This window comes from Nicotiana tabacum, chromosome 16 (genome assembly GCF_000715075.1).
Source record: "Nicotiana tabacum cultivar K326 chromosome 16, ASM71507v2, whole genome shotgun sequence".
In the NCBI taxonomy this organism is placed as follows: domain Eukaryota; kingdom Viridiplantae; phylum Streptophyta; class Magnoliopsida; order Solanales; family Solanaceae; genus Nicotiana; species Nicotiana tabacum.
The window spans coordinates 149230669-149302757 of NC_134095.1; the positions used below are offsets into that span (position 1 = coordinate 149230669).

A 72089-nucleotide genomic window follows, 5' to 3' on the forward strand; every position below is an offset into this window, starting at 1 on the left:
CAAGAGTGTAACATCTTCACCTCAAGATTTGACTTACAGCTACCATGTATTATTCGCAACTCACCCACTTACTCTAACATAGAGGTCACTAAAATTACCTTTCCTTCATGAATCAAGTCCCCTCACACAACAATAGAGAGTAGTTCCACCCACAATACAATTTAAGAACAATTAGGAACTCAAGATAGAAAGAATTCACTAACTCTCAGAAATAATATTCATATGCCACAAAAGATGCACCATAGTCTTGCCCATAGTGTACTACTCTACTAATCGAGCTCATTCAGTCTAGGATCAAGTAGGACTTTATTTGGTTGTAATATAGGTTGTGATTCGGGTAGGATACATTTAGATATAAGAGTAACGACATCTCCCTAAGCACTTTAATGCATACACTTTAACATTGAAACCCCCACTTATGTCAAACCATAACTCCACATTCACATAAATATATATTAGCTCCCCACTTCTTTAAGCACAGTTATATCAAGAGTCACCACTATCACATATTTCCACAGCAATACAACTATCTTTTTTTCCTTTTTTTCTTTTTCAATTCAAGTGGCTCTTACTTTTTTCAAAACGCTGCACCTTTCTCCTTATTTCATTAGTTCCACTCAAAAGCCAAACCAACCACCCCACACTTTAACTTTTACAAAGTTCATAACAACTCAAGTGATCATTAGAGGTGAAAAGGTTCAAATAGATGGTTAATTCAAACAAATGGGTAAGGCTTGTAATGTGGTTGCCAAAGAAACAGGATTACAAGCTCAAAGGGGTTAACTATGATACATAAAAATTAGGCGGATAAAATATATATATGGCTCAACAAGAAACGCCTATATCACTTCCAAAACTGAACAAAACTACTATTTCGCTTTGCAAACACACGGGGCAAGTTCTAGACATCAAATACAATGCACAGAATAACACAAAACCTTACACACATATGGCACATAACTCACTCATGATTGGGCTCATCAAGATACTCTAGTCAAAGAAGTTAAGCAACGTTAAGATCATACAATTTAAGGTACTTACACAAGAGTCAAAAACTGAGCCTAAGCGTCACAACTAAAGTACTGACTATTCTCAAGGCATAACAAAGTCAAGAGATATTGCTTCAATTCAATTCCCAGCACAAGTTTTCCTAGTTCTAAAAAAATAAAAACTAACTATACCCGGTTCAAACAAAACCCTTGGAAAAGAACCGCAGCACAAAGAAAAACCAAGGGGGAATTACTACACTACCTACAAAGAAAATCTTTTTGTCCTTCTTCTTTAGACTTAAATCCCTCAAGAAACCTGTCGAATGAGATCCATCGTCGGGAAAAGTCCAATTTTTTATTTTTTTCACATTTTTTTTTCGAGCTACTAAAATACTACACAATTCTACATCCTACTAATCATCTAGAGAATTCTCCCACCCCAGACTTAAAAGAGTGCAGTGTCCTCAATGCACAAATAAAGCAACATAATAACAAGGGTGGACAATAAACTCCCTGAACGGCCAAAAGCCGAAGCAATAGCGGCTCACGAGTACTCAGACTTCCCCCAGGCATAATCTTTCGTGTGGGCACCCCACACTTAGTCTTCAACATCTAACTCACTTTTACACTCTTCCAATGGTTGCGCTTCCTATTCTTATAATCCTATAAAACAAAAACAAATACTACAACACTAATAAGAAAAAAAATTAAAAGAAAACAGCAAAGATGGGTTGCCTCCCAACAAGCGCCTGATTTAACGTTGCAGTACGACGTCATCACTTTTTTTAAGCATCGGCCAAGTCCACCGAGGTCTTGTGACGTGCAATGTCACCACCCCAATAATGTTTTATTCTCTGGCCATTTACCAAGAAGGTACCACTTGAGCTCGTATCACGCAGTTCCACAACTCTATGAGGCCTCACATTTACCACAACAAAAGGACCTGCCCAACGAGACTTAAGTTTTCCGGGGAAAAGCTTCAACCTCGAATTGAACAAGAGAACTTCCTGACCCGTCTCAAAATCTCAAAGTTGGATGTGCTTGTCATGCCACCTCTTAGTCTTTTCTTTATATAATTTGGCATATTCATATGCATGCAATCAAAACTCATCAAGCTCGTTGAGTTGCAGTAACCTCTTCTCACCAGCTAAGTCCATATCCATATTCAGCTTTTTAATTGCCCAGTAGGATTTGTGTTCAAGCTAGACGGGCAAGTGACATGATTCCCATAAACTAATTTATACGGAGAAGTACCTATGGGAGTCTTGTATGCAGTTCGATATGCCCATAATGCGTCGTCTAGCTTCCCGGCCCAGTCTTTTCTATTTCTACTTACTGTTTTCTCCAGAATCTACTTTACCTCTCTGTTTGAAACTTCCACTTGACCACTCGTTTGGGGGTGATAGGCAGTGGAAACCTTGTGCTTAACTCCATACTTTGCAAGAACATTTTTCAGCAATTTGTTGCAGAAGTGAGTTCCTCCGTCGCTTATCAACACTCTAGGAGTTCCAAAGTGTGTGAAGATGTGCTTCTTTACAAAGTTTACCACAACCTTTGCATCATTAGTGGGAAGAGCAATGGCCTTCACCCACTTAGAAACATAGTCGACCGCCACCAAAATGTACCTGTGACCATTAGAGTATGGGAACGGTCCCATGAAATCAATCCCCCAAACATCAAAAAGCTCCACTACCAGAATATTCTGCAGAGGCATCTCGTGCTTCTTCGTGATTGTTTCGGTTCTTTGGCAACTGTCACACTTTTTAACAAAGGCATAGGCATTCTCAAAAAATTTTGGCCAATAGAAACCTGATTGTAGAACTTTCTGGGCGGTTCTATCCCCACCGTGATGTCCTCCGTATGGCGAAGCGTGACAGTCATGCAATATTGCATTCATTTCTTCCTCAGGAACACAACTTCGCACCAACTGATCTGCGCATAGCCTGTATAAGAATGGCTCATCCCACATGTAGAGCCTCACATCGTGTAGGAACCTTCTTCTATTATCGGGTGTCAAATCTGGTTGTGTCACCCCACTTGCAATAAAATTCACATAATATGCATACCACGGAGCTTCGTTTGAGGTAATTGCCAATAACTGCTCATAAGGAAATGTTTCTTTGATTGACCCTCGTTCAGCTACATGGCTCCGATTTTCTAATCTGGACAAGTGATCATCCACTTAATTTTCTGTCCCTTTTCGATCTCGGATCTCTAAGTCAAATTCTTGCAAGAGGAGGACCCAACGAATCAGCCTCGGCTTGGCATATTTCTTTTCAAACAAGTATCTGATAGCTGAATGATCTGTGTAGACGATGACTTTGGTCCCCACTAGATAGGATTTGAACTTATCAAACGCCCACACCACTGCAAGGACCGCTTTTTCTGTAATTGTGTAGTTCATCTGGGCTGGATTCAGAGTTTTGCTCGTATAGTAAATGGAGTGAAAGATTTTATTTCTCCTTTGCCCTAAAACAGCTCCAATAGCTATGTCACTCGCATCGCACATCAACTCAAATGGTTGCTCCCAATCCGAAGCAATGATAATTGGTGCAGTCACTAACCTTCCCTTCAGCCCCTCAAATGCTTTCAGACAGGCATCATCAAACTTGAAAGGAACATTTTTCTCAAGAAGCCTGCACAAAGGAGAAGCAATTTTCAAAAAATCTTCAATGAAACGACGATAAAAACCTGCATGGCCCAAGAAACTGCGAATGCCTTTGACTGATGTCGGGGGGGGGGGGGCAATTTTTCAATTGCCTCCACCTTCGCTTTGTCCACCTGCAAACCATTTTTGGACACCTTATTCCCCAAGACTATACCTTCACGTACCATGAAATGGCACTTTTCCCAATTTAGCACCAGGTTCGTCTCTTCGCATCTAGCAAACACTTTATCAAGATTCATTAAACAATTATCAAAAGAGCACCCAAACACGGAAAAATCATCCATGAACACTTCTACAAATATTTCAACCATGTCAGTAAAAATAGTCATCATACACCATTGAAAAGTCGCAGGTGCATTACAGAGACCAAAGGGCAATCTCTTGAACGCATATGTGCCATACGAACACGTAAATGTGGTTTTATCTTGGTCCTATGGGGCTATAGCAATCTGATTATACCCCGAATAACCATCTAAGAAACAATAGTATTCATTGCCAGCTAATCTATCAAGCATTTGATCAATAAAGGGGAGGGGGAAGTGGTCCTTTCAGGTGGCATTGTTCAATTTTCTATAATCTATGCAAATCCTCCACCCAATGACAGTTCTTGTGGGATTAAGTCATTATTTTCATTAACCACTACAGTCATACCCCTTTTCTTAGGTACACATTGAACGAGGCTTACCCATTTGCTATCCGAGATTGGAAATACAATACCTGCATCAAGCCACTTAATCACTTCTTTTCTTACCACATCTTTCATGATTGGATTTAGTCGGCATTGTTGCTCTATACTTGGCTTGTGTCTGTCCTCCATGAGGATTTTATGCATGCAAAAAGCTGGACTAATGCCCTTAATGTTAGACATTGTCCACACAAGTGCTTGTTTGTGCTCACGTAGCACTCTCAGCAGCTTCTCTTCTTGCAATTTAGACAAGTCAGAAGAAACAATAATAGGTAAAGTGTCAGAATCAACCAAATAAGCATATTGAAGGTGAGGAGGCAGGGGTTTTAGCTTCAATTTTGGAGCCTCTTCAATTGACGGCTTTGGAGGAGGCCCATTTGGCCTATTCAGGGGCTCAAAGGGGTGTATCCCCTGCATGTAAGCACAAGATGCATCTAGGACATGCATCATCTCCTCAACCTCATCATCAATCTCTAAGCTATCGAACAACATAAGTGTTTTCCCTAGAGAATCGTCTAGATATACACTCGTGTCAAGAATTTTCTCATCCACCTCCACAACAGATATCATTGAGAGCTCCTCATAGTGGCAGGGAAGTTAGATTGCTTTGTAAACATTAAAGACTGCTTCCTCGTCATCCACCCAAAATTATTTTTCCCTCTCTCACTTTAATAATTGCATCACCAGTAGCCAAGAGAGGTCGCCCCAATATGATTGGAACCAGTTTATCAGCCTCATAATCTAGGATAATGAAGTCCGTAGGGAAGATAAATTTCCCAATTTGCAGCAACACATCTTCAATCACCCCCTCAGGGTGTGCTATCGACCTATCAGCCAGCTGTAATATCACAGTAGTTGGTCTTGGAGCTCCCAGACCCAATTGTTTGAACAAGGATAAGGGCATCAGATTTATGCTTGCCCCCAAATCGCAAAGAGCACGACCCACATCAATATTACCAATTCGCACCGGGATGGTGAAGCTGCCAGGATCTTTAAGCTTTTGAGGGAGCTTGTTTTGAACCCTTAAAGTGCACTCCTCAGTAAGTGCAACTGTCTCAAATTCAGTCAATCTTCTTTTGTGAGCCACTATATCTTTTATGTACTTAGCATACTTTGGAATTTCATGAAGTACATCCACCAGCGGAATATTTAATTGAACCTGGCTCAACATAGGGAGAAATTTGCTGAACATGCGATCATCATTCTTTTTCTGCAATCTCTGGGGGAAAGGTGGTGGTGGCCTTGCAGTCTCCACTGGCTCTAGAGTTGCATCCTTTTTCTTTGATTCATGTGTCGCCTTAGGAATCAACTCCCCCTCAGGTATGGGCTTGTTTTTTCTCTTCTTTGGCACTTCCTCTAGTTCCCTCCCATTTCTGAGTATAACTGCATTCACTTGAGGGTTCTTCTCTGTATCACTGGGGAGAGCGCCTGTAGGTCTAGTATTTTGATTTGTCGCTAACTGCCCCATTTTCCTCTCAAGATTTCTGAAATCGGTCCTGAGTTGTTGATTGTCAAGTAACAACTTCTTTAGCAAATCATTTGTACTCTCTTCCATTTGTTGGGGTGGCTTCTGAGGTTGATTGAAATTTCCTTGGGGTCTATAATGATTCTGATTCGGCTGATTTTCACCCCATGAGAACTTGGGATGATTCTTCCAATTTGGATTGTAAGTGTTCCCATATTGGGCATGCTGATTCATTGGACCTCTGCTCTGTTGCCCCACATAGTATATGGATTCAGGATTCGTGGGGCACATGTCACTCATATGATTGTCGCCACATAGTTCGCAGCAAATAGACATTAGTTGTAAATGTTGCATCGGTTGTGTTTGCTGCATTGTCATTCTATTCATCTGATTTGCCAATTTTACCATATCGGCTCTCATTGTTGAAAAGTCATCAAGCTCAATCAACCCGGCTGCTTTCTATTTAATTGCCCTTCGTGAATCACCATCACCTTGCCAATTATGATCATTAGCAGTGAAGTTATTTAGCAAGAGTTCGATTTCACTGTACGGTCTAGCCATGCAACTACCCCCACAAGTTGAATCAAGATTCATCTTTGATGCATCATCTAGCCCATCAACAAAAGTGTGACCCAATACCTCATCAGTCTGACAATGATGTGGGCAGTCTCTGAGTAGCTTCTTGTATCTTTCCCATGCTTGACGAAGTGTCTCGCCATCCCGTTGTTCAAACCCAAGAATCTGACTCCTCAATGACTTTGTCTTCTTAGTGGGGAAAAACTTGATTAAGAATTTCCTTGCTAGATCATCCCAAGTGCGGATTGAGTTCGCGGGCTCCTTCTGCAACCATTCCTTAGCTTCCCCGAGTAGTGAAAAGGGGAAAAGTGTCAGCCTGACATAGTCCTTGAAAACGTTCGGATAATTGTAAGTGTCCATAATTTCCAAGAAATTCTGAATGTGCCTTTGCGGGTCTTCATGAGATAGAAACACATATTGCCATGTGGACTGAATCAGCTGCACCATGTATTGTTGGAGTTCAAAATGCCCTGTGATATCAGGCTTCACAATAGCCTGAGTCATATTAGCAAGACTGGGCCTTGCGGCTTCAATCATCGCACGCACTTCGTTACCTGCCATGTCTATCGGTTGTGGTTGAACTACGATGTCCAACTCTCCTTCTATTCTCGTTCTAGCTTCGACCTCTCTCCTCACTCTGTGAGGTGTTTGTTCAATTTCAGGATCAAGAAGAAGGAGATTGTTTGAGCTTCTACTCCTCCGCATTCTAGAGAAGAGCCCGTGTTAACACAAACAAGGTAAACTGAAAATTAAAACTTGAATAAATAACTAATAAAAGCTCAATTCAGTCAAGTAGCTAATTTCTAAGTCCCCGGCAACGGCACCAAAAACTTGTTGCGACCAAAAATACTCACGCAAAGACACATGATCATCAAGTAATAAAGTAGTGAGTAGAGTATCGTTCCCACGAAGACTTGTGATTAACTATTGACTGATTCAAACCCAGTTAACTTATCGATTCAAGAGATGTTTCACAAAATATAGAAGTAACTAATTTACTACCTAAAACTATCAAGCAATGAATTAACTAGAGATCAACCAAACAAATAACAATTTCGAGTAACAATCGGTAGGAGAGAATATTCCAGGGTCACGGGTTAACTAACAATCATGTTGTGTTCTTGGCTTCAGATAACTAATTAATTTATCTGGATTGTTGATTGATAGGGTTGATATTACTCATAAGAATCTGTCGAGTCCTTACTCGCCTATTCAAGTTAACTTAATGCTTATATGTCTATGGAATTAAGATTAACAAGAATGAATTTATAACTCCTGTATTTCAACCAAGCAAGGCAATTAGGTATATGTCTATCCTAATTGTGAATTTGTTCCCCGATGCCCAGGTTCAAGAACTTGCTCTATTTAATTTTATATGCAATCTAGAGTTCCCACTTTCGAGTTCAACTCTAAATACGTAGATAGTATCTCACTGTTAGCTACTCAACAAAACAATTAAGAACAAAATTAAATAAACAATCCAATATGATAAAATCAACTTCGTTAAATTAAACCTCAAACAACAACATTCATGTTTCACCCATGACCCTAAAACCATAGGTTTTTAGCCACTCATAATACTAGCAAACAATTGCATAAGTTTTAAATAATTGAAAATACTAGAAAATATGAGGAAATCTGAGATGTTCATGCTCCCGGATGTTTCTTGTGTGTATTTTCCTCCAAAGTGGTGTCTCTCGATCTAAGATGTGTCAAAAGTCCTCAAAATAGCATTTTTATATGTATTTATACCAAGTAGGGTCAGTCCCAAACGAAAACACCTTCTCCCGCACGAAATAGGACTTTGGCTCTGTAAATTTTGTACAGGCGCGCCGCACCCTGCGGCGTCCCATGCGGCGCGATATTCAGAATTTGCGAAAATGCAAAACAGGAAAGTTGTAGCCCTTTTAAATAAATTTCCAACGATATATTGTGGAGCCCAAATAGAGTTCTGAGAGAAAAGTTATGTGCATTTTACTAGACAATGCGCCGTATGCCCGCTCGATTCTTCGTTTTCTTCTTAACTTGCATCCGTTGATCCCCGAACAGGATCCCGGCTTAATTCCTTGGGATTTTACTCAGACTTCAAAGCTCCAAATCACTTGAATTCATTCCATAATGCCTACATAGATCGGAATCACTCCTACAAGGCATAAAACACATATTTAGTGCAAACACTAGCGATTAAAGCTCAAACTCAATTAAAGTGTAGAAAATTAGAGTGTAATAAGTGACTAAAATACACAATTATAGCCTATCATCATTTACTTCCTTTTCTTGAGTTTGTTTGGTCAGAACAAGTGAGAAATGACTTCAAAATTTGCTACCAGCTTTCCAATTGCACAAAATGGAATCTGACTAGCACATCAAAGTGGCATAAGTCAGGAAATAACAGTATGCGCACTGAGTTGGTAACAATCAACGTGTTTTGGGATTCATCTGAAATACAAAGGTTCAGTATATGTCAATTCATGAGCACAATGCAACAGATAGAGGGTATTGAGTTTGAATGAATCAGAGGTATTTTTGTGATTAGGGTGACAGAGAAAGTGGTTAGTCAATAAACAAGCAAGGTCTTTCAAGTTGAAATCAAGGTTATCGTGGCAAGTGAAGGAGCAATCGCCCTCAAAGTCAAGGCCACAAACCAACCACCATGTTTAAACTCACAAGTGTTTTTTGTCTAAAACAGGGATGAAAGCTATGTTCATATCAATACTTGGAAGCTTGAATTTTTCAGGTGTAATGCCCCAATTCTGCTTACGCAAAGGCTATTGAGAAGATCACACATCACCCCTAGGAGAAGCACTTCCTAGTCTGGGTCTTTAAGGTTATACTTTTGTTTTAGGAGACGCACTTCTTAAATTGAGGTTCCACCCCTAGGAGACGCACTTCCTAGTTTGGGTCATTTAAGTTTCACCCCTAGGAGAAGCACTTCCTAGTCTGGGTCTTTCAAGTTATATTTTTGTTTTAGGAAACGCACTTCCTAAATTGAGATTTTACCACTAGGAGACGCACTTCCTATTTGGTTCATTTAAGTTCATCTCTAGGAGACGCACTTCCTAGTTTGAGTCAATGAAGTTCCACCCCTAGGAGACGCACTTCCTAGTCTGGGTCTTTCAAGTTATATTTTGTTTTAGGAGATGCACTTCCTAAATTGAGATTTTACCCCTAGGAGACGCACTTCCTAGTTCTGGGTCATTTAAGTTCATTCCTAGGAGACACACTTCCTAGTTGGAGTCATTCAAGTTTTACCCGTTAGGAGACGCACTTCCTATTCCGGGTTTTCAATTTATATTTTGTTTTAGGAGACGCACTTCCTAAATTGAGATTTTACCCATAGGAGACGCACTTCCTAGTTTGGGTCATTTAAGTTCATTCCTAGGAGACGCACTTCCTAATTTGGGTCATTTAAGTTCAGCCCTAGGAGACGCACTTCCTAGTTTGGTTCATTGAAGTATCGCACGTAAGAGACGCACTTCCTAGTCTGGGTCTTACAGGTTATATTTTGTTTTAGGAAACACACTTCCTAAATTGAGATTTTACCCCTAGGAGACGCACTTCCTAGTTTTGGATCATTTAAGTTCATTCATAGGAGATGCACTTCCTAGTTTGAGTCATTGAAGTTTCACCCCTAGGAGAAGCACTTCCTAGTCTGGGTCTTTCAAGTTATATTTTTGTTCTACGAGACGCACTTCCTAGTTTGAGCCGTTGAAGTTTCACCCCTAGGAGATGCACTACCTAGTCTGGGTTTTTCAGGATGTACTTTTAGGAGACGCACTTCCTAAATTGAGATTTCTTCCCTAGGAGACGCACTTCCTAATCTGGGTCATTCAGGTTTTATTTTTAGTAGGTGCATTTGCTAGTCAAGTTTCTTAGTTTTACTCACAGGAGACGTACATCCTAGTCGAGTCTTTAGTTTACTCTCATCATTGCATCAATAGCATAAGTGGTTTATAGTTTTGCTAACAACTCACAAATTTTTCGAGTGCAAATTGGGGCAGAAAATTTTGTTTGTTTTGTTGTTTTGATTGCAGGCACCCACCTGGAGAACAAGGGAATTCGTTTTGGGATTTTTTTCAAGTTTCAAGTCAGTAGCAGGCGCCTACTTGGAGAACAAGGGAAGTCATTTCAGAATTCATTTCAAGTTTCAAGTCGGAGGTAGCACGAGTCGCCTGAAGAATAAGGTTTTTACCTCGAGGCACGGGGGTTTGAGATGATCAAAGAAGAAGTCTCAACCCAAGAAAAAGAAAGAAAAGAAAAAAAAAAGGGAAGTGAATCCAAATGCAGAAGCAGATGAAAGATTTGAGCTGCTCAAGACATGGCTGAAGTCACAAGCACTGTATGTCCGGTCTTGATCTGAAGAAGCCGTGGAAGAATGAACTAACACCTGCAGCTAACAAGCATCAAGATTCAGATCAGAGTCTGCATGAAGAACCAACCAAGACTCAAGATCAAGCTTCAGAAGACTCATAGATATGAATCTTGTAACTCGTAGCTGATAGGCTTAGTTAGTCTTTTTAAACTTGGTTTTTGATGTAATAACAGGACGGCGGACCGGAACTTCGATGGAACGGCACCGCAATCGGCTCTCCACCTTGGTACACTCCATCATTGTTCCTACTTCTGAACTACACGTGGCCCGATTCCTTTATAGCCAAAGATATGTAGGCAGCTCAGATACCAGGGCTCGGTCACATTCTCCTTTCTTTTAACTTTTGGTCTCTCTAAATAAGGGTCAGGTCAAAAAACCTGTCTAGTCATTCTTTGTCTGAAAATACTTCGTGTTTCCAGTAAAAGAGGGGCAGCTGTAGACATGTAATTTTTGACCCTCCCCAAGATTTTACATATTTTAGCGTTTAAATATTTAGTTTAAGCATAATATCGTTATTCTAAATAGTTTTGACTCTTTTACTTTATTTTATCACAAAAATGAAAATTACAAAAATATTTTCTCTTATTTAGCTAAATGATATTTTATTACTTTTAGTTTATCTATCTTTCATAAAATTAAAAAAATATACAGAAATAATTTCACTTTTAGTATTTAATTTTATTTTAGTAATTTATTTTAATTAGAATTGATTTCACAATTTTATAGTTATTATTTTAGGAATTAATATTTTTTAGTATAGTAAAGTTAAAGGGTCATTTTTAAAGGTAAATTTGGTCCAAATTTGGCCCAATTCGGATCTAGCCCATAATAACCCAACCCTAATACACCTAAAACCCTAGACCTAGACATTAAAAGAACCCTAGAGTCTAAGTTTGGAAGAGTTGTTTTAGACAGGAGACCCCCCCCGCCCCCGAACTTCGTCTCCTTCGTCACACCCCACAATGAATGCCCAAAAACCAGCCCCACCCCATCTTCACAAGAACCCAACCAGCGGCCTCTCTCCACCAGATGTTAGAGCAGCAGTCACCCAAGCAGCTGGACCTCACAACTCACCAAAGCAGCCATCGCCAGAACCCTAGCTCCTCTTCAACAAGAACCAGCCGCCGCCGCCTGACCCCTGATCTCTTAACTTACCCCTAGCTCCGAAACACAAAGTCAGCAGTAATACCCCACCAAAAACGCGCACACAGGCGCAAATAGAGGGCAACGACAATGGGAGAATGGGAGTAAGAGAGAGGCGACGAGTTTCATTCTAAAAATAGATTGAACAGTAGCTTCGATTTAGGTTCGATCGAGGTTCTAGTTGCCTGGTTCATTTTTTTTTCATTCAAATTTCGGATAGAATTCAGTGAGGTTTCCGGCGAGACATTCCAATAGAGATATTGTCCGTGGTTTTGACGTTTCAGATTTTGCTACTGAGGTCCAATTCTCTATCTTGTTACCTTAATATTTTTATCTATTGGAATGAAAAATGGCATGAATTTCTTATGAACTGTGTGTTATTTTTGTTGAATTGTTTGTGATTAGACCATCGATATTATTACCTATTTGAATTATAGTTATTCCTTTCTTCAGTTTGAATGAATTTCCTTAATGTGATTCACTTGAAAATTGGGCTTGGATTTTAGATGAAGTAAAGTAGAATTGGGGTTAAGTTCGCGTTCTTGTTTTAATATAAATTAATTGAATCATCATGATTGTGTACACGTTCGCATGACATAATTATGATTATCAAATTAAATCAAGGTATGCGTTCGCGCAACTTCGGTCAAACTTTCTTAATATTAATAAAGCGTGATTAATTGTGGACACGTACACCTGATATGATTTTTGACGCGCCGAACGGAATGAGTACACGTACGCGTGACTTGTTTTAAGATAATTTCTTAATTACGAATAAATTAAGTAAGTAAAAGCGGTAAGAGATAAAAATGTACATAGGTTCTTAAATAAGTAACTAGGCAATTTAATTGAGCCAACTATGATTAAAGCGACCGTGCTAAAATCACGAAACTCGGGAATACCTAACACCTTCTCCCGGGTTAACAGAATTCCTTACCCGGATTTCTGTGTTCGCAGACCATAAATAGAGTCATCTTCCTCGATTTGGGATTTTAAACCGGTGACTTGGGACACTATAAATTATCCCAAGTGACGACTCTGAATTGAATAAATAATTCTGTTTCGGTTATTGTCACTTTAATTGAAAAAACTCCTTTATACCCCCTTCGAGTAGAAAAAGGAGGTGTGACAATAGATATACATTTAAAGCTATAGATATAGATATATAGTTGTTCACCTTCTCGTATAATTTATTGCGTTTGCTTTCTACCATGTTGTCACATGAGGAAGTGTGAAAAACATTATTAATTTGAGACATTCATAAGGAGTAACAAGCAAAACTGAATTTGTAGTTTTATTTCAACTAAAGCTCTTGATTATGGTTACAAAATCGATTTGGAATTATACTATATACTAATAGTGTAAACAGTTTTTACACTATTAGTACAACTTAACTAAAACAGTAACAACCCAGTGTATTTTTATAAGTAGGGTTTGGGGAGGGTAGTGTGTACGCAACTCCATTGTGCGATTTGGGAAGGGTAGTGAGGACCAGTGGCGGATGCACATGGGCACTTATGGGTGCTTAAGCACCCATTAACTTTGACCATATTTAGTAAATTTACATATGCACGAGTAAATTCATTTTGTCCTCTTCTTTTGAAGTCTTTATCGGCGAGCACCCATAACTTTAAAATCTTGGATCCGCCGTTGATTTCCAAAAGACCCTCGGCGAAAGAAAGTACAACTTAACCAGTATTTTTTTAAAAAAATAAATAAATCCATAACTTTAAGTCACACTCACCCTTGGTCCATAACAAAATCATGAGTGCACAAACTTAGAATATAATTATGAAGCAACAGTGAGGAAACACCACTAATACAAACTCGATAGATCACACATAGTATATGATTACAGCGACTACTTAAAGAGTACTTATGAAAGTTAGAACTGTTTGCATAACTGTGAGCGAAAGGAGGATTACTGCAGCTGCAGTTGAAAGTCCCACCCAAGGACCATTAAAGTAATTGTGCCAAAAACTTGCCTTCCTTTCACTCCATGGTTTTTCACAATGCTCAACCACCTTTTTGCATGCTTCTTTGTAATAGAACTGAGTTGAAGGGATCACTCCTTCTCCAAGTCTGTTAAAGATGCTAGCTGCTTCATTGTCATCGCCTATCCGGTTTCTGATGATTCCCTTCAAGCGAAACAACTTCACATCTTTGTCAGAGTTGATTAGACGATCCATAAGAATTACATAATCTGTGAAATATTTATGATGTACATCAATAGAGTGTTGCTCGTAAGCTATCAAATTTCTCAAAACGGTCTCCGTACTATCAACCACCTCGAAACAAGGAATTTCGATTAATTCCTTGTCGTACTTGATATCAAATAAACTTATACAATCCTCCTCGTTGTCCTTGTTCAACCTTCTATAAATTTTCCAGCTTTTGAAAATTCAATTCCTGCTTCCTCGAGCTCTGTTGCACATCGCATACGGTCGTGCCATATGTCGTCGTCGTCCTCAATTTGTTGCTTTTTGTTGGACCAACTTAGTTGCAAAGGCCAGTTAAAACTTTTCTCGCCATTTTTTAGTTTATTGCTAGCATTCCCAGTTAGGCTAGCATTCATTCCTGGAGGGCAACAACACACGTGTATTACTTGAAGTAAATGTTTGACTTCTTTGGCATTCCCATCAGTTTTCTTTATGAATTTAGGAGTCACCTTCGGTAAACTAGTAGCAAAGTTGTATTTCACCATCTCTATGAATGGGACGTCATGATCCGTAGTCATCTCGTGAAGTTTGGCGAGGATAAAAAAAGGGAGTTGGTTTTCTAGTAGCAACAAGTCACGATCTACAAGAACTTCCATCCAAGCCGCTTTGATAATTTTGTCTTCTCCCTCCGGCACCATTTTACAGAACTCACGGATATATTCAACCACAAAACAGCCATCAAGCAACAGCATTTCCACAAATTTCCTAGAACTACCATTGTTAAAATGCTGATCTATATCATCATAACACTTTAGTGCTTCATCCTGCAGTTCCTCCAATTCTCTAATGCAACTTTCCAAATCAATCCTCTCTTTCCTCCGGAGAAATCGTTGTCGGTAATGCAGTTTATACTTTTCCATCGAGCGAAGTTTTGGATTATTTTTATGGTAAGGACCGATGGAGATCAACTTTGGCGTATAGGCATCTGGATTTGATTCATGTAGTCCCGTAGTTACTTTAAAGATTGTACATGATTCGGTAAACAATCCTTCATCAAATACTGGATTTTGACCATCTGCTGTCTTTATCTCGATTACATAATCCGCTTCCCTGCCTTCTTGTATATGTAATTATTGGAACAGAGCGAGAGGTTTTTCTTAATTTTTGCTTTTTGAGTGTTTTCTTTTCTTTTCACATAGAATTGTCACAATGCAGTGAGTAAAATAGTACTAAGTCCATATTTATTAAGTATCTGAAACGATACAAACTAAAGAAAAGAATGGTTGAAAGGGGCAGACCGCAGACCTGTATTTTGGACAAGGGAGTTCAGCCAAATACTAAGGTAGAACTTCAGGGAAGCACGACACAAACAAGTTATTTTTAATGCCCTTTTTTAAACGGTACAATATGTGTATTGGGGAAAATAAATTTTACACGTGGAATTAATCATGTGGTTGACATGGCAAGATATGTGGATCACTAGAAAAGCGACAACTGGAGAAGAGTATTTGGAAAGGCGCAAGTCTTAATAGGTACGAGCAAAACATTTAAGAGACAAGAAGGAACGGTTGCTCGAGTCTCTTAAAGAGGCACCGGTGGAATGAACCAAGACTATAAAAATGGCATATTCATTGATCTTCAATTAATGAGCATGAATGTTACAAACGTTACAGAATCTTCACGAAACAGTTACGATTACCAATTATAACGTTTCATTAATGTCATTAATGCTCATAATAATTCGGTCATAAAAGGGGAAAAGACGTAGTACTTAGGAGTCACTATATAAGGGAAAGAAATATCATCTGTAGAGGGATATTCTGATTATTATTGGAATATAATTATTTACTTTTGCTTTCTACTGATTACTTTGCTATTCTAATTCTCTTTCTTACTACAAGAATATCAATTTTATTGATTATCAGTAACCCGAGTACTTCTAAAAATAGGCTTTGACCGAAATTCCTATTTTTTGGTTAAACAAATTGGTTCCGTTACCGAAAATCTGATAATCTTTTCACTTTCCAAATTCATCTTTTCTGTCAAGAAATTATGTCGAACGTTAACAACAACAACCAACAAAACCTACAAAACCAACAAAATGAGCAATTCAGTTGAATCAGCAAAATCAACAAGGGGATGGAACTCCAGTCCCTTCACCACGAAACTCTCCTCGACAATCCCGAGAAGGGACACCTGACAGTCTGAATCACATGTGAATGACCAACATGGGGATGATCAAGCTATTGATGCAGCATTAAAGCAATTGATCGCAGAACAGGTCAATAATGCTCTTCAAGCTTTCGTTAGTGGGCTGCTAACTGTACCACCAACTTCACCTCCGAATAACACCGCAACCATTGAAAATCCACGCCCAGGACTTGCCAATTCAGGCAGTGGAGGAACTCCCAGTGAATCTTGTGATGGAAGGTCAGGTATTCCAATTAATTGTGATTTACAAAGTTTAGTACTAACTTTGCAGAAACAGCTCAAGGAGCAGAACGATCGCATAGAGGAGATACCTGGTGTTCCACCTATAATCAAAGGAGTGGACGTAGATAAATATTCTCAACAACCTTGGAAGCCAAGTGTCGCTCCTTTGCCTATTCCAAAAAAGTTCAAGATGCCCGATATCCCGAAGTATGATGGGACAACCGATCCACGAGACCATGTAACCGCGTTTACAACTAGCGTGAAAGGCAACGATTTGACTAAGCAAGAGATTGAATCAGTGCTAGTCAAAAAATTCGGTGAAACACTCACAAATGGAGCACTAACATGGTATTCTCTTTTACCTGAGAACTCTATTGATTCTTTTACTAAGCTTGCAGATTCGTTTATAAAAGCACACTCGGGAACTCAGAAGGTTGAGAAGAGGATGGAAGACATCTTCAAAATAAAACAAGGAGATACGGAACTACTCAGGGAATTTGTAAATAGATTTCAACGTGAAAGAATAATGCTACCACGCGTACTTGATAATTGGGCGGCTATGGCATTTGCAAGTAATTAAAATGAGAAGAGCTCAGAAGCCAGGAGGAGACTCAAAAAAAGCTTACGAGAATTCCCTGCAACAACTTGGAATGATGTTCATAACAGATATAGCACGAAGTTGCGGATAAAAGAAGATACCATCACTCAGTCCCGGGGAGATGAAAGAATAAGTTCAAGGCGACCAGAAACTGAAAAAAGGTCCGGTAAGAACAGGTGTGAACCTTACATAGGACCAGCAGGAAGGGATTCATGATCAAAACAAGAGAATCCGAGGTACGATTCCAGAACAAGGGACAGAGATTTGGGTTCGTCATCCAGGTTTGGAAAGGAGCGAGACACGTGAGATACGCGAGACAACGACAGAAGTTCAAAAGCGAAGATTGGTGGTTACAGCTTTAATGTTAACACATCTGAGTTGGTAGTTATTTTAAAAAGCATGGGAGATAAGTGCGGTGGCCAAAGGAAATGAGATCGAACCCAAATAGAAGAAACCCTAATTTCTGGTGCGAGTTTCATAACTATCATGGTCACAAAACAGCAGAATGCAGATTGCTACAAGGTGAAGTAGAGCACTTATTAAAACAAGGCTACTTAACCGATTTATTTAGTGAAAAGGGTAACCAAGCATATATGAAAAATAGACAGGAGCCACCAAAACTTCCATCACCAAAAAGAACAGTAAATGTCATAAGTGGAAGGGAGGAGGTCAATGGCGTGACATATACGGCTGCAAAGGTGTCAAAAATCACAGTCAACCACGGGAAGCGAGTTCACCAAGTTCTGGAAGAAGATAATATAACATTTGATGATGCAGATGTGAATGGTGTGTTGATCCCACACAATGATGCACTGGTAATATCTTTACTTGTACATGACACTAATGTAAAACGAGGTTTGATTGATCAAAGTAGCTCTGTAATATCATTCTTTTAAGAGTGGTAAACGAGATGCAAGCTGATGACAAATTGGTACCGAAAGCACGTACCTTATCTGGATTTGACAATTCAAGCGTTGTCACAAAAGGGGAGATAATACTCACAACAGTCGCAGAAGGAGTAGTTAAAGATACGAAATTTCAAGTAATAGATATGGATATGGCATACAATATGATCCTTGGCAGACCTTGGATTCATGAGATGGATATTGTTCCATCTACCTTACATCAGATTATCAAGTTCCCTTCGCAATGGGGGATAAGACAAATTCGTGTTGATTAACAGGCTTCTCGAAGCATTAATTTAGTAGCAGATTCAAGCGCAAAAAATGATGTAGCGGATGGAAAATAGCAATTACAGAATTCAGTTGAGGATTTAGCAGCACAAACCCCAACTGCAGATGGACAAACGGATGTAGACTCAAGGCCTAATACTATCCAAAAGCCAGAAGAGAACGAAAACATCAAAACAACAATTGAGGAACTTGAAGCGGTGGTGCTGTTTAAACATTGGCCAGACAGAAAAGTTTACATCGGAACCAACCTGAGCCCGGAGATGAAAAGTAAGTTGATTGAATTTTTGAAATTTAACGCAGATTGCTTTGCTTGGTCGCATTCAGATATGACAGGTATACCACCGGAGGTGATGACCCATAAGCTGAATGAAGATCCAACGTATCCACCTGTTAAACAGAAGAAAAGGAAGCAAAGAGCTTCCAAAAATCAGGTGATTCAGGATGAGGTACAAAAGCTTTTAAAAATTGGATCTATCCGTGAGGTAAAATATCCTAATTGGCTAGCTAATACCGTAGTGGTACGTAAAAAGAAGGGTAAGTGGCAAGTTTGCGTAGACTATACTGATTTGAATAAAGCTTGCCCTAAAGATTCTTTCCCGTTACCACACATAGATCAACTAATTGATGCTACTGCAGGACATGAACTATTAAGCTTTTTAGATGCCTATTCAGGGTACAATCAAATAAAAATGGATCCTTTAGATGAGAAAAAAATTTCTTTTATTACAGATAGGGGGACTTACTATTATAAATTTATGCCTTTCGGCCTAAAGAATGTTGGAGCCACGTACCAGAGGTTAGTAACCAAGATGTTTCAAGAACATATGGAAAAACTATGGAGATTTATATCGATGATATGCTAATCAAATCACATCAGGCGGGGGATCATATCCAACATTGGTCAGATACGTTTCAGATTCTCCGCAAATTCAATATGAAGTTAAATCCCGAGAAATGTGCATTTGGTGTGTCATCAGGTAAGTTCTTAGGTTTCCTTGTTTCTAATCGAGGAATTGAAGAAAATCCAGCACAAATTAAAGCTATTGAAGAAATACCGGATATACTCACGAGCAAAAAAGAAGTGCAGAGGTTGACAGGTAGGATAGCAGCATTGGGAAGATTTATTTCTAAATCTTCGGAGAAAAGCTTTAAGTTCTTTTCAGTGTTGAAAAAGCAAAGCCAATTTGAATGGAGTGAAGAATGTCAACAAGCGCTCAAAAATCTAAAAGTATACTTGTCAAACCCACTGTTGCTGGCTAAACCAAAGGATGGAGAAAGGCTATTCATCTACCTTGTTGTTTCAGAAATGGCGGTAAGTGTCGTTTAGTTCGGGAGGATAAAGGTAAACAATCTCCGATTTATTATGTTAGCAAGTCTTTATTGGATGCTGAAACTCAATATCCTCATTTAGAAAAACTTGCTTTAGCATTAATTATGGCATCTAGAAAATTGAGGCCTTATTTTCAATATCACCATATTTCTATAGTGACTGCTTACCCCTTACAAAATATATTGCATAAGCAAGAGTTATCAGGTAGGCTAGCCAAGTGGGCCATAGAACTAAGTGAATATGACATCACATATCAACCTAGAACTGCGATAAAATCACAAATTTTAGCAGATTTCGTGGCTGATTTTAGCCCTGGGATGGCAACAGAAGCAGAAAAAGAACTGCAGGTATTTAACGGGTCTTATCCAGGTACTTGGACCTTGTTTACTTATGGCTCCTCGAATGTTAAAGGAGCAGGTTTGGGCATTGTTCTAATCCCACCTACGGGAGAGACTATAAGGCAAGCCATAAAATGTCATCTTATTACTAATAATGAAGCAGAATATGAAGCTATGATTGCAGGTTTAGAATTGGCATGAGAGCTCGGAATAGAGCAGGTTATAATCAAAAGCGAGTCGCAGCTCGTAGTTAATTAAATGCAGGGGACTTATATAGCTAGAGAGGCGAGGATGCAGCAATATTTGGAAAAGGCACGAGATTTGATCAGACAATTCCAATCTTGGAAAATCGTGCAAATACCCAAGGAAGAAAATGTCGAAGCAGACACGTTGGCTAATCTTGCATCCGCTGCAGAAGCAACGAATGAAGAAAACGCTTCCGTAATTCATTTGTTTCATTCGGCACTCGACCAGGATAAAAACGAGGTAAATTTCAATAATTTAACCTGGGATTGGAGAAACGAAATCATCAATTTTTGCAGTACGGAATTCTACCCGAAGATAAGAAAAAGGCTCAGGCACTTCGACGAAAAGTTGTCCGCTATTGTTTGGATCGAGGCAATTTATATCGAAAGATGTTCGGTGGTCCTTTAGCAAGGTGTCTCGGACCTTCTCAAACAAAGTATGTGATGAGAGAAGTACATGAAGGACATTGTGAAAATCACGCAGGAGGAAGATCCTTGGTAAAAACTCTAATCAGAGCAGGGTATTACTGGCAAAAAATAGAAGAAGAGGCAGAAAGTTTTGTGGCCAAATGTCACAAGTGCCAAAGATATGGTAATAACATGCATCGACCAGTAGAGTTATTACATCTGGTTGTTGCACCGTGGCCTTTTATGAAGTGGGGGATGGATATCGTGGGTCCACTACCACAAGCCAAAGGAAAGGTACGATTTTTGTTAGTACTCACTGATTATTTTACTAAGTGGGTAGATGTAGGTGCCTTCAAACAGGTGCGAGAAAAAGAAGTCAGGGACTTCATTTGGCGGAACATCATATGTCGGTTTGGGGTTCCAAAAGAAATCGTGTGTGATAACGGCCCACAGTTCATAGGTGCGAAAATCACAGAATTCTTTCAAAGTTGGCAAATTAAAAGAATTACTTCAACACCTTATCATCTTGTGGCCAATGGATAAGATGAATCAATAAATAAAGTTATTATTAATAACTTGAAGAAGAGGCTAGAAGAGTCAAAAGGTAAATGGCCAGAAGTGTTACCTGGAGTTTTGTGGGTTTACCGAACAACAACGAAAAGAAGTACGGGAGAGATACCATTTTCACTTGTGTACGGCGCTGAAGCCTTAATCCAGTTGAAATAGGTGAACCAAGTACGAGATACACCCAAGCAACCGAAGAGTCAAATGAAGAGGAGATGCGAGTAAATCTCGATTTGCTTGAAGAAAGGAGAGAAACAGCTTTGATAAGGATGGCTGTCCAGAAACAAATTAATGAGCGATATTACAATCGGAAAGCTCATCTTAGGTACTTTAAGATTGGGGACTACGTACTCAAGAAAGTTTTTCAATCAACAAGAGCAGCCAATGCAGGAAAGTTGAGTCCAAATTGGGAAGGACCTTACAAAGTTCAAGGTGTTGCTGGAAAAGGTGAATACGAATTGGAAACCATGGATGGCAAGGTTCTACCCTCGAGTTGGAATGTTGTTCATCTGTAGAAATACTATTTCTAAGGAAATGAAATACCCACGGTCAGGTATCCCTCAATTACAATTTTTATTTTGTGCAGTTAAAATTATACTAACAATTTTAGATGATAGGCAAAAAACTAGCCCGCACCAAATGATGATATTAAACCTGAAAGACACGTGAAAGTAACATAATTCCCAGTCTAGGGTTACAACCTTTCTGATGGAAATATAAAGGGTTAAGCAGTCATCATCTAAATTATATATGCCTCCGAGTCCCGTACGTTTTTCCTTTTTCAGGAAAAGGACCGCATGGAAGAAATAATCAAGTGCTCGAGATTTCATACTTCAAAGCTCAAACACTTGGGGGACTATATATATAAAGATGGCAAAGAAGAGCAAAGAAGACTGGAAAAATCAGAATTCAAGTCAAGCTTAAAGTCTACCCAACAAATCGAAAGTTCAGAGCAAAGTCACGAGCGTTCAAAAATACAAGCCCGATTCAAAAACCTATAAAGAATACACTCGTGGATGTAAATTTCAAAATCTAGGTTAAAGGCAATATTTAGTCATGGGTTGCAAGATATACCCTTGAATATTTTTACAAATCTATTGTAAAGAAAACAGTTACGAAAGAGTTATAGATGATACTTAAATACATTTAAAGCATTATGTAATTTGAAAGTTCGAATGATACAAAACTTTCCTCAAAGTTATTCAAAGAAACGTGTATGTTCCTATCTCTTTTTTCGTATGCTTACACCATTATGAAGTTGAGACGTCTTCTTCATTAAGTGTCGTATATAAAAGGGCCCTCTTTTATAATTCGTGCTTGTTCACAAAAAAAAAACCATGAAGTAATGAAGCATTTTATATGCAAAAGTTAAAATAATAGAGGGTAAAACAAAAACTCCAAATAAGTGGAAAATAAAGCCCGAACTTTTAAAGATAAAGCAAGGGTAAACTCCTAAAAGAGTGGAACAGAAACTCTAAATAAAGGTATTATAAGAGTTGGACAAAAATTTCATAATATTATAATAACTTGGTTAAAACTAAGTATGAACTTAGTTCCAACCTGATTGTCTTATACAAAAAAAAAACCAAAACGAACTAGGGGTATGATTTTCCAAAACATTATCCCCAAATGGGACCAAGGGTGAACCTCCAAATGTTCCATCAATTAAAAAAACGACATTTCAAACTTTCTTAAAACTTTCACTGAGGGGCAGAAACTGAACCAGTAGGACGAAGAGCAGGATCATCAGAAGCAGGAAGAGTAACTTGAGCGGAAGGAGATTGAATAGCAGCCTCACCAGGAGTAACTTCATCACCCTCGGGAATGTCAGTCACGGGTGAAGAAAAACTCTGACTTTGTTGGGTTTTCTCAATGGTTTCTTTGATCTTTGCAATCTCAGCAGCTAAGTCAAAGCCTTCCCGGCTTGCTTCCATCAAAGCGTCATGACGTGTGTTCAAAAAATCCCAACTTACTTCAACGGCAACCTTATCCTCGAGAGCTTCATAATCTCTTTCCCAATGCTCAATCTCATTCCTAAGCTTCTCATTCATAGTGAAGGCAGCATTATAAGAAGCCTGTAAGGGGCAAGTGAACTTTCCAAAAATTAAACTCTGCTAGAAGACACTCGGAGATCTTCTTGAGCTTGGGTAAGCGTTTGAACAAGCTCACCGGCGTAAGTTTCTTTCTGGTTCAATAGGTCCTTTAGACCTCTGATCTCTTCAGTGGCTTTAGAGAGTTGTTCAGCAAATGAGGACTCAAGAAGGTTTTTATCTTTGCCCGCCTGATTCGAAGAAGTTTTCTCAACCGCTAGTTCTGCTGCTATAACCTTACTTGCTGCTCTAAGGTACACTTATCTTCATCTAAAACCTCCATTTCAAGTTGAAGACCCTCGTACTGCTCTTTCCAATTGTCGGCATCAGTATGATAGTCATTCATAAGCTGCTCCGTATGGATAATCCTTTTCATCATCTCTGTACCGATGAGATTAATCTACACAATGAAGGAAAAAATGTGATACTAGTAAAAGAAAAATCACGCAAAATAAGAAGACAAGGTTTATACCTTTAAAGATGAATGCACAATATCGTTCATCCACGTTAGAGAGCTATGACTTTCTAGTTTGGACTTCTCAACTAGGCCTATCAGTGGTTTCAACCACACGTCAGCTTGGTCTGATGTCATCAAAAGGTTACCATCTGCAGGAACCTCGATGGTAACTTGCTTCATTGCCCTACTGCTACTAGAGGAACCAATTTCAGCATGGGAAGTCGTGGCAGTAGGAACCGTTGAAGAAGTCAAAATAGCCATGGAAGGAGCAATGGAAACAACAGTATGTACAGGCAACTGAGATTCAATTGGAACAGACACAGGAAAAGAGGCAAGAGGTGTTTCCTCAGAAACAAAACCAAAGTTTTCTTCATCAAATCCACGAGAAAAGAGTGGTTTAGCAGAGTCACGGGGTGCTGCAGGCGTCTCCTCATCAGAACTCACTAAAGTGGCACTTTCAGGCTCAAACATGGAAACAGGACGAGGATGAGGAGTAGCTTCGTCATCTGAAATGACCCGTCTTCTAGCTCGTGGCTTACGAACCAATGAACCTTCATCTCGCTCCTCTTCATCTTCAGAGTTCTGTGGTCTATCAGCTTTTCTTTTTCATGAGGAACTCAAGATTATCTCTTGAACCTTTGATAGAGAGAGCCTCGAAGCAGTGATTGATGCAGCACTCACACCCCGAATGGGAAACCCTAGTAAAGAAAAGGGTTAATAAGTCCCAGGGTGAGCATGAGAATAAAGAAGAACGTGAAAAAGAAAGTTACCGTGAGTCTTAACTTTCCACCCAAATCTGTTTGAAAGGTATTTCCAGAACCTTTCTTCCATTGAAGCAACTGTTAATAATTTTTCTACCCAACCACGGAAATCAGAAATTTCCTCAACAGTTCTCATGGTTGCTGAAAAAGAAAAGTAAAACAGTTACAAGGCTACAAGTTCTTTTTTAAAGAAGAGAAATAAAAGAGTGAAACTAAAACTCACGTGCAAAGTTCCACTTATTAGAGAAGGGCATATTTTCTTCGCCTACTAACTCACTTGTAGGAGAGGCAACAAATCGGGCGTACCAGCCACGGTCTTTGTCGTCTTCAGGACTAACCAAAACTCTCTTACTTCTCGCCACAAGAGTAAAAACCCTATGACAGAATAATTTGGGAGAGTAAAGATGAACCGGATGATAAAAAGTAAAGGGTAACTGAACCACATTTGACAAATATCTAAGGCATGACACTGCCCTCCATACGATAGGGCCAATTTATCCTAAACATACGTCAAAGAAATGGCAAAATTCAATGATGACTGAGTCAATAAGCGGCCTAAAACCTAATGTAAAGGGATATGTATACACAAAAGAAAAACCAGATTTAAAAGAAGTGATCCTTTGATTCTCGTTAGGGACCAGAATCGGGAAGTCGAATTTCCAATGGCAATCTTTACGCACAACAGAAACCAAACCCTCGGTGATTTGGGAAGGGTAAACATCAGCGCGATCGTGAAAAGTCATGGAAGTGACTTGATTTCTAATTGATTCTCTGTCCGAGATAAAGGAAAGTTCAACGGGAATAATCTCGTCAATAGTAGGCTCACGAAGTGGTTCACTAGAATCTCTATTTCTAGCAGAAGATCTATGTGGAAAAGAAGCCCTAGTTCTTGAAGAAGATGGAGGAGTAGAGCTGGGTTGAGAAGAAGAACCACGTACAGAAATTGATCCTAAACTACGCAACCTACCACCTCTCATACTTCTAGTAGGAGCAGAAGAAAGGGGAAGTTCATCTACAATGACAACTTTTCGAGGATCAGGATTTGAGGAAGACATAGTTGTATAAAGAAGTAGAACGTATTAAAGGATAAGAACAAGATGTGAAAAAAGAACACTGAAATTTTTTCGTGAAAGTAAAGGCAAAAGATGTATTTATATGCAGAGGCGACCGTCCTGCAAAAAGGTAATGATAGAAACATCATTATGAAAACTGTCACTTCATGACTGATGCGACTGTAAAAAAGCCCTAAAACCCGTTGTAGAGTTGCAGAGCCAATCGATGATTGCCACGTGTCACATGCATTAAATGGAAGTGATATACGACGCATCAGTTCAGAAGAAGATACAATGGCACGTGAGAAACGGCGGCAAAAATCCCCGCCATAAATGAGATCCACTTCCCAAATATTCAGTTGCTGAATAAATGGAAAGTGGGGGGACTATCTGTAAATAAATTTTACACGTGGAATTAATTATGTGGTTGACATGGCAAGACATGTGGATCACTAGAAAAGCGACAGCTGGAGAAGAGTATTGGAAAAGGCGTAAGTCTTAATAGGTACGAGCAAAACATTTAAGGGACAAGAAGGAACGGTTGCTCTAGTCTCTTAAAGAGGCACCGGTGAAATGAACCAAGACTATAAAAAGGGCAGATTCATTGATCTTCAATTAATGAGCATGAATGTTACAAACGTTACAGAATCTCATGAAACAGTTACGACTACCAATTATAACGTTTCATTAATGTCATTAATGCTCATAATGATTTAGCCATAAAAGGGGAAAAGACGTTGTACTTAGGAGTCACTATATAAGGGAAAGAAATATCATCTGTAGAGGGATATCCTGATTATTATTGGAATACAATTATTTACTTTTGCTTTCTACTGATTACTTTGCTATTCTAATTCTCTTTCTTACTATAAGAATATCGATTTTATTGATTATTAGTAACCCGAGTACTTCTAAAAATAGGCTTTGATCGAAATTCCTATTTTTTGGTTAAGCAATATGTTAGGAGAAATCTATATACTTTAAAACAAGATAATTTAGCAATTTAACATTAACCTAATTCATAGAAACAAACCAAATTACAAACTCTGTATTAGCATAGAAAAAAATATATCAATATATAACCATACAAATACATTTAAAATAATCAAGCAACTATACAAACCCACAAAAAGAAAGTAAAGACAACTATCCAAGTGAGGTGAATTTTGAAATAGGTGAAATGTATAAGGGATCGATCTTTACCGACATCTACATGATCATTTGTATAATTAAACTAACACTTATTTAAATTGGAACTGACATTTGTTAACAAACATTTACTTGAATAAAAAGTAACATTGATTTGAACTAATTCAATGTAATCATATAAAAATCATGTATATTATAGTATATCATATTATCTTCAAGTAAGAGAGCGAGAGAGAGAACTAACCGCTCGAGCTCGATAATTGGCGACGGCAAAGGCAAAGAAGGAAGCAGCAACAACGGGTGAGGGGCTTAGCAACTGCGGGCGAGATGGCGACTGATCGAGAGAGACGAGTGAGAAGCGAGAATTCTTCGTAAGTGGCATGTGTGTGTTTTAGGATTTTCTCAGTTCAATATCATTTGATTATAATTTATGTGTTTTTTATTCAAAAAAAATTATAGAAGACCACAAAACAGAAAAAAAGGCAACAGTTGGGTTGGGCATAGGGCTCGAGATATCATGAAATTTGTTCACTTTTGCTATTATATATCCCAAAGACATACCAGTTATTGAAGGATTCAGCAACTTGCATACGGACAACCCTTTCACCTACATAAATGGTGTTAATTTTCTTCGAAGGGTTCCGAGGGCTAGTATCTCTTTTCTTTTTTCTTGATTTTTTTTTTTTTTTTTGATAAAAGTATCTTTTTTTGTGTGTAATAAAACTTTACTTCAATTAGAAACACCAAGGGGTCATTTGGTACGATGGACAAGCAAAAATAATCTTAGAATAAGAATTTGATACCGCCTCATCACTTGTTTGGTTACTAATCCTGGAATAAGTTTTTCCAGGATTAAAAATAGTACCAGATTACTTATACCCCGCCAGAGAGTAGAATAATAATCTCAGGACCAGTGGCGGACCCAGAATTTTGTGCAAGCGGGTTCAGTCGGAGAAGTCCATAACTAGCATAAGCGGTATAAGCCGTATAAGCGGGTTCAAAATTAATTTCTATACAAAATTTACCTTGCTTTAGCCATAATTTATACATATACAAAGTATTATTTTTTGACGAAGCGGGTTCAGTTGAACCCACTTCTCACCACTTAGGTCCGCCCCTGCTCAGTACAAGTTATCCCACGATAAAGTAGTAAAATTAAAAATCTCAGAATTGATACAGCATACCAAATAGTCAGTAATAAATAATACCAGAATAACTAATCACAGCATAACTAGTCCCGGTATAACTTGTCCTCAAACCAAACGATCCCTAATAGTACAAATTTTGGAGCTAACTTCCACAAGTTTGAGTGTGACGGCCAAAAAGTAACTATAAGGAGGAAGTCCCGACTATAAAAGGATTGGGTTAATTTCACGAAAGGTTACTCAATTTTCATTTTATTGCACCAAGGTTATTAAATATTTTTTGTAATGAAAAAGTTATTCAAGTTTATTTAAGTACTAATCATTTAAGTCACTAAACTATTTATTGAAACAAAAATAAAGTCACTCGATTTTGCGTAATTATTTCAGAAACTCACTAGGAGAACACAAAGGAGACATGTTCTATATATGATACTTGGGTCAACTTGAGTGACTTTTAGGTTTACAAAAACATTTGGCTTTCCATTATATATAGGCAAAGTCAAGTAACTTCTTTGTTGTAAAATATAATTTAATGACTTTGATGCTAAAAAGTTGAATAACCATCCGTGAATTACGATTAAGGAGCAATAGTGCATATCCGTATTACTGATAAAAAAAAAAACTAAGAAAATGTTAAATATATTTTTTAGGTGAAAACAAAAAATTTTATTAATCACCAATACCCCAATAAAACAATCATAACGAAGCCAAAACACGGCCCCTAATTGCCTATACTACAGCTACAGTAAAGAAGCCCCTCCTATCCCCCATTTCCTTTATCATTGTTTCTAATCTACTCCTTTCAACTCTTCCTATACAACAATTGGTCTATCCATTCCCACTCAATCCTACTACTCTTCTTATTCAAAATTGTTACTACTCTAATCTTACAATATTGTTGGACTTGTTCATATATCACTCACGGAGTTGGGACTTTGTAGTTTCATAGGGCCATTCCTGCCCTCCAGATTCTATACATTAGCGCAGCCACCATTGATGTGACAAAATCCCTACAGATTTTCCCTTTAACCCCTCTTACTACCCTTCGCCAAATCCCCTTTATATTGTTTCGATTATGCCGCTATGCACCCATTGCAACAGTAGTTGAAGACATCTCGGAGAGTTTGCACTCAAAGAACAGATGTTCCACAGTCTCCAGTTGATTTCCACATATTAGACACCAGCTATCTTGGCTAATCCTCATCTTTAGTAGCATGTCCCTCGTTAACAGTCTCTTATGGATAGCAAGCCAACTGATAAAGCAGTGCTTGGGAACATTCAGCCTGCTCCAAACCCCCCTGTACCATGGCCAATCTTCTATAGTCCCCTTCCTCCACTGGTACCCACTACGCACTTAGTATCTACCATCCTGTTTAAGCCAGCCATTGTTCACAAACCCCCCGGCAAATTTGTTCCTTATTGAACAAATTTTTCTCCGGAACCGTCAGATGGAGGAGAGTATTGCCACCATGGTCTATCCTTTATATACAAGTGGTTTACCCACTTAACCCATAAAATGTTGAATATATGAACTATATGTAATAAACATTTGCTAATACATTTTCTCTAATATTAGAAGCAACAGTTTGGGTCCTTCAGCTGCATGTATCATCAAAGTTATAACTATTTATTTCTAACTATTTTTACGCACAAGATTATTTTTGTAACGACCCGACTGGTCGTTTTGAGTATTTGCACTTCGCTCGGTAGTTTACGGGCGTGAGTAGCTCCGTATGATGTATTTTGACTTATGTGAATCGTCGGTTTTGATTTTCAGGTTATTCGGGTGATTTGAAAGAATGATTCTCGACTAGGGAGCTTTAAATTTGAAAGAATTGACTGAATTTAACTTTTTAGTATTTGACCTCGGATTGGAATTTTGATGGTTCTGTTAGCTCCATTGGGTAATTTTGGACTTAGGAGCGCGTCAGGATTGTGATGTGGAGGTCCGTAATTGAATTTGGCTCGAAATGGCGAAAGTTGGATTTTTTTAGAAAGTTTGACCGAGTAGACTTTTTGATATCGGGGTCGGATTTCAGTTCCGGAAGTTGGAGCAGGCCCGTAATGTCAAATGTGACTTGTGTGCAAAATTTGAGGTCAATCGGACGGGATTTGTTATGTTTCGGCATCGGTCGGGGAAGTTTGAAGTTTCCAAGTTCATTGTTTTTGGATTGAGGTGTGATTCGTCATTTCGATATTGTTATGTGTGTTTTGAACCCTCGAATAAGTCTGCGTTACGTTATGGGACTTGTTGGTATGTTTGGACGTGGTCCCGAGGGGCTCGGGTGAGTTTCGGATAGGTTTGGGTTGTGTTGTGCTCATTTTTTTATGTTTTGACGTTGTTTTTTCAAGTATAAATGGTACTACATTAAGCAAATGAGCTACAAATTCTGTTTTTATTGAAGCATTAGATCCGTATTGTAATTACGGAGCCATAGTAAAAAGAATTATCGAATTTGGACATCGTATGAGGAGTTTATGGTCATTTTACTAAGAATTGGGTTGCCAGATTTTTCCAGATTAATTACGAAATTGTCACTGATTTCGTATTTAAAAATCTACACTATTTCCAAATATTGAAACCAACATATCTTCTTCAATATAAGGTCAAATGGAGTGATTCAAGAGCCTAACTTGACTAGAATTTAACAAGGAATCCATTGGAAGCATCAAAAACGAGTTTCGAGATTATTTGGCACAAGAAACGAGGCAGAACAGTGTTAAAACGAGGGTTTTGTTCATTTAACATATTTTAAGTTGGGGAGCTCGGAATTGGGAAATTCTTTAGGGGATTTTCACCATATGAATTGGGGTAAGTGTTCTCTACTCAGTTTTGGTTATATTCCATGAATCTATCTTCGATTTTAGCTTTTGGCTGATGAATTTTAAAGAGGAAATTGGGGGTTTTGGCCTAAAGTTTCATAATATGAATTTTTGAGTTTTGAACATCGATTTGGAGTCGGAATTGAGTGAAACTAGTATGGTTGGACTCGTAATTGAATGGGTTTCCGGATTTTGTGAGTTTTGTGAGCCCGGGTGTGATTTTTGGCCGAATTTGGGATTTGATTTAGGATTCGATCTTTATTATTTGAAATTGTTTCCTTGGGCTTTATTTGATGTATTTGAGTTGCTTTTGGCTAGTTTCGAGTCGTTCGGAGGTATTACGCGTGTGATGGCATTTTTAGAGCATCGTTTGGCTTGCTCGGTATTGTTATTGGCTTGTTCAAGGTAAGTGTTTTGCCTAACTTTGTTGAGGGAATTTTTCCTCCTATTTGTCATTGTTTGCTACATGCGGGGGTGATACATATATGAGGTGATGAGCGTATATGTATGTGTCTGGGTTAATCATGCTCGGGGGTGGATTATGTTACATTTGTGTTTGTAGAATTTCGTGACCTTCTTGCTTCATGCCTCACTTGACTTCTAGATATTGAGAACATCGTATTAAATGTTTGAATCGAGACTTAGTCTAATATAACTTGATCAAATTTGATGGAATTCTGAGAATACATTGATGCGTCTAATTCGGTCATCTCTATGCATAATCATTAATATATTGCTATGGCCGATATTTTGAGATGCTAGATCTCATACTTGTGTTGTTGATAAATTGTGGGATTTGTGGAAGTACTTGAATTATATGGCCCTTGAGAGTTCATTGAATCATTGTTGGCTTGTAAAGTAGTGATTAAGAATTTGTTTGGAATATTCGTTGAACACTCTCCTCGATTTTATTTATACTTCTTGCCTTGTCATTTTATTGACATGCATATGCTTGGTAAGGAAGAGTGTAAAGCACGAAGGGTGATGCCGTGTCATTTTATATTCATTATCATGTGACGAAGAATGTAAAACACGAAGGGTGATGCCATGCCATTTTATATTCATTATCATGTGAGGAAGAGTGTAAAGCACGAAGAGTGATGCCGTGGCATTTTATATTCATTATCATGTGAGGAAGAGTGTAAAGCACGAAGGGTGATGCCGTGTCATTTCATTCATATTGTTATGCTTTTAATATCATGAGGTCATGGCACGAAGGGTGTTTCCGTGAAGGTGAGGATGAGGGACATGCTAAATAATGTGATATTTGTTTCTCGTGTATATGAATATGCCCTTACCTTTAGCTGTTATTGTTGTATTTACATATATTTGTGTGACTCTTTTTAATGTCCCATACTTTACCTCTATCTCAATTGTTGTTGCACTGTCCATGTCTTTTATTGCTTAACTTGCAAATACCATACCTATTTCCTGCTTTTATAATTATACTCATGTTGTATCTATTCGGTTGCACTATAGTATAAGTCTTCCACCATGCTAGCCATTCATGCCCTTATTTGTCAACTTGTAAAGATCATGTATTTTCGTCTTATTTGTTATATTTGTATTTAGGCCTCCAATATGCTAGTTAATTGAAGTTAATATTTCTTGTTTTCCAATTGTTGTTATTACTCACGTGTTTTCCGCTTAGTCTTTTACTGTTGCCCACATGTGTATCCTTGTCCATTGTTGTACTTGCGTATTTCCTACTTTGTAATTCCTGTTATCGATATTTCTATCATCTGGTTGGTTCTGTTACTCGTACATTTGGGAGGATGAGTTGAACACACGAAGGGTGTTGTCATGCTGATTTGTCACAAATAAATTATATATATATGTGGTGAGGCAGAGATAGAAGCACAAAAGGTGTTACCGTGCCATTTGACGTGATATCTTGGATATACTTCTTATACCAGGAAAAATTGTAAATCTACTACTGAGATTCCTTTTAGTAATTGTTGATTGTCTCGCAGAGTTGTATACGGTACTTTTATCTGTTATGCTTTGAACTGCTTTTACTATTAACATAATGTACAGGTTATAACAATAAGCATCTTTTAACTAAAAGCCTCGTCACTACTTCGACGAGGTTAGACAAAATACTTACCAGTACATGGGGTCGGTTGTACTGATACTACACTTCTGTATGATGTGTACAGATTTGTGAAGTTGAGTTGCTGGTAGGGGTGTACGAAGAAAACCGACAAACTTCACCAACCCGATAATCCGAGTCAAACCGAGAAAAAAAAACCCGACTATGGTTTGGTTTGATTTGGTTTGGTATTAGAAAAAAAAATCGATCATAATTGGTTTGGTTTGGTTTTAACTAAAGAAAGTCAAACCGAAACCAAACCAACCCGACATTACATATATAGAAATTTTAGATATATTTAATATATAAATATACTTATTGTGATGTAATTTATAAATATTTCTTAAAAGATTTCATAATTTTATCTTTTGAGGTATTATTTCAAGGTTGGACTTATAACTTTGGAATATTCTTATTTAATTTACTAAGTTTTATAGCCATAAACATTAGTAAATTAAATAGTGCTAACAAAAGCCCAAATAAAAATCAAATCAATAATAATGCTAACAAAAGACATTCAATTCAATACTACGAACGGGAATGTATTGAATATCTATTTTTGTTTTGCAATAATTTAGATAAAAATGCATAACCTATTTTTATTTTTTCTTTAGCGTTTAGTCATGCAATTAATACTCCCTTATTAGTCTACTTATTTTAGCATGACTTAGCACTTTTAGATTATGTTTATTTTTATTATGGCTTTTTAAATAGTAATATTTATATTACATAATTTTATTGTCTTTATTGTCGAATATTTTAAGATAATGACATGACATATCTCATATTTTGTATTATTTTCTTGGAAAATACTTTATATAGTTGTATCTTACTAGGAATAAAGAAATATTTTGAGCACATGGAAGTCATACTTTATATATTTTGAAAAAAATATTTGTTTAGTTTGTTGCAAAAGATGGAAGTCAGCTGAGCACTTACCTAAGTTTCAAATTTTTCAAAATAAAATAGGAGGATAGGCAAAAATCTCAATTTCAATTGAAAGAATAAGTTAGAATGAAAAGTTTTTGATTTATCTATCATTATAGGCAGACAGCACTAACAAAGATAAAGTGACAGACATATAAAAGAAATTGATTCATCATCTGTAACATGAATAATAGTGGGAAAAAATACGTCATACTACATTTATGACCTTCGCTCTTTTACTTAATAGAGGTAATAAGGACCAACATAACTTTATTTCCCCAATTATCTAGTCTTTATGATTGAGTTTATTCTTCGTCTAGATCAGCTGTAGCAGTTACTTTGCTACAAGAGAAGGATAAATTGCTATTCTGTTACCGAATTTGATCTTGTTTGTTTGCCATTTTGTGCCACAAGCTTAGATTTAAAAGGACAATCAAATTATCCATCAAATCCGTTAATACTTCCTATCTTATTTCCTCTTGTCAAAAATAGTACACAAACAGTGGGGAAAAAAACAAAAGAGATTCTGTGTTTGTGTGTGTGTGTGTGTCTTGTGAGAGGAGAGAGAGACCTCATCGCTCGGAGGAGTTTGATCGAGCAGTCGGGTAATCTCAATATGCTGTGCCATCCGTCTTAGATAAACTTTGTTGAAACTGCAAAATTCCACAGAGAGAGAGAGAAAGTACTTTATCAAAATCTTTTGCTCAATTCATAGATGATCATTACTATCAAACCAATTCATTGATGCAGAATTCACTAAGGAAAAAACGGAAAAGCAAAACATGGGATTTTTTTTTTTTTTGGGGGGGGGGGGGGGGGGGGGTTGTGCTGGGTTGAATAGGATTTCAATGTTTCATTATTTTATAGTGTCATGTTGTAGCTTCCAAGTAATTTGAATAAATAAACAGATTCGGAAGAGCGCACACTTTGGGTGTGTTTTGTACAAAGAAAAATCTTTTCATTAGCAAATATTTTCCTAAAAAATATTTATTTGAAAAATAAGTGATTTTCTTTTATTTTCTGGTGTTTGGTTAGATAACAAAATATTTTTTGAAAAGTATATAATTTAGGCAAATATCATGGGAGACGAAATAAGTAAGGGCGGAAAAGGTGGTAGGTCGAGATCTAAGGGCTGGAGGAGGGGTTGGCAAAGGTAGATGGTTGGGGATAGCCGGGTGAGGGATGGTGGGAGTAGAGGGCGGAGGCAGAGAATAGGTGCAAAAGGTTGAAAAAGAGTTTAGAAACCTCCACTTGGAAATTAGATTTACGAGGAAAATATTTTTTAAAATATTTAAACCAATAACACATTTAAAAAAATTTAAGGGTGAAATTACATACTATACATGAATAAATCAAATTTTGTGAAGTTTTTAATTAATTACTGTAAAGAAGAAATTACAAAAATTAAGTAAAAAAAGAAAAGAAAGTGGTGTATAATTTTATCTATCTGGCAAAATTCAATTTTCATTTTCATTTTTGATTATCCACGTATACCAAACTAATACCTATTTGGGAGAGTGTGATTTTGTAAAAAGAATTTAAAGCAAAAAAGGAAAAAGATGAAAATTGAATCAGAGAAATGCTTTGCGACTGGAAAGTGAGAGTAATTTTCAGGATTAGCAGAAAGTTACCTCTTTAGTTTGCCTATTTCTTCTTGGGTCTCTTGCTTCTCCTGAACTTGAAGTATGTCTGTACTCTGCAAAAGGAATGAAATTATATAAGTAGTCAACAAGGAAGAAGGTGCTGAAGAGCTCCCCCCGCCCCCTCCCCACCCCTCCAGGTACCCGGCTCCAGCGCGGAGATATTTCCTACCCTTGCTCTGTCAATCCCAGACCTTTCCCTTCAGCTACAATATGTTGCCACAAAACCTTTTTTGTGGTTATAAAAGGGACCGTTTGACTAAACTTCTAACATTAGCTCATTTTGAAAAGTATTTTTTTTAAATATTTTTGGTATTAAATAATTTATATTTGGCTAATTAATAGTAGCATATTTGGTTAAGCTTCTAAAATCAATTTATTTTTAGAAGTATTTTTCTCAAAATTACTTTTGGTTAGAAGTAGTTTATATTTGGTTAATTAATTTAAAAAATACTTCTGAGCAGCAATTAGTGTTTGGTCAAGCTGTAAAAAAAGTGCTTCTAACTATATTTTTCTGAAGAGTGCTTTTCAAAAAAGTGTTTCTAGAGATAAGTTACTTTTTTTGTTTCTACTCAAAAATATTTTCTTCCTTTAAAAGTTTGGCCAAACACTTCAAACTTCGAAAAAAAAGTATTTTTGGCCTAGAAAAAGTTTGGCCAAACAGGTTGAAAAGCACTTCTGAGCTAAGTTTTTAAAAAGTGTTTCTAAGTGTATTTTCTCAAAAAGTATTTTTTATTTTAGTACTTTTAGGAAGAAATTACTTTTTTTTGCTTTTCCAAAACTGTTTTTGCTCTTACTCAAAATTATTGTTATTTTTCTTCTAAAGCTTGGCCAAACACTTTAACTCAAAAAAGTACTTTTGACCTTGAAGAAGCTTGGCCAAACAGGTTATGAGATCGATTGGTCCAACGTTTAATTCTCACCGTGCACAATTTTGAGTAAATTTCATAGATGGTCATTCAATTTTGTGTTCATTGCGTAAAAGTTATTTTTCTTCTTTTTATTACGTAAAAATCATTCAACTTTGTGTTCATTATTCAAAAGTCATTTTTCTTTCTTTTGTTACACAAAATTATTTTACTTTACTTTATTTATAACAAAAATCACCTTGGCTAGATTTTATAATACTTTTCCTTGAAAGGTCTATTATGTTATTGACATTATAAACACTCTCATTTATGTAATATCTTCTATATTATACACTATATACTACATAATATATTTTTACTTAGGTATTTCACTTATAATTAAAATAACTTTAAATTATTTTATTTATTATTTTCATAATATATCCATACGTTTAATTTTTTCATGGCACTAAATTTGTTTAATCATATTCAAATATGAACATATTTTAAATATAAAAATTATAGAAAGATATTATTTTTTAATATTAATTTAAAATAATAAAAATATATTTGTTTACCAAATGACAGTTTTTTATAGTCAATATAAATTTTAAAAGAAGTTTCAAAGATATTTGTGTATAATTTTAATTTTTTCAAAGCTTTATATGTTAATATTATTTATTTGAAAGTATTAAGATGTGTCATTTTGTTAAGTATGGGGTATTTTATTTATTAAATTAAAGGATATAGCTTGGTTGATAAATCAATGAGCTTTGATTTTTTTAATTTTCATTAAACATATTCCATTAATCATGACTAAGAACGTGGACTTGAGATTTGTTCACGGTAATGTTACTGACAAATTTAATAATAGTACTTATATCTTGAAAATTAATATTAAAAAAATGTATGAATGTATTATAAAAATAATAAATAAAATAATATTAGGTTATTTTAATTATAAGTAAAATATATGGGTAAAAGTATATTATATAGCATATGATATAGAAGGTATTACATAAATGAGAGGATTTATAATGTCAAGAACATAATAGACTTTTCATGTGAAAGGTTTGTAAAGTCTGGTCAAAGTGATTATTGTGATGACTAGAGCATAGTAAAATATTTTTTGTGTAACAAAAGAAAGAAAAAGGGGAGAAATTCAAAAATAGCCAGATTTACAAGTGATACTCCAGCATAATATACTGGACTTTCAGCATAAGTATACTAGAACTCCAGTATATGATAATGGAGTTCCAGCATAAATATACTAGAACTCTAGCATATTATAATGGAGTTCCAGCATAAGTATACTGGTAATAAATTCTACGTTTTGAGGCCTTAAAAACCTATTTCTGTCTCACCTCGATTTACGTGCGCAGTCTAGGCGCGTAGCCAGAAAGCCAATATATGAAAATCTGTGAAAAATAATGAATTTTGACTTTAAAATGAATTAAGTTGACTTCGGTCAACATTTTGGGTAAACAGACCCGGACTCGTGATTTGACGGTCCCGGAGGGTCCATAGGAAAATATGGGACTTGCGCGTATGCCCGGAATCGAATTCCGAGGTCACAAGTCCGAGAAATGAATTTTTGAAAAAACATTATTTTGCTCAATTAATTATGAAGTAAAGAAGAGAATTTATGTTTGAAACCATTGATATCGGGCCCGTATTTTGGTTCCGGAGCCCGGTACAGGTCTTATATGTGATTTAAGATGAGTCTGTGAAATTTGGTAAGAAATGGACTTGAAACGACGTGAATCGGACCGTATTTGAGAAAATTAAAAAATTTGAAGTTCTTAGGAAATTTCATGATTTTGATACTAAATTCATAGTTATCGATGTTATTTTGGTGATTTGAATGCACGAGCGAGTCCGTATGATATTTTTAGGTTGGTGTGCATGTTTGGTTTGGAGCCCCGAGGGCTCGGGTGAGTTTTGGATAGGCCACAGAGTAGAATTAGACTTGAAAAAATTGCAGGTTTTAGCTGTTCCATTGCAGGCCTGCAGGCTTCGCATTTGTGAAGCCTGGCTCGCAAATGCGAGGGCTGGGTCTATAGTGTTATACCATTTTGGTGTGTGAATAGTGTTATACCAAATTTGATGTAATACTATTCATCAATACCATTACTATTCACCATTATTTTAATATTATCTTTTATCATATAATACTTTTTATTTAACATATTATAATTTTATAATTAATTATAGTTTTTATGTAATATCTGTATAATATTAATTTTATATTTTAATTTGGGTGTATAATTTTTATAAATTAATTTTCGTATATTTTTTTTATATAAAATTGTAAGTTAATTTTATTATAAATTATAATTGTATAAATAATATACATATATAACCATAAAAAAAGAGCACAAAACTGAAATATAATATGTTGTTAATAAATAACACAATGTTCATTGATAATCATAAAAACAAATATTTAATACAATAGCGATTGACATAGATTAAATTAAAAATACATTAAATAGCATAATGGGATGAGAAAACTACAACAATAATCTAGTACTCTGGAAGGCCGCTTCCAGATCCACTAATATCATTAAAATATTGAGTGTATGGGGCAGAGGATTGTTGCGATTGTAGTTGTTGAAATTGTTAGATTTCTTTTATTCATTAACACAATGCCCATTTATTTATTTATATCTTATTAGTGATTTCATTTTTATTTGAATTATACATTAATATGTATAATGTATAATATTTGCTTATAATTTATATTTATTTAAAAATTAAAGGTATAAAATAATTTTATATTAACTGGTTATATAAGAAAGAAATATGAATTATATGGGATAAATACGAAAGAAAAAATAATGGATTTGTTTTATAAAGAAAATAATATAATATAAAAAAAGAAAAATATAAAGAGAATAATTTTTTTGGTGTAAAAAATAGTATAATGAATTGGAGTTATTTTACACTATTTCAATGTAAAAAAATGGTGCAGTGTTATAAAATAAAGACTATAAAGTAAAGACAAGTATATAGAGAAACTGATATATTATTCGAATTCAAACTGATGTACATAATGAACTGAAATCTCTTCTATTTATAGAAGAAAGGAAGCTGCTCCGTAAGCTGCTACTACAAGCTGCTGTGTAAGCTGCTACTACAAGCTGCTGTGTAAGCTGCTACAAGCTGCTGTGTAAGTTGCTGCTATACCAGATATGGATAATCTTCTACTGAGAGCAATATTTATTCATAACGGAGTACTGAATGGATAAGCTTATTATACCCGGTATGGATAATCTTTTACCGAGGGTAATATTTTTATCCATAACTGGGTATTGAAAAGATAAGCCTATTATACCCGGTATGGATAAACTTATACTGGGGGTAATGTTTATCCATAACCGGGTACCGAAGTGATAAGCTTCTTCAGGAAGCTTATTTCCAATATAGTACTAAATAGATAAACATATTTACGGTGGAGTCCCATATGGATAAGCTTCTTCAGGAAGCTTATTTACAACGGAGTACTAAATGAACATCCATAATATAATATATTTATAACACTCCTCCTTGGATGTTCATTAAAAGATCATGTGTCTCATTAAAACCTCACTAGGAAAAACCACGTGGGAAAAAAATTCTAGTGAAGGAAAAAGAGTACACATATTTAGTAATACGCATTGTTAGGTGCCTCATTAAAAACCTTATAAGGAAAACCCCATGGGAAAAAACCTTAGTAAGGGAAAAAGAGTGCATCGCGTATTTTACTCCCCCTGATGAAAACCTTGTTTCAAATATTTGAGTCTCCGCATTCCAATCTTGTATACCATCTTCTCAAAAGTTGAAGTTGGCAAAGATTTAGTGAATAAATATGCTGGATTATCACTTGAACGGATTTGTTGCACATCAATGTCACCATTTTTCTGAAGATCGTGTGTGTAGAATAATTTTGGTGAAATGTGCTTCGTTCTATCTCCTTTTATAAATCCTCCCTTCAATTGGGCTATGCATGCAACATTGTCTTCGTATAAAATTGTGGGTCTTTTCTCACATTCCAAACCACATTTTTCTCGAATAAAATGAATTATTGATCTCAACCATACGCATTCCCTACTTGCTTCATGAATAGCTATTATCTCAGCGTGATTTGAAGAAGTAGCAACAATAGATTGCTTTGTGGAGCGCCATGATATGATAGTACCTCCATATGTAAATACGTAGCCGGTTTGAGATCGAGCTTTATGGGGATCAGATAAATAACATGCATCTGCATAACCAACAAGGTCTGCACTATCTTTGTTAGCATAAAACAAACTCATATCAAGAGTTCCCTTTAAATATCGCAATATATGCTTAATCCCGTTCCAATGTCTCCGTGTAGGAGAAGAACTATATCTTGCTAGTAAATTAACAGAGAATGCTATGTCAGGCCTTGTAGCATTAGCAAGATACATTAGTGCACCAATTGCACTGAGATAGGGTACTTCGGGACCAAGGAGTTCCTCGTCCTCTTCTGGAGGTCGGAACAAATCCTTATTCACTTCAAGTGATCGAACAACCATTGGTGTACTCAATGGGTGCGCTTTGTCCATGTAAAAGCGTTTTAAGACCCTTTCTGTATAGGCAGATTGATGGATAAAGATCCCGTCTGCTAAATGTTCAATTTGCAGACCAAGACAAAGTTTTGTCTTTCCAAGATCTTTCATCTCAAATTCTTTCTTAAGATATTCAATTGCCTTTTGGAGCTCTTCTGGAGTTCCAACAAGATTTATGTCATCAACATAAACAGCAAGTATAACAAATTCTGATGCCATTTTCTTTATAAAAATACATGGACAGATAACATCATTTATGTAACCTTCTTTCAGCAAATATTCACTAAGGCGATTATACCACATGCGCCCAGATTGCTTTAAACCGTACAAAGATCTTTGTAATCTGATTGAATACATTTCCTGAGATTTTGCTTCAGGCATTTTAAATCCTTCAGGAATTTTCATATAAATTTCATTATCAAGTGAATCGTACAGATAAGCTGTAACTACATCCATTAGATGTATTTCAAGCTTTTTATGTAGTGCTAAACTGATGAGATATCGAAATGTTATGGCATCCATAACAGGTGAATATGTTTCATCAAAATCGACTCCAGGTCGTTGTGAGAATCCTTGTGTAACAAGGCGAGCTTTGTATCTTTCAACTTTATTTTTATCATTCCTTTTTCGCACAAAAACCCATTTATGACCAACTGGTTTTATACCAGCAGGTGTTTGGACTACTGGTCCAAAGACCTCTCTTTTAGCAAGTGACTTCAATTCCGATTGAATTGCCTCTTGCCATTTTGGCCAATCAGATCTTTGTCGATATTCTTCGACAGATCGAGGTTCAAGATCCTCACTATCTTGCATAATATTAAGTGCAACATTATATGCAAAAATATTATCCACCACTATTTCAAATCGATTTAAATTAATCCCATCACCGTTCGAACTTATTAAAAGTTCCTCACTCACATGAGCTTCAGGTTTATTGATTTCTTCAGGAATCTCAGAACTAATCAGATTTTGGGTCTCTTCAGGGGATCCCTTCATAGTATCGTTTTGATCATTTGTCGATTTTCTTTTTCGAGGATTTCGATCCTTAGCACCCAAAGGCCTACCACGCTTCAGGCGTGCTTTAGGTTCACTAGCTTTCATGCTAGTAGATGGTCCCATTGGGACATCAATTCGGATAGGCACATTCTCTGCTGGGATATGTGACTTAGTTATCCTTTTCAAATCAGTAAATGCGTCTGGCATTTGATTTGCTATATTCTGTAAATGGATGATCTTCTGGACCTCCTGATTACATATAGGGGTACGGGGATCAAAGTGAGATAATGATGAAACTTTCCACACAATTTCTCTTTTGATTTCCTTTTTCTCTCCCCCTAATTGTGGGAAATTTGTTTCATCAAACCGACAATCTGCAAATCGAGCAGTAAATAAATCTCCTGTCAATGGTTCAAGATAGCGAATAATAGATGGTGATTCAAACCCAACATATATTCTTATCCTTCTCTGTGGTCCCATCTTACTACGTTGTGGTGGTGCTACTGGCACATATACAGCACATCCGAAAATTCGTAGATGGGCAATATTTGGTTCATGACCAAAAACTAATTGTGACGGAGAATATTTATTATAATGTGTCGGTCTAAGACGGATAAGTGATGCTGCATGCAAGATAGCATGGCCCCAAACAGTAGTGGGCAATTTTGTTTTCATAAGTAGTGGTCTTGCTATCAATTGCAAGCGTTTAATAAATGACTCTGCAAGGCCATTTTGAGTATGAACATAAGCTACAGGATGTTCAAATTTTATCCCAACGGATAAACAATAATCATCAAAAGCTTGAGATGAGAATTCTCCAGCATTATCAAGGCGAATAGCCTTTATAGGATAATCTGGGAATTGTGCCCTTAATCGAATTATTTGGGCTAATAGCTTTGCAAACGCTAGGTTGCGAGATGATAGTAGACACACATGAGACCATCTTGAAGATGCATCTATTAGGACCATAAAATATCTAAACAACCCACTTGGTGGGTGAATAGGTCCACATATATCCCCATGTATACGCTCTAAAAAGGCAGGGGATTCAGTATCAACCTTCATTGGTGATGGTCTAGTGATCATTTTTCCTTGATAACAAGCATCACAAGAAAATTCGTCATTTGTAAGAATCTTCAGGTTCTTTAATGGATTCCCACTCGAATTTTCAGTAATTCGTCTCATCATTATTGATCCAAGATGGCCCAAACGGCCATGCCAAAGCACAAAAGTATTTGAATCCGTAAACTTCTAGTTTACGATAGAGTGTGCTTCAATTGTACTAATTTTTGAATAGTATAAGCCAGAAGATAAAGTTGGTAACTTTTCTACAATGCATTTCTGGCCAGAAATATTCTTTGTAATACAAAGATATTCCCTGTTCATTTCATCTATTGTCTCTACATGATACCCATTTCGGCGGATATCTATAAAACTCAACAAGTTTCTTCGGGACTTGGAGGAGAACAATGCATTGTCTATAATAAGTTTTGTTCCACTTAGACAGAAATATTATGGCTCTTCCGGAGCCTTCAATCAAACTTATATTACCAGAAATTGTTGAAACATTTGCTTTTTCCTTATGCAAATAAGAAAAGTATTTCTGATCGTTGAATATGGCATGAGTTGTTCCACTATCAATAACACACATATCTTCATGATTTGTCTTTGATCCAAACATAATTTGAGGGTTATCCATATTCTTCAAAATAACATAAATAAAATATATTATAGTAAACATCATTATCAACGCATAACTTTTATTTATGTACAACAATTACATAACCATACTATTTATTACAAACAACAAAAATTAAAATATTTACATTTCTACAGATTCACTACCGATTACATGACTTATTTCTCCTTCTGGGAGTGCAAAGTAATCAGCTACATCCAAATGCATGAAGTCTAAATTATCTTCAGAAATAAAATTTGCTTCAGCATTTTTCTCTGTCTTCTTCAGGGAGGCTTGATAAAGCTCAACCAGGTGCTTTGGCGTACGACAAGTACGTGACCAGTGCCCTTTTCCTCCACATCTATAGCATGCATTTTCTGCATTTGGCGCTTGCACCGCTTCATGCTTTTGTTCCTTCCTTTTCCACTGCTGGTGGTGAGGAGGCTTCTTTGGTGCATTATTATTACCATGATTGGGGTTTCTTCCCCGACCACGGCCATGACCACGACTGGGGCCATGACCTCTTCCACGTTTAGCTTGGTGGAAGTTCGTCTCATTCACTTCAGGGAATGGACAAGAACCAATAGGTCGGCTTTCATGATTTTTCATTAATAGCCCATTATGTTGCTCTGCTATAAGAAGATGTGAGATAAGTTCAGAATACTTTTTAAATCCCATCTCTCGATATGCTGCTGCAGGAGCATATTCGAGGCATGAAAAGTGGTGAAAATTTTCTCCAACATATCATGATCAATAATATTATCACCACATAATTTTAATTGGGAAATAATTCTGAACATAGCAGAATTATACTCACTGATAGATTTAAAATCTTGTAGCCTTAGATGAGTCCAATCATAACGTGCCTGTGGAAGAACGACCATCTTCAGGTGGTCATATCTATCTTTCAAATTATTCCACAGTATGACTGGATCTTTAATAGTGAGATATTCCATTTTCAGGCCCTCATCAAGGTGATGGCGTAGGAATATCATTGCTTTGGCACGGTCTTGGTTTGATGCCTGGTTTTTATCCTTGATGGTGTCTGCCAGACCCATCGCATCAAGATGAATTTCAGCATCAAGCACCCAAGACATGTAGCTTTTGCCCGATATATCCAGGGCTACAAATTCAAGTTTAGAAAGATTTGACATTATTTAGGAAAATAAAGTTATTACCTCAGATACTTTCAAAATATTTGCTCGAGATGGTAGAGCTTCGTGCTGATAACGTGTTATAAAATAAAGACTATAAAGTAAAGACAAGTATATAGAGAAACTGATATATTATTCGAATTCAAACTGATGTACATAATGAACTGAAATCTCTTCTATTTATAGAAGAAAGGAAGCTGCTCCGTAAGCTGCTACTACAAGCTGCTGTGTAAGCTGCTACTACAAGTTGCAGTGTAAGCTACTATAAGCTGCTGTGTAAGCTGCTACCACAAGCTACTGTGTAAGCTGCTACAAGCTGCTGTGTAAGCTGCTGCTATACCAGATATGGATAATCTTCTACTGAGAGCAATATTTATCCATAACGGAGTACTGAATGGATAAGCTTATTATACCCGGTATGGATAATCTTTTACCGGGGGTAATGTTTATCCATAACTGGGTACTGAAAAGATAAGCCTATTATACCCGGTATGGATAAACTTATACTGGGGGTAATGTTTATCCATAACCGGGTACCGAAGTGATAAGCTTCTTCAGGAATCTTATTTCCAATATAGTACTAAATAAATAAACATATTTACGGTAGAGTCCCATATGGATAAGCTTCTTCAGGAAGCTTATTTACAAAGGAGTACTAAATGAACATCCATAATATAATATATTTATAACATGCAGCAGTTATAGATGCCCTAAAGGACGAAAACAAAACAATGAAACTTCAAAAAGTTTAAAACTTTATGCGTGTCAAGCTCAATGGGCAAGTTGGTCACTTTGTTATGACACACGTCACTTTCAAAAGGGATAAGTTTTACTAGTAGACCCAAAGTCTTCTTGATATGATGAGAGACCTAATTTTCTTATAAAAGAAATCCTATATATTTTTATTTTAAATCTAAGTTCCTAAGTTTTTGAAGGTAAAGATATTACAATTTTTTTTAACTGATAAGTTAATCCATGTAATCTCTCCTGAGATATTGATGATCTTTTTCTAAAATAAATTTTATCAATTTTATCCTACTTTACATATTATCAATTTTAGTTTAGAAACACTTCTTTTCGCAATATAACTGTTATAGAAATATTATAATTATTTTGAAATCGGACATCGCAAATGCGATTCCTGTATCGCAAATGCGAAGTGTCTACCGTAAATGCGAAGAAGACCGAAAAATAGACTGGGTCGCAAATGCGACATTTTGTTCGCAATTGCGAAGGTCTCAGAATTCTGAAGGGTTCGCAATTGCGAACCCTGGTCGCAATTGCGACATTAGAGACCTGTATATTTACACTTAGACGCATTTTCAACCATTTTTCACATCTTCTCAAAACATAAACTCATTTGGGTGATTTTCCAAAGAAAACTTCTCCTCCAAATCAATTGTAAGTCGTTTCTAACTAGTTTTCTTCAATCTTTAACATCTTTTCACATGATTTCAACTCAAAATCAATGATTTTCATGGGGAAAATTGGGTATTTTGGGTAGAACCTAGGTTTTTCAAAAATTGGGGATTTGGACCTCGATTTGAGGTCCGATTTCAAAATAAATTACATATTTGGGTTCGTGGGGAATGAGTAATCGGGTTTTGGTTCGAACCTCGGGTTTTTACCATGTGGGTCCGGGGTCGATTTTTGACTTTTTGGGAAAAACTTTGAAAAATCTATTTTTATGCATTGGAATCGATTCATTTAGCATTTATTAATGTAATTAAGTAACTTATGACTAAATACGAGCAAATTGGTGGTGGAATCAAAGGGTAAAGCAATAGTTGAGACTTGAATTGTGTTCGTGGCATCGAGGTAAGTGTTGGTCTAACCTTAGCTTGAGGGATTACGAGTTGTATCTTATTTGTTATGTGCTAATTGTGGCGTACGACGTATAGGCATGGTGACAAGTATCTATATGTCGGTGTCAGATATGCCCGTGAGTCTTGTATTGTAATTGTTGTGACTCCGTTGAGGTTTATTGTGCTTCATATGAGGATTATCATTATTGTTCCCTTTCCGGGATATTGTTGTCATATTGTTGTTCCCTTGCCAGAATATTTGTTTTGATATTATTGTTCCCTTGCCGAGACCTTTTATGATTGGTGTTGGTAAAAGAAATGGGAGCGGGTTGCACGCCTGCAACGGTAATATAAGAAATGGGAGCGGGTTGCATGCCTGCAATGGTAATATATGAAATGGGAGCGGGTTGCACGCTTACAACGGTAATTATATGAAATGGGAGCGGGTTGCACGCCTGCAACGGCACAATATGAAATGGGAGCAGGTTGCACGCCTACAACGGTACTATATGAGATGGGATCGGGTTGCACGCCTGCAATGCTATTACATGTGTACGTGTTCTTCTTATTTCCTTATCTTTGCTGGTAATTGATTTATAGCATTCCTTACATTTCTCTATAGTTATTCTGTTGTTATCTGTTACTCCCCGCAGCATGTTTTCCTCGCCCAACTTTAGTCGTAATTATCTGCGTCTATTTCTGCTGTGTATGATTTAACTGCACAGCTTTATTTGGTGGTCTGGTCCTAACCTCGTCACTACTTCGTCGTGGTTAGGCTAGGCACTTACCACCATATGGGGTCGGTTGTGCTGATACTACACTCTACACTCTTTGTGCAGATCCCAGTGCTGTAGATTACGGACCGCAGTGAGATTGCTGCTTCGCGTTCATCAGGCGACCCGAGATAGTCATGCAGGCGTCCGCAGGCCTTGGCGTCTCCTTTCATCTATTATTCCTATTTCTTTTGTATTTCCAGAGACAGTGTTGTATTATTTCTTTCAGACCTTTAATTGTAGTACTCTTAGACAGTCTGTGAAGTTGTGATACCAGTCTTGGGTAGATTTATTATGGAATGGTATTAGCAGTGTTATTAAAACTTGAAATTAAATCTTCCGCTTATTACATTTTGTTGATTATTAACTGTTAGTTCTTAATTGTTAACGGATTTGGAATGAAAACAAGGTAAATAATTCAGTTGGTTGGCTTGCCTAGCTTTCACTAGTAGGCACCATCACGACTCCCGAGGGTGGGTGAACCGGGTTGTGACAACTAGAACTCCAGCGTAATATATTGGAGTTCCAGTATAATATACCGGTCCAGTATAATATGCTGGAAGTTCATACACATGTGCTCCAATCTCTAGTATATTATGCTGGAACTTTCCGCGTGTTGGAGTTCCAGCATAATATGCTGGAAGTTCATACACAGGTACACCGATCTCCAGTATATTATGCTGGACCGGTCCCTGTTGCAGCAAAATAGGTACTATTTTTTTATGACTTTGCAAACGCTGGCTATTTTTGAATGACCAGTCGAAAAACTGGCTAGCCCGTGCTATTTTTACAAGAAAGAGTAACTTTTGGGTAATAAATACAAAGTTGAATGACTTTTACATAACAAAAGAAAGAAAAATAACTTTTGGGTAATGAATACAAAGTTGAATGACCACCCATGAAATTTACTCCACAATTTTGTAAAGACTCTTCAGTCTGGCGTGTGTTTGAGGGTGTCAATTCGCACCAATTGGTGTTATGTAATATTATTCCATCCTTTTTAATTTATACGAGACATTTTACTAATCGAAAATCAATTTAACTAATATTTAAACTTAAATTGGATTACTTTAACTCCGTATTTTAAAATTAAAATTTAAATATTCAAAGCCTATACAAAAAGTATTATAAGTTGTATTTCTTCTCTTGTTAATATGACCAAAAAAAATACATTTCAAATATTAATCAAACTAAACATAGTTCGAATCTCGAAAAATGAATGTGTCACATAAATTAAAACGAATAAGAGACTCTTGTTATGATAAATATCACATTATGGTGGATGTCTACTCTTTTTCCATGATCTTCATCTCAAATGTTTAATGACATATTCAATGACATATTTTGTATGTTCAATGACATATTTTCTTCACTTTTTATGCTTATATAAAGGTCTTGTAATAGATAAGAAAAAACACAGAATTGAAGAAGAAAATCTCTTCCTTCTCTCTATCTCTATTTCTTGTTCATGTTTTATTAAATTGCTTTTATTTCCTTGTTCCATATTGTTACTTTGAGTTATATTTCATAACACATTATCAGCACGAGTCTCCAACCAATTGTATATATATCTACAAAAAATTTCCTACATCCGGAAAGATTGCAATTAGAAGCCATACATATTATCTCTTGGTTAGATGTAAAGAGAAACTACATATGGTAAGTAATGAAACGTAAGAAGGTATGATTATCTTATACTTGTCATTCTTCTAATATCTCGTATGCACACAACTTCGTACTACACATGTATTGCATAAGCACATATCCATATTACATCTTTTATATCACATGAATGGAATGAAATTTTCAAAGTTCTAAATGTGAAAATCATAGTAGTAGTTAATTGTTGATATGATGCATGTCATGGTAACCAAGGATATGTTATATAAGTTGTCTTATGCTTATTTGTGTGCTAACTATCTTCAATATGTCCTGCCGCTTTTAATATTTTTTTACTTGGATGAATATTTTTTTCTTTTGGGTTTTTGCACTTGCATAAAAAAAAATTGGTCATACTGATTAGAAACATAAATCATCTTAAAGAAAATAAGAAATACTTCGCATTTTTATCTAGGTTAATTAATTACTTCTTTGAAATTTGGAAAACAAAGCAGCTATTGAGAAAGTATTCATAATTTTTGATCGTATCATTTGAAAGCAAACAACGATTAGTATGACTACTAGAAGAGGTATTTTTGAGTATCCATGACCTACTTGATGCTTCCTACTGACTTACCATTTTCAAGTATTTTATATGAATGATGCACAAGCTACAGCTGGTAAGTTGTTACCTATAATGTCACTTTTCAGGTAATATAAATGTTGAATTTATGTATTAGTACTATATATGTGTTGTTACCTATATGATGTACTTTTGATAAATTTATTCACTAATTGCTTGGTTGAATTGAGTGAAGGAAAGTCATGGCGTTAAATCAAATCCAATAGGTAGGGTATACCCCGAAAACAACAATATTTTTGAGAGAAACTCAATAAATATAATGACAATAATTTTATGATTCATTTAAACTCTAATAAAATTTAGAAGAAAAATTCTGACTACAAACAGTTATATTTCATATAGATGCTACAAATAAGTGATAAATCTTTACGCTGATTTGAGATTTTACTTATTTAAGAAATCTAATTTGATTTGTTAAGTTGCAAATTAATTGTGTACAACTTTCTTGGCATGTGATTGAAATTAAGGCTTGAGAATGAATCTCAATATTATTTAGCCTATTATACCATTGATTGAGGGTAAGACATCGGGATCAAATCCCGATGCACCATAATGATAAGAGTTGGGTTTGAGTCCCAATTCATTATGGCCTAGCATGCCTTTATATTGGTAAGACATTGGGTTTGATTCCCCCTATACCATATTGATGATATAATGAAGACAAGTGGTTGAACAACGAACGTGGGCGTTCCAAAGATCAAAATAATAATAATCATCACTATGATTATAAAAGGAGAACAATAAGGGTTCTCAAAATAATCCTTCAAAATGTGAAGGCAATGTTTACCATCAAATTGGTATGAAAATAATAAAGCACGTCGCTAATTATGATTCATTCCTTGAAGAGAATGTGATTTGTGATAAGCATTGAGAATGCAAGTCCATTCCTAAAGTTGAATATGGCAATATGTGATAAAAGTAATAAATAAAGACATGCAATTCATGATTATATGAATACCACACAACTCACCTCAAAGGGAGGTTTGAGTGAAATAAAGAGAATAAATATTATTGTGTGGTTACATGAATATGTCATTGGTCGCGTACATGTGATACGCCAAATATTATTTTGTCATGCCTTATAAAAGTTATTAAAGGCAAAATTAAAGCAATAAATGATTTTGTTTATGATGATTCTGACCATGAAAATTTCTTATGATATAAGTTTCTCCGTGAAGGAAACATTTACCATATGAATGGTATAATACAAGATCTTGTAGTATAAAAGTTGTTAAGAGCTCCAGAAAAACTAATTTGTTACTATCCGGATGAATAAAATTATTCATGACATTGATATTGTAAAGTCTCAAAAGAAACTTTTTGAGTTTCAAATGTATAAGTCAAAATGGTTGTCATATTGCGACAATAAATGAAAGGAAGATTGAATATCTTCTCTATAATCATACCGGGTAAATATGAAAGGTTACCCGATTTTATTTCTATTTGTACTACACAAATATAAGCATAATGCTTGAATCATATTCCACAAGTAAACTACAGGTTTACTAAAACAAATAATAGTTGGCATAACCGGTTGACCATCCCGGTTCAATTATGATGCGAAAACAATTAATTGAGAATTACATTGGCATATATTGGAGAATAGAAGATTCTTCAAGAATTCTCTTGTGCTGCTTATTCTCATGATATACCAGTTAAGGTTGGGATTGTATATACCCCTTGATTTTTGGAATAAATAAAAGATGATAAATATATGGGCCCAGTCACCTGCCATGTGGACCATTTACTATTTTAATAGATGCATCTATTCTATGGTCACATGTACATTTGTTATCAACTTGCAGCTTGGTTTTTGCAAGATTGCTTGCTCAAATTATTAGAGCACAATTCCAGAATATAAATTATGATGATTTATCTTAATAATATTGGTTTAAATCCAAGTTGGTTTAGCATAAATTATATGCCTCCAATTATAGCTAAATCATTGGTTATGAGAACAAAACTCTCAAAAAAGAAATTTTGTATGAGATGTATTATTAATATACAGTAGTACTTGTACGCATCTAGCCAAGTTATGAAAATTTCTCCCTATCACAATCGGTTCAAGGTCAAGAACCAAATAATTTCTATATAGAAATATGGATATGCTATATGATTTAATTATTCCACCACAATACACAAAGATATATTCCCAAAGAAGGTTGAGAAATGTGTTGGTGATCCCAACATTAGGGGGAAAAATGGGCAGCTGAGGAAGTGATACATGAAATGAATTATTATGAATACATACAGATCCTCGTATAAGAAAATATGAACTTAAAGTTCAAGTGATAATTCATTTACAAATTATTGTCAGGCGCATTTGCTGACCCAAAGCTAAATGTCATATTTCAGCTGCTAATGCTCCAAATAGAATAAAGTCCATGAGGGATAGAGTCTATGCCACACATGAAGCGTAACAGACCAATCGGTTCCAAAGATAAAACTCCTTAAAGAAGGAGAGGGGCAAATATTCAAAATGGTCATAATAAGGAGGCAAGTGCTCTAGAAGAGCACCATAACATAACACTTCATAAAACCTCATGGGAGAGGCTCAGGTACCTGAAAATAATGAGATAAAGAAACCTTAATAAATTATGTCTTTATTAGGTAATAATGGAACCGACAAAAAGTGATCGTCGACGATATTGTTAATATCATGTAGCGCTCAATATTATTAATATTGTCGAGAATCTTGAACTCAAATCTGTCATGAAATTTGGACAGATAAATGATTGGCCAAAATAAAATAAAATATACGCAATCAAGATTGATTTCACCTGAAAAATGTGAAGTAGAACGGATAGTCCGAACACCTGAAAGTATAAAGCCAGTGAAGGTATAAATGTGCTCTTGTGCGAAGAAAGACAAGTCAATAGACATAAAGACGACTTGTGTCACAAGAAGATTTGTAAATATCCTGGCATTGATTATATAGAGACATGTTCTCTTGTGGTGGATGTAGTTATTTCAGGTTTTAATCTGGCAATACATAAAAAACTTGATATGCGTATAATGGAAATCATTGAAGGATTTAAATTGTTCTGAAGCATATTATGGTTCCCAAGAAATTTATTAAATAAAGCTTCAATAATCCTTATACGGATTGAAACAATCAGGGTGCATGTGGTATAATCGCCCGAGAAAATACTTGTTGAAAGAAGGGTACAAGAATAATTCAATTTGTCTTTGTAAAAGGATCCGGATTTGAATTTGTTATAATCGCCGTGTATGTTGATGATTCAAATATCATTAGAACTCCCGGGGAGTTTCATAAAGCAGTAGATTGTTTAAAGAAAGAATTTGAAGTGAAAGATCTTAGAAAGACAAAATTTCATCTTGGTCTACAAATTGAGAATATGAAAGATGAAATTTTTGTCCATCAATCAACATACACTGAAAATATTTTAAAGCGATTCTATATGGATAAAGTGCATCCATTGAGTACCCCGATAGTTGTGTGATCACTCGATATAAATAAAGATTCATTCCGACCTCATGAAAATAATGAAGAACTTCTTGATCCTGAAGTACCATATCTTAGTGAAATTGATGCACTAATGTATCTTGCTAACATGACAAGGCGTGACATAACTTTTTCAGTTAATGTCTTAGCAAGATATAGCTCTGCTCCTACAAGGAGACATTGGAATGAAATCAAACACATATTGTGTTATCTAAAAAGGACTACTGATGCGGGCTTATTTTATGGCAATGATTGCAATCCCGATCTTGTTTGTTATGCTGATGCGGGGTATTTATCTAACACACGCAAGGCTTGATCTCAAACATGCTACGTGTTACATGTGGAGGCACTGTCATATCTTGGCAATCGACTAAGCAATCAATCGTGGATACTTCATCTAATCATGCTGAGATAATTGCTATTTATGAAGAAAGTCGAGAATGTGTATGATTGATGTCTATAATACATCTTATTTAAGAAAAATGTGATTTGAAGTGTTACAAACTACCCACAATTTTATATGAAGACAATACAACATACATAGCCTAATTGAATGGAGGATTCATAAAAGGAGTTAGGACAAATCGCGTTTCACCAAAGTTATTTTTCATACATGATCTTCAAAAGAATGGTGATATCAATGTGCAATAGATTCTTTCAAGTGATAATATGGCTGATTTGCTTACCAAATCTCTACCGACGTTAACCTTTAAGAAACTAGTGTATAAGATTGGGATGTGAATGATCAAGGATGTGAGTTGATGCTCTCATCAGAGGAAGTTAATACGCGATGTACCCTTTTTCCCTTACAAGGTTTTGTCCCACTGGATTTTCCTTGCAAGGTTTTTAACGAGGCAACCAAAAGGCGTATTTCTAAACATGTGTACTCTTTTTCCTTCACTAGGATTTTTTTCCCATAGGCTTTTTTCCTAATAAGGTTTTAACGAGGCACATTGTAAGCACGTGATTTTTGCCCTATGAAAGAATTACTCCCAAAAACAAATTCAAAATAAAATGATTTTTATTTTTTGTGTGCAATTTTTTGAATTTTTGTGGTATTTTTGTGTAATTATTTGTATATTTGTCTGTGCACGTTTATTTATTAAATTATTAAAAATACAAAAAATATGTCGCATTTTGCATGTAAGATTTAATTATACAATTGTTAGTAATTAAGTTTGTTTTACAAAAATTAAAAATTACAAAAATAGGCATCTTTTGCATTTTTAGCATTTAATGTCCAAATATACAATTTTATGCTTAATTATTATTTAATTGTGCGTTAATTGTTATTGGGAGTTAATTTGCGCTTTTATAACTTAATTTAGTTCTTAATAATAATTTAAGTATTTTTATAATTTAGTTTTAGAAAAATAAAAGAAGAAAAGAGAGCGAAAATATAAAGAAAATCGGAATTGGGCCTCTTCTTCAATTTCAAACCACAAGCCCAAAAAATTGTCCAACCTTCCCACGACCCGGTCCATTTCAAACCAGGTCGACCCGGTCCATAACCCAAAAGACCCAACACCCCCTATCTTGCATTTCAAAAAAAACAAAAAAAAGAAAGAAAAAACCTTAAAAACCTAACACCAAAACTATCCCCCCCCCACACCTTTTCTTCTTTTTTTTCCAAACTCTAAAACACACATCCATGGCTGCCATGGCTAAGCTCCAGCAGCTTCGTCTTCTTCGACACAAACACACACACACACCACCAAGAAGCCCATCTTCTCCATGTCGAGCTCAAAAGGCTCGTCCATGGCTGCGTCTTCGTCGTCGACCCGTCGCCATGGCCATAACGCCATGTTTGCTGCTTCTTCTGCTGCCCGCTACGTCCAGCTCGAACACCCAAACCACCACCTTACGACCAGCAGTCCACCATCGTCATCCTCCTGCTCCAACGACCACCCACTTCACCTTCTTGTAAAGATGCTAACTTTGTGTTCAGATCTTCCAAGAACCTATCGTCTTCTTCATCCTCGTCGTCGTGCACAACGCAACATTGTAGCTGCTGCTTCATCTTCTTTTTCGTCTTCGTCTCCAACACTACTTGTAAGCACGTGATTTTTGCCCTATATGAGAATTACTCCCAAAAAATTCAAAAAAATAAAGTAATTTTTCTGGGTGTGCAATTTTGTGATATTTTGTGATATTTTGAATAATTATTTGTATTTATCTGTGCATGTTTATTTGCTAAATTAATAAAAAAATACAAAAATATGTCGCATTTTGCATATAGGATTTAATTCTACAATTGTTAGTAATTAAATTTGTTTTACAAAAATTAAAAATTACAAAAATAGGCATCGTTTGCATTTTTAGCATCTAATGTCCAAATATACAATTTTATACTTAATTAATACTTAATTGTGCGTTAATTGTTATTGGGAGTTAATTTGCGCTTTTATAACTTAATTTAGTTCTTAATAATAGTTTAAGTATTTTTATAATTTAGTTTTAGAAAAAATAAAAGAAGAAAAGAGAGCGAAAATATAAAGAAAGTCGGAATTAGGCCTCTTCTTCAATTTCAAGCCACAGGCCCAAAAAATGGCCCAATCTTCCCTACGACCCAGTCCATAACCCAAAAGACCCAATACCCCTATCTTGCATTTCAAAGACACAAAACAAAACAAAACAAAAAAAAAAACCAAAAACCCTAAAAATGACCTAAGTCATCCGCCCCCCCCCTATCATTCTTCTTCCTCTTTTCTTCCTTCTTCCTCCAAAGCTCCAACCCAACGTCCATGGCTGCCTTTCACCAGCCCCATCGACAACCAACTCTTCACATCACGTCTCCATCTTCTTCCTCGTCTCCAAATGACCCCTCCAATCGCCGGAAAACTTGACAATTGGAGCAACCATGGCTGGTTTCCGAAGAAAACCCCACTGTTGCGTCTTTGTCGAGCTCCAACTGATCATGGTTGGTTCTTCTTCTTCACCTCATACTATCATGAGCGTTCTGCTGCCCGCTACGTCCAGCTCAGAACAACCAACGTCACCGCCATCCACGTCGACCTCCTCGACTGCTTCGCCGCTGCCTTGGCTGCGTTTTTGCTCGTCGAGCACTACTCCTGCTGCGTCGTTGCTGCTTGAGCTCACCGTGACCAGCTGCTCCTGCTTGCAAGCTTCTTCGCGCAAGCACCAAACACACCCCCAGTTATTTCTTCTTCGCTACATCCAGTGCGTCGACCTTCTCCATCATTTGCCGCTACTGCTGAAGCAGAAGCTCCGTCCAAACAAAACCAAATCCAGCTGCTACTGCTTCAGCTTCTGCTTTCGACTGTGTTCGCTATATTTCATGTTCGAGCTTTGTTTCAGGTTTGGTCATCGTCGTTTGGTCGAGTTTTGGTCGAGGCTCGTCAAAACAGTCCGTACATATTCGTTTCGATCCGGTTAGTAGTTTTTGAGTTTTATTTTTGTTCGTATTTCGTTTGGATATTTTTCGAATCTAAAATCGGCAAATGTTTGTTTTGTGCATGTCTATGGTTGGATATTTGATTTTTGGTTTTATTCATGTTCATGTGTTTTATTAAAATTAATTTTCAAATTTCAAAATGAAAGATTAATTAGTTATTTTTCATGTTTATTTCATGTTTGTATTGTTGTTTAAGTGAATATTTGTTAGTTTGATGTTTGTTAGATTCAAATTGAAATTTAATCAACTATTTCTTCAATTTGTTTCATGTGTTTATGTATTGTTAGAAATTGGTAATATTGTTAAGTTCAAGTTTAAGTTCATAATTGTTTCTTCGTCGATCTTGTTATTTGTTTAAAGAATTTAGTTGTATTAAAGGAATATATTGTTTTAATCGTTTAATCCGTCATGTTTGTTGTCTTAAAATAGATTCATTCATGTTCATACTTTGTTTGGATGATCTTGAATCCGAATTTTGTATAGTTTGATTTCTTGTTTACCATTTATGATTATTGCTTGAATTGTTCTCATAATCTTGTTTAAAGTTTAATATAAGAATTGTTTGTTGTAATGTTGTTAGAGTTGATTTTAAGTTCAATATTATTGAATTTAAGAATCTAAATATACTTGTTTGATTGTTGTTGTTGTTTAAATCCGAAAAATAGGTTTGTTGTTGCCAAAAATATTGTTCAATCAAATTTTAGTTGTTCTTGGTTGTTCAATTTGTGTTCATGTGATTTGTTGTTGAAATGTTGTTAAAATCATGTTCATGTGATATTGTTGTTATGATGTTCATCCATGTTCATATTGTTGTTTGAACATTGTTAGAAATTGATCATATTGTCTATATTTTGGTTAAGTTTGAATAATTGATGTGTTATAGCTGATGGGTAGTTTGGTAAATTTGTAATACGTTCAGGGGTAGTTTGGTAATTTCAGTAAGGTCGGAAGGGGTAGTTTAGGAATTGTACATTTTGTAATTGTTTTTTTGAAGCATGGGGGACAAAATGAAATGGGGTGGGTTGTGATATGATTATTTAATATAAAGGGGGGACAAGATTTAATTTAAAGGGGAATCTTGCATTATTTTAAATAAAGCAAGGGGGACAAAATATAATGGGGTGGTGTGATATATTAATTTAATGTAATGGGGATGAGTGGGAAGATAATGTGTTTGGTAGAGAAAGGGATTGATTTTAATTGATTAAAGGGTGGGGATTATATATAGAGAGGTCTTGAAATCAAAAACAGAAGAAAAAAATAGAGAGAACAGAAATAGGGAGGAAAAGAGAAATACAGAGACAGAAAAAAAAACGGGAGAGAGAAACAAATCTGAAAATAAGAGAGAGAAAAGGGCTGAACACTTGAGAGATAGAAAATTCCGAAAATTATTGAAGCTTTCAAATAAAAAAAAACTAAAAAAAATATTCTGTTTTCTTTTGTTGTTTGAAATCAGAATTGATTGTTGTTTCATAAAAGCTGAAGCTTTTTTTTTTTTTGGATTACTACTCTACCGGTTTGTTACTGGGTTGTTACTGTTGCTGGGCTATTGTTGCTGTGTTGTACTGATTTTATTGCTGCTGCTGATTCTCATCTTCATTTTCTTTTGCTTCCAATATCAGGTACACAACTGACACGCTGGTTATTGTAATCCGAAATATGAAGCATGAATACGAAAAATGAAGAGTTGAAATTCTGAATTATATTTAATTATATTCTGAATTTTATTTGTATGTATAAATTATGTAGTTTGCAAAAAATCAGAATCATGTAGATATTTAATACATATAGTGGAACATTCGACGATAGCTTAACAAATGAACTATCTACATCTATTGCCTAAAAATAAATAAATGGTGTAGTAATTCCGTCGAATCAAAAATCAAACGAATAGGCCATCTAGTAGGAAGTTGGTAGAAATTTATTTAGTTAAATAATATTGGTTAATTGCAGCACGTAAATGGTCTAGGATTAAAATTAGAATTGTTATGTTTTTTTTTAATTTGACAAACTGAGAACATGCCTAGTATAATGTAACCAGGTAATAACATGTAAATAAATTAAGATATTTCTCCTTTATTTTGTAGAGACAAATTTCAATAAAAATATAGGCATTTTAGGACTGTCCTTTTAAAAATAAAATGAGAGGAGCCTCGCCCAATAAAATGCACTAATTGCGGGGCCCTCAATAAATATTTAATTGAGTATTTAGAATTCGGGATGGATTGTTTAGTGAATTCCACAGTCTTACCCATAAATAATAATACGCTAATCGCTTTAGGCACGATTTAATAATAATACATTCTTAAACATGGGTGCGCATTTATGCGACCCAAATCCAAATCCTAAAACATTGAATAAAAATACGTTCCGGATCGCGGGTGCATTTTATGTGACGCAATCCAAAGACATGTTTTTAAACGATGTTCACATTCTTGTAAAAATAATAATAACAATTATGAAAGCAGTAAAAAGATAAAATTTGCACATAAGTTCATATTTGTATAAAATCAGATAATCAAGTCGAATATAACAGTTGAGCAACCGTGCTAGAACCACGGAACTCGGGAATGCCTAACACCTTCTCCCGGGTTAACAGAATTCCTTATCCGGATTTCTGGTTCGCAGACTGTAATACAGAGTCATTTTTTTCCTCGATTCGGGATTAAATTGGTGACTTGGGACACCCTAAATCTCCCAAGTGGCGACTCTGAAATAAATAAATCCTGTTTCGATTGTCCTTTAATTGGAAAAACTCCTTGTACCCTCGCGGGGGCGGAAAAAGGAGGTGTGACAGCTCTGGCGACTCTGCTGGGGACTTAACCCATAACCAGTGGTTCAGGGTTAGAAATTCGAGCTCATATAAATTGTTATATTTGGTTTTATCTGATTTTTACATGATTGAGCCTAATGTGCTAAATGCTGCTTTTACCGCTTTGATATTACGTGAACTGTGTATAAACTGTGCCGAAACCCATCTCCTCTCTGAGTCTTCTAAATCATGAAGAAGGGTGTACTTCGTACGACTTCTTTTCTGTATAGTGTCAAATCCCAATTTAGAATGAGGTTCGGACAAGTTGCTAAGCCGGTGAAGCTTCTGTATTCCCGGTACGCTACCCCCCTCGGCTCGAGCTGTCCACTCGGGTAAGCCAGGTCTAGAACAAACACCCAGGTTCTGAACCTAGTATAACAAAGCCACATGCCGGATCCCTAGTAGGAACGTTTGTTTGCATCACGTGAATCTGACTTTGGAGGCTCAACACAGGGGTTGAGTCTGTCTAGGACAGGTGCACCAAAAATGAAAATGACCATCCTGATGCATCTTACTTGTTACTACTTGCGCATTAATTTGATTCGGACTTGTGTGTTGACTGACTTGTGAATATCAAAAATAATATTTTGAAATTGAAAAAAAAAATAGCGGTTAGGGAATTGATTGTTTATTTTGAAAAGAAAACAAATGCCCAAATACTGTCAAAACTCTGCCGAAATTTTGAGAAAATGAAAAAAAAATGTCTTATTAGTTTGTTTTATTAAAAGCTAAGAAAAGAAAAAAAGAGTCGTTATTCTGTTTTGTTTTTCAAAAAAAAAAAATAGAAAAAATATATAGTTTGTCTTGCCATGAAAATGAAAATTAAAATGGGTTTTTTATTATTTATTTGATTATGAAAATGCAAAAAAAAAAAAAGTCTTTCATTATTTGTCGCAAATATATATATAAATCTGAAAAGTTTTTTTTTATTTCCAAAATATATATATCTTTATTTGTTGCAAAGAATATTTGTCTTGCCAAGAAAATTCAAAGTAAAATTCCAAAAAATATGTCTTGCAAAAAATAATATAAATATCTTTATTTTCCATTGTTGATAAAACAAAAAATAATAAAAATGTTTTTAAAAAAAAAAAAATCCGAAAATATTTTGATACTTCTTTCAAAATTGAAAAGAAAATTCAAAATTCAAAAAATATTTTTTAGAAGCATTTCTTTTATCAAAAGTAAAATTCCAAAAATATTTTTTTTCTTTAGAATAAGAAAAAAAAACAAATGGAAATTCAAAAAAAAAAAAAACTTCCTTTTACTTTTGAAATTCTCAAAGTTCAAATCAAAAGAAAAGGAATTTTTACAAGTCTTTCTTTCAAAAAGAAATCAATCAAAAAATATATATATATATATATATACTTCCTTTCTTCTTTTGAAGCAGTTCTTTCACAGTTCCAATTAAAAAAAAAATATATTAGTTCATTTACTTATTCGCGAGGCTCGAACTACGCGGGTTTGATTCTCACCGGATGTGAGATACGTAGGCAACCCTCATCGGGTCCAACTTCACCTTTTGCTAAAATAGCCAAAAATCAAAAATTTTAATCTTGTCATGAATAAGTCGGGTGATGTCCAACCTTCCCTTTTGCTAAAATAGCCAAAAAAAAAACATGTCAAAATTTTAATTTTGTCATAGAGAAGTCGGGTGACGCTGTTTTATGAAGACATAGCCAAATGTTCCCGAAAGGGACGCCGGGAGGCTGACTTTGCATAAACAGCCACCTTTGGGTCATTTTTAAGATTTTGACCAGTTGACCCACACAGCCTTAAAAATCTTCGTCCCCGAGGCGTTGAAAGGCCGTGTTTGCAATATTGACTTTTCTAATTCGAAAAATGATAAAAAGAGTCATAAATAAGTCGGGTGATGCTGTTTTGTCAAAAATAGCCGAATGTTCCTGAGAGGGACGCCGGAAGGCTGACTTTGCATAAACATCCACTTTTTTTGGGTCATGTTTAGGATTTTGGTCTAGTTGACCCACACAGCCCTATAAATCTTCGTCCCCGAGGCGCTGAAGGGCCGTGTTTGCAACATCAGGTTTTTAGTATAATTTGAAAAGAAAAAAAAAGAGTCAGCGGTCAGGTGAATACCGTTTGGATTTTTTTTAGTCAAAATAACCCGAGCCAACTTCGGCCGCGTCTTGAACCGTTCTTGCCGAAATAACCTTAGAGTATCTGTCAGTTGTTGAAAGGTTATTTTCGTAAAAGAATGGACAAGTGTGTAAAGTGTCATAAAATAATCCTCCCCGGCCTCAAATTCATGTGAAAGTTGGAAGGGGCCACATTTGCAAAAATAACTGTTTGGTTGCATTTGTCAAACGGGGAAAGAAATTGGCCGTTTGTAAATCTTTTAATTAGAATATGTGGGTTGTTTGATTTTCCAGCTTGTAGGTCATCTTCAAACCTTTGAAACTCAGTTTGTTTTAACATGAAAATTGAAAAAAAATGTTTAGCATTGTTTATCTTTTATTGGGTCCGAACTACGCTCGGTCTGATTCATGCGGGGTCATGATACGTAGGCAATCTCCATAAGATTCGACCACCACCAAAATAAAAAAAAATATAAAAAAATATAATAATAAATAAATAAAAGAGAGTGTGGAAGATTTTCAGGGGGCACAATTGTCTAACTGCTTAGGTACATTGTATCTCTGATACATGATTGTCTGTCCAATGCCCTAACACTAACGTGATGGCTTCCCTTTGATGTGTCCATATATAGAAAGTGGTTGGTTGTGGTAACTCCTCCCTGCAAAGCAAAATCAAAGGACAATGGCTCAGAACCGCAGAACCGAGTGGATCGGTACTGATGACCGACAACAATTGGTCGAACAGAACAACAGGTTGGTAGAAGAAGTGAAAATGCTGAGACAGCATGTGGCAGACATGTATCAGGCATGGATAACGGGAAAAGCACCACCCCCTCCACCGCCAAGCCTCTTGAACTCGGTCATTTCCCAAGCACCCAACACCATAATGGAAGATTCTCCATACTCTCCATCCCAACCCATTTATGGCAGCTTTCCCAGCTATCCGAGTAGCTCCATCACTCTTCAATGTTTCTCCGCTCCCCAACACCACTTCTTTCCCCGTTACCTCAAAAGCCATACCTCACTTCCCAGGTACCCGACTCCACGAAATGCTTACCCACCCATACAAGCCTACCAAAAGCCATCTGGATCAGGTTTCCGGCCCTGTCAACATGCAAGAATGAAGAGGTTGCTGAAACGAGAAAAGGCACTCACCCCTATCGGGGTATCTTATGCCAGTCTGTTTGAAAGGCTAAGGCATGCTGGCTCGATTGAACCACTCCCCGCATGTACTCCAAATCCACTTGCAAGGAGCTTTGATCCGGCAGCGCGATGCGTCTACCACTCCAATGTCATAGGGCACAACATTGAGAGCTGTCATAGTTGGAGAAGGGAAGTAGAGAAAATGATCCGAGAAGGGCGGGTTGTGATTAATAACAGTGACATGGAGCACTCGAACCCCCTCGAGAACTTGCCGACGGAGGTTGATGAGATTGAAGCTGGTAATGGTCTCGGCAGTATTGATGCAAAGCTCAGTGGCTAAAATGCCAATTTTGATAAAGTGGGAGGACGTTTTGTTCCTTGGTCAGCAAGAGAGAAGCTTGTGGTGGCTCATTTTGTTGTCATTTCTGTTGTTCGGATTATTAGGGTTATAAGTCGGATGTTGTCTTGTCCAGTTTGTTTTAGGATTTTATTCTGGATTGTTTTGTTTGTTTTGTTATTTAAACCATTTCACCGGTAGTCTAATACAAAATCCGGTCTTTTATTATTTCCAGTCATCTTTTTGTTTAGTCCTTTTATCATTTTTGTTCAATGCCGATTCTAGGGACATGACATGCGCACCCAGTTTGGGCCTAGTCTTAAAAGTTAATCATAAAACCCTGAGAAGGTGATCAAAGCATTTAAAGGAAATAAGAACGGTTTGAGATTATTTAGAGCTCGAGTCATGTGGAACTGGGGCAAACACAAAGAAAACCGTTAAATAAAGATTCGCCTAAATTGGCATGAGGGTCGTTCATAATAAAAGAGAATGAGAGTGTCGCCCAACGGTGCTTTAGAAGTGACAAATGAACAAACATATGTTTAACATAATTGTCAAGCCCAACACTGTCGGAAGAGACTATAAATCTATTGTTTGTTGTGTTGTTTGCATTTGGCATGTTTTGAAGACTGGAATGACGAAGGCATTTTGTTCTGCTACCTAAACACTTTATCCTTCGTTACCCCTTTTTGAGCCTTACTTATTTTTCTTTCATACCCCTCGTTCGGAATCAGTAAAAACGACTAGAAAACGCGAGCATGGCATGAAAACATGAAAAAAAAAACGAAAAAGAAAAGAAAAGAAAAATGGTAACAAAAAAAAAAGTCAAATGAATAAAGAAAAAAGAGGAATTGGGAACTACGTTTGACCTGATTCCTCAAAGAGGATACGTAGGCGCTTCACGGTTCGGTCATAGTTTTGAAAAAATATAAATCAATCAAGTAAAATATCCCCAAGCAAGAAACTGGGGCAAAAGTTGTGTTTGTGGTAAATAAATCTAGTTCCGAAAGTTGTAACTAATAACCCAGAATTAATGCATTTTTGAGCCTTTAATACCCTTTTTTTTTCTAGCCCTATCCAAAACTCATATTACGGTCCAAAGAAAGACCTTCTGACCAGTCTTCAAAAGATGCCAAGTCAGACAAATGAGAGTCTTACCGGCGAACATAACATTCTGTTCCACAGCAGAAAGGACTCTAATCTCCAGCAGAGAGAGTCATACCGGCAACACTCCAAATCCCCAGCTGGAAAGTGATACAAATGAGAGAGTCATATCGGTGAAAACCTTCACAGGCACCATAAGGCGATGAAAGCTGAGAGAAGAACAAAAAATGAGAGAGACTTGATAGTGAAAACCCTTTGGGCACTACAAGTCGAATAAGATTAAGAATCCAATGGGGAATCGCCAATTGAAGATCTTGAAAGATGATTGACGGTAGAGGATAGGCCACATACGCATGTCATGGCCATTAGAGTCGGTATCTGCGTTTGATAGGTTTTTATTTATAGTTTCTTTTGTAAAAGAGTCATCATTTCCTTTGTCTTTTGTTTTGTATCTTTTATCTTTCTCCTTTCATAAAAAATTTTCCCCAATAGAGTCTGTCCGGTCAGAACAAGTATGAAATGACTTCAAAATATGTCATCAGCTTCCCAATTATACAAAATGAGATCTGACTAGTGCATCCAAATGGTGTAGTCAGCGAGGAACAAGCGCGAGGCCAATGTCAAGAAAATATCCCCAGCAAAAGGGAATTGACAAAAGGATTGACGAGTGTCAAAAGGGATATCCTTGCCAAAACCAAAGTTATAAACCTCAAGGCCAAAGCCAGTGGGCAAATCAAGGAGAGCAATGAGCATGATTTGGGAAATTCATACTAGGACTAAAAGGTCGGGGAAATGCCAGCTTCCGAGTTATGTCACAAAAGAAGACGGATATCCCCAGTAGGAAGAGATTATCCCCAGCACATAATATCATCCCCAACAAGTTGTGGAACGCAGAGCAAGGAAGGAGAAAGGGAAAAGCCATCCCAGTAGGGGTATCACAACCAACCACCATGTTTTAAACTAACAAATTTTGTTTGATTTGAAACAGGTAAAGGAAATGGCATTGATGCCAGAAATGCATGCCGAAAGGGATATTATCAAACTGGGGTAGAAAATTTTCCTTCCGCTTAGAAAATTTTCTGGAAGTCAGGTACCCATGCGGGAAAGAATAAAGATAACGCCAGTCTCAAGGGAAGTGGTCTTAGAACCAGTGTTGCCCCCAACATAATAAGTTCTATGGAGGAAGTTGTTCCCCAGCAAAGGGATGAAACTTGAGCTCAGTGAAGCACTAGTTCTGAAAGAATCAGAATCCCCCAACAGTGTTATCCTCGACAGCGTTATCCCCAGCTGATAACATTTTACCCCCCAACAGGTAAGTAAATAATTCCCCAACAGTGTTATCCCCAGCAAGTATTCGAGGTAAGACATTTTCAAGTCTTAAGGATATTTTGGGTTCATCCGCCCTCAAATAGGATATTTTGGGTTCATCCGCCCTTGAATAGGATATTTTGGGTTCATCCGCCCTCGAATAGGATATTTTGGGTTCATCCGCCCTCGAATAGGATATTTTGGGTTCATCCGCCCTCGAATAGGATATTTTGGGTTCATCCGCCCTCGAATAGGATATTTTGGGTTCATCCGCCCTCGAATAGGATATTGTGGGTTCATCCGCCCTCGAATAGGATATTTTGGGTTCATCCGCCCTCGAATAGGATATTTTGGGTTCATCCGCCCTCGAATAGGATATTTTGGGTTCATCCGCCCTCGAATAGGATATTTTGGGTTCATCCGCCCTCGAATAGGATATTTTGGGTTCATCCGCCCTCGAATAGGATATTTTGGGTTCATCCGCCCTCGAATAGGGTATTTTGGGTTCATCCGCCCTCGAATAGGATATTTTGGGTTCATCCGCCCTCGAATAGGATATTTTGGGTTCATCCGCCCTCGAATAGGATATTTTGGGTTCATCCGCCCTCGAATAGGATATTTTGGGTTCATCCGCCCTCGAATAGGATATTTTGGGTTCATCCGCCCTCGAATAGGATTTTATTTTCAAAGTTGTTGTTGAAGCCAGGCGCCCGCCTGAATAACGAGAGGAATACTTTTCTTGTCTGTCCATTGCATATTTTAGGCGCCCACCTGTATAACAAGGGAATACATTCCACGCCTTTGCCAATAGGAGACGCACTTCCTAAGTCTAGTTCTGCCAATAGGAGACGCACTTCCTAAGTTAGTTTCACCCATAGGAGACGCATTTCCTCCTAAGTTTAGTTTTACCCATAGGAGACGCATTTCCTCCTAAGTTTAGTTTACCCATAGGAGACGCATTTCCTCCTAAGTTTAGTTTACCCATAGGAGACGCATTTCCTCCTAAGTTTAGTTTACCCATAGGAGACGCATTTCCTCCTAAATTTACTTTTACCCATAGGAGACGCATTTCCTCCTAAGTTTAGTTTACCCATAGGAGACGCATTTCCTCCTAAGTTTAGTTTACCCATAGGAGACGCATTTCCTCCTAAATTTACTTTTACCCACAGGAGACGCATTTCCTCCTAAGTTTAGTTTTACCCACAGGAGACGCATTTCCTCCTAAGTTTAGTTTTACCCATAGGAGACGCATTTCCTCCTAAGTTTAGTTTTACCCATAGGAGACGCATTTCCTCCTAAGTTTAGTTTACCCATAGGAGACGCATTTCCTCCTAAGTTTAGTTTACCCATAGGAGACGTATTTCCTCCTAAATTTACTTTTACCCATAGGAGACGCATTTCCTCCTAAGTTTAATTTACCCATAGGAGACGTATTTCCTCCTAAATTTACTTTTACCCATAGGAGACGCATTTCCTCCTAAGTTTAGTTTACCCATAGGAGACGCATTTCCTCCTAAGTTAGCATTGAAGTTGGTAGCCCGCCCATATAATAGAGGCATACATTTCTGTCCTTTTACTTTCAGTTCTAGGTCGCCCACCAGTAAAATGTGGGAATACATTTCAGTTCTAGGTCGCCCACCAGTAGAATGCGGGAATACATTTCAGTTCTAGGTCGCCCGCCAGTAAAATGCGGGAATACATTTCAGTTCTAGGTCGCCCACCAGTAGAATGCGGGAATACATTTCAGTTCTAGGTCGCCCACCAGTAAAATGCGGGAATACATTTCAGTTCTAGGTCGCCCACCAGTAAAATGTGGGAATACATTTCAGTTCTAGGTCGCCCACCAGTAGAATGCGGGAATACATTTCAGTTCTAGGTCGCCCACCAGTAAAATGCGGGAATACATTTCAGTTCTAGGTCGCCCACCAGTAGAATGCGGGAATACATTTCAGTTCTAGGTCGCCCACCAGTAAAATGCGGGAATACATTTCAGTTCTAGGTCGCCCACCAGTAAAATGCGGGAATACTTTCTGTTCTAGGTCGCCCACCAGTAAAATGCGGGAATACATTTCAGTTCTAGGTCGCCCACCAGTAGAATGCGGGAATACTTTTAAGTTCTAGGTCGCCCACCAGTATAATGCGGGAATACTTTCTGTTCTAGGTCGCCCACCAGTAAAATGCGGGAATACATTTCAGTTCTAGGTCGCCCACCAGTAAAATGCGGGAATACTTTCTGTTCTAGGTCGCCCACCAGTAAAATGCGGGAATACATTTCAGTTCTAGGTCGCCCACCAGTAAAATGCGGGAATACATTTCAGTTCTAGGTCGCCCACCAGTAGAATGCGGGAATACTTTTAAGTTCTAGGTCGCCCACCAGTAAAATGCGGGAATACATTTCAGTTCTAGGTCGCCCACCAGTAGAATGCGGGAATACATTTCAGTTCTAGGTAGCCCACCAGTAGAATGCGGGAATACATTTCAGTTCTAGGTCGCCCACCAGTAGAATGCGGGAATACATTTCAGTTCTAGGTCACCCACCAGTAAAATGCGGGAATACATTTCAGTTCTAGGTCGCCCACCAGTAGAATGCGGGAATACATTTCAGTTCTAGGTCGCCCACCAGTAAAATGCGGGAATACATTTCAGTTCTAGGTCGCCCACCAGTAGAATGTGGGAATACTTTTAAGTTCTAGGTCGCCCACCAGTATAATGCGGGAATACTTTCTGTTCTAGGTCGCCCACCAGTAAAATGCGGGAATACATTTCAGTTCTAGGTCGCCCACCAGTAAAATGCGGGAATACTTTCTGTTCTAGGTCGCCCACCAGTAAAATGCGGGAATACATTTCAGTTCTAGGTCGCCCACCAGTAAAATGCGGGAATACATTTCAGTTCTAGGTCGCCCACCAGTAAAATGCGGGAATACATTTCAGTTCTAGGTCGCCCACCAGTAAAATGCGGGAATACTTTCTGTTCTAGGTCGCCCACCAGTAAAATGCGGGAATACATTTCAGTTCTAGGTCGCCCACCAGTAGAATGCGGGAATACTTTTAAGTTCTAGGTCGCCCACCAGTATAATGCGGGAATACTTTCTGTTCTAGGTCGCCCACCAGTAAAATGCGGGAATACATTTCAGTTCTAGGTCGCCCACCAGTAAAATGCGGGAATACTTTCTGTTCTAGGTCGCCCACCAGTAAAATGCGGGAATACATTTCAGTTCTAGGTCGCCCACCAGTAAAATGCGGGAATACATTTCAGTTCTAGGTCGCCCACCAGTAAAATGCGGGAATACATTTCAGTTCTAGGTCGCCCACCAGTAAAATGCGGGAATACATTTCAGTTCTAGGTCGCCCACCAGTAGAATGCGGGAATACTTTTAAGTTCTAGGTCGCCCACCAGTATAATGCGGGAATACATTTCAGTTGTAGGTCGCCCACCAGTATAATACGGGAATACATTTCAGTTCTAGGTCGCCCACCAGTAAAATGCGGGAATACTTTCTGTTCTAGGTCGCCCACCAGTAAAATGCGGGAATACATTTAAGTTCTAGGTCGCCCACCAGTATAATGCGGGAATACTTTTAAGTTCTAGGTCGCCCATCAGTAAAATGCGGGAATACATTTAAGTTCTAGGTCGCCCACCAGTATAATGCGGGAATACATTTCAGTTCTAGGTCGCCCACTAGTATAATGAGGGAATACATTTTGTCTGTTCACTCCATATTCTAGGTCGCCCACCAGTATAATGCAGGCATACATTTCAGTTTTCCATTTTCAGGTCGCCCACCAGTATAATGCGGGCATACATTTCATTTTTCCATTTCCAGGCGCCCACCTGTATAAGGAGAGGAATACTTTTCAGTCTTATACTGCAGATTTTGAAGTCAGTAACCCCACCGGAAGGCAAAGGTTACAACAAGAATCCCCAGCAGGAAACAATAAAAATTCCAACACCGGAAGGCAGAAGGTTGCAACAAGAGGTCACAGCGCAAACTCAAGTGCATGTGTCAAAAGAAGAAAATTACCGGAAGAAATGCAAGCAGACAAGGAAGCAAGGCAACAAAAACAAATTGTACTCTAGCCTAGCTTCTTGTTTTCTTTTAAGCACGTTGTAACAAGGAGATCGGAAAGCAGTAGTAATAGCATGCAACAACAGTAACAGTGCAGTCCAACGGTAGTCCCAGCTACCAAAGTTTCCCGAACTACATTGACTTGATTCCTGTTTAGCCCAGGATATGTAGGAAACCTTTGAAGCAAAGGTTCGGTCAAATCTTTTTCAAAAAATGCTTCAACGGAGTACTCGAATGGGCAAAAATCGCTCGCTTTATCTTTGCACGAAAACCCTTCGTGTCTTCGGGCAAAGAGGGGCAGCTGTAAGCACGTGATTTTTGCCCTATATGAGAATTACTCCCAAAAAATTCAAAAAAATAAAGTAATTTTTCTGGGTGTGCAATTTTGTGATATTTTGTGATATTTTGAATAATTATTTGTATTTATCTGTGCATGTTTATTTGCTAAATTAATAAAAAAATACAAAAATATGTCGCATTTTGCATATAGGATTTAATTCTACAATTGTTAGTAATTAAATTTGTTTTACAAAAATTAAAAATTACAAAAATAGGCATCGTTTGCATTTTTAGCATCTAATGTCCAAATATACAATTTTATGCTTAATTAATACTAAATTGTGCGTTAATTGTTATTGGGAGTTAATTTGCACTTTTATAACTTAATTTAGTTCTTAATAATAGTTTAAGTATTTTTATAATTTAGTTTTAGAAAAAATAAAAGAAGAAAAGAGAGCGAAAATATAAAGAAAGTCGGAATTAGGCCTCTTCTTCAATTTCAAGCCACAGGCCCAAAAAATGGCCCAATCTTCCCTACGACCCAGTCCATTTCGAATTGGGTCGACCCAGTTCATAACCCAAAAGACCCAATACCCCTATCTTGCATTTCAAAGACACAAAACAAAACAAAACAAAAAAAAAAACCAAAAACCCTAAAAATGACCTAAGTCATCCGCCCCCCCCCCCTATCATTCTTCTTCCTCTTTTCTTCCTTCTTCCTCCAAAGCTCCAACCCAACGTCCATGGCTGCCTTTCACCAGCCCCATCGACAACCAACTCTTCACATCACGTCTCCATCTTCTTCCTCGTCTCCAAATGACCCCTCCAATCGCCGGAAAACTTGACAATTGGAGCAACCATGGCTGGTTTCCGAAGAAAACCCCACTGTTGCGTCTTTGTCGAGCTCCAACTGATCATGGTTGGTTCTTCTTCTTCACCTCATACTATCATGAGCGTTCTGCTGCCCGCTACGTCCAACTCAGAACAACCAACGTCACCGCCATCCACGTCGACCTCCCCGACTGCTTCGCCGCTGCCTTGGCTGCGTTTTTGCTCGTCGAGCACTACTCCTGCTGCGTCGTTGCTGCTTGAGCTCACCGTGACCAGCTGCTCCTGCTTGCAAGCTTCTTCGCGCAAGCACCAAACACCCCCCCAGTTATTTCTTCTTTGCTACATCCAGTGCGTCGACCTTCTCCATCATTTGCCGCTACTGCTGAAGCAGAAGCTCCATCCAAACAAAACCAAATCCAGCTGCTACTGCTTCAGCTTCTGCTTTCGACTGTGTTCGCTATATTTCGTGTTCGAGCTTTGTTTCAGGTTTGGTCGTCGTCGTTTGGTCGAGTTTTGGTCGAGGCTCGTCAAAACAGTCCGTACATATTCGTTTCGATCCGGTTAGTAGTTTTTGAGTTTTATTTTTGTTCGTATTTCGTTTGGATATTTTTCGAATCTAAAATCGGCAAATGTTTGTTTTGTGCATGTCTATGGTTGGATATTTGATTTTTGGTTTTATTCATGTTCATGTGTTTTATTGAAATTAATTTTCAGATTTCAAAATGAAAGATTAATTAGTTATTTTTCATGTTTATTTCATGTTTGTATTGTTGTTTAAGTGAATATTTGTTAGTTTGATGTTTGTTAGATTCAAATTGAAATTTAATCAACTATTTCTTCAATTTGTTTCATGTGTTTATGTATTGTTAGAAATTGGTAATATTGTTAAGTTCAAGTTTAAGTTCATAATTGTTTCTTCGTCGATCTTGTTATTTGTTTAAAGAATTTAGTTGTATTAAAGGAATATATTGTTTTAATCGTTTAATCCGTCATGTTTGTTGTCTTAAAATAGATTCATTCATGTTCATACTTTGTTTGGATGATCTTGAATCCGAATTTTGTATAGTTTGATTTCTTGTTTACCATTTATGATTATTGCTTGAATTGTTCTCATAATCTTGTTTAAAGTTTAATATAAGAATTGTTTGTTGTAATGTTGTTAGAGTTGATTTTAAGTTCAATATTATTGAATTTAAGAATCTAAATATACTTGTTTGATTGTTGTTGTTGTTGTTTAAATTCGAAAAATAGGTTTGTTGTTGCCAAAAATATTGTTCAATCAAATTTTAGTTGTTCTTGGTTGTTCAATTTGTGTTCATGTGATTTGTTGTTGAAATGTTGTTAAAATCATGTTCATGTGATATTGTTGTTATGATGTTCATCCGTGTTCATATTGTTGTTTGAACATTGTTAGAAATTGATCATATTGTCTATATTTTGGTTAAGTTTGATTAATTGATGTGTTATAGCTGATGGGTAGTTTGGTAAATTTGTAATACGTTCAGGGGTAGTTTGGTAATTTCAGTAAGGTCGGAAGGGGTAGTTTAGGAATTGTACATTTTGTAATTGTTTATTTGAAGCATGGGGGACAAAATGAAATGGGGTGGGTTGTGATATGATTATTTAATATAAAGGGGGGACAAGATTTAATTTAAAGGGGAATCTTGCATTATTTTAAATAAAGCATGGGGGACAAAATATAATGGGGTGGTGTGATATATTTATTTAATGTAATGGGGATGAGTGGGAAGATAATGTGTTTGGTAGAGAAAGGGATTGATTTTAATTGATTAAAGAGTGAGGATTATATATAGAGAGGTCTTGAAATCAAAAACAGAAGAAAAAAATAGAGAGAACAG

General features: G+C 36.8%; 1 protein-coding gene and 1 long non-coding RNA gene across 8 annotated transcripts in view; one reads left to right on the forward strand and one right to left on the reverse strand.

Annotated features, from left to right (window-relative positions):
• Positions 1–7946: 7946 nt before the first annotated feature.
• LOC107794253 (uncharacterized) lies at positions 7947–35593 on the reverse strand. Of its 7 annotated transcripts, XM_075233463.1 has the most exons (8): positions 35447–35536; positions 35294–35358; positions 34234–34315; positions 26920–27009; positions 24698–24849; positions 24484–24615; positions 23729–24411; positions 22663–23656 (listed from the first exon to the last, which is right to left on the reverse strand). In XM_075233463.1, exons 7-8 carry the CDS (start codon positions 24182–24184, stop codon positions 23486–23488), a joined length of 627 nt encoding a protein of 208 aa, XP_075089564.1. In that variant the 5' UTR covers positions 24185–24411; positions 24484–24615; positions 24698–24849; positions 26920–27009; positions 34234–34315; positions 35294–35358; positions 35447–35536; the 3' UTR covers positions 22663–23485. The 7 variants fall into 7 exon arrangements, 5 of the variants coding, with proteins under 5 accessions (XP_075089564.1, XP_075089567.1, XP_075089568.1 ...); XM_075233466.1 differs by lacking the exon at positions 26920–27009 and having other exon boundaries at positions 35475–35593; XM_075233467.1 differs by lacking the exon at positions 26920–27009 and having other exon boundaries at positions 24752–24849.
• A 36232-nt stretch (positions 35594–71825) lies between these two features.
• Positions 71826–72089, forward strand: part of LOC142170792 (uncharacterized) — a 3913-nt gene continuing 3649 nt past the window's right edge. The window contains exon 1 of the long non-coding RNA XR_012700354.1: positions 71826–72089. This exon is cut by the window's right edge and continues 1841 nt beyond it. This is a non-coding gene — a long non-coding RNA (uncharacterized LOC142170792).

Bases quoted from the DNA above. Each gene is read 5' to 3' on its own strand.
- LOC107794253 (XM_075233466.1), bottom strand. From the start codon at position 24,184: ATGTTTGAGCCTGAAAGTGCCACTTTAGTGAGTTCTGATGAGGAGACG. The intron at 23,657-23,728 runs GTATAAACCTTG...TTCATTGTGTAG, and splicing joins TTGTGCATTCATCTTTAAAG to ATTAATCTCATCGGTACAGA.